Consider the following 72089-nt stretch of genomic DNA (forward strand, 5'->3'; position numbering starts at 1 on the left):
ACCGTTTAAGTGGAAGGGTAATTTGACATGTCCATTTCCAATCTTATCAAATGAAGGCGAGTTTCAAAGTCTATGCAATTGATCTAAATATAAATAGACCAGAGGTCAACCGTGCAAATTGTATCACACTTTGAGTAATATCTGGTCAAAAAAATATATTTTTACTTCTGGTCTTTCATTTCATCATTCCTGCATATAACTATAAAAGCTATTATGAAACCTTATTTTTATTACTGTTTCTGATCAATGAAACAAAGTTGAAAAAGGAGGAATATCACCACATGGTAATGTTTTAAATCATGAGGTTCAATCACTTCAATGCCAAAGTCAAAATCGTAATAGTGATTGTACCTTCATACAAAATTTATAAGGATCAAGTTTGATATGACACTCCTGGCATCCGAAAATAATTAATATTTTCAAGGTCTCTATCAAAATGGAATAATATTATAATAATGTGACTTGAAAAGCGCCAAATCCACTCTGTAGAGTGCTTAAGGGGCATAAAGAGCTAAGAGTTACATAAAAGAGTTTTCAAAAGATTTGTAAAAGTCTCGATATAGGTGTATTTTTTCACAAAGTAGGATACGCATATAAAGCAAACGATCTCCCCCCCCCCCCCCCCCAGTTGTTGAAACTTTTGGAATAACAAGGTAGCCAGAAGTAGATGAGCGCAAAGACCTGCTTTGTCTGTAGTAATTAATAAAAACAATTTCTTTCAAATGCATACTAAATCCAAATCTAAATTCATGAGTAAAATGTTGCAATTGAGAGGAATAAAAATCCACTCAACAATGAAGACAACAAAATGTCAATGCACTCTTCTGGGACAGAGTACTTATCCAGACACAGAAATATCCCCACATTCTATAAATACTCAGATCTTTAACTTCCATTCGTATTCTCTTCAAATTAATCCACTTTGTTGATTTTGCAACTATTTTAGTGTCTTCAATCCCTTGTGATTCATAATCTTTCATCATTTCAAAGCATTTTTTTGTTCAAACTTTCAATGGTTTAACAACATTCAGAAGCAAATGAACACCTGCACGAGTTCTTCCAACGAGGTAAGTGTCCTTGTATTTTATCATTCTGGTTGCTAAGCAACAAAGCTTACCTTCTTCTTGTCTACTTCATGAGCTCCTCTCTGTATAACTTTCTCTACATTAGCAGGATCACTGAATGTAACAAAGCCAAAACCCCTGCGAAAACAAACAAAGATTACATTATCAATCAACTTTATCACCTATTTAATAAATCATTAGAATATTGCTACCAAAGCCCCAGCCCCTTTAAATAGGAATATTCAAGAAAAGCAAGATTTATTGTAAATGATTAGATTTTTTGTTAGTAAAATAAGCTCTGGTCAACATATTTTATTCTTTCTAATTCCTTATCTAGATTATCATCATCATTATCATTACAAGAATCAAAATCATTTACTGTAAAGAAATAAAATATAAAGAAAAGAAATTTAATTTTGAATTCAAAACTCTTACTGGAATATTTGAACATTTAAAAACTAATGTTCTAAACATTACTTCATTCTTGTATTAAAACTATAAATATACTAAATAACGAAAATTTTTCAATAAATTTGTTTGAATGACTGTCAATAAAAGTGATGAGCCACAATGGAAGGAAAATTTCTCTCAGTGTTAACAGTGCAATTAAATCGTTATATTTCTTCAACCAATTTCTTGGATTTTTTTTTATTACATCTGATTCAAAAACAAAAGTTGAGAGTCACAGCATATTCTCTGCATACATGTAGACCTGATAAGACGAGATGACGTCTTCATAATATACTATCAAATTCAGTAGTGATATATGACAGCTATTATGCTCATTAATAAAACAGACGAAAAAGTGAGTAAGAGAAATGCACGCCAAAGGAAATAAATTTTATCCAGGTCACTGCATTTGTTTAAACACGCTTCGCAATATTCCTTCACACATTATCGACGGAGCTCATCCCGCCCTGTCTGTCTGATTCTCACTCTCTATCTCTCTATTCCACTCTCTTTCTCTCTCTCTCTTACTCTGTTTTACTCTTTGTGTCTCCCTCTCTCTCATTTCTCTCACTCCCCTTGACTTTTCTCGAAGTAAACAGACAATGAGCAATCAGTTTCACACAATGGAAAACCACATCCATGTACACTGGTCAAAACCATTAGAACTGCAATGAATGCAGATGAAAATTCATTATCTGTAGCCATCAACCATTTAGATTGATGGGTGTGGGGGAGGGGTAGTAAAAGAATGAGGGAGGGATGGAAAGAGATGGGGAAAGAGAGAAAGAGATGGAGAGATGGCAAAGGGGCCCTAAGGCTTCGGGCAAAGTGCAGATGTGAGTTATAATTAATGTGATATATTATGCTGCCGATGAAATATAATCTTTCCTTTGGATTGCCCACGGGTTTGATGAATCATGCGGGAGAGAGAGAGACCGTCAGTCGGCCCAGGGATGTACTCTTGGTGTGTGGAACATCAGCTTCTGGGGTTCCCCCTTCCACTTATTACGTTATCTCCCCCCCCCCCATCCACCCCTCCCTCATCCCTCTCTCTCTTTCACTCTCAACTACCGAAGACCCTCTACCATCATCATGCCAAGCCTATCCAATCCTCCTGCTTTTCAATGCTGTCTCCTTGAATAGATCTAGAACTCTATCAAGACTCAAAGAATGTCTACCAACGTACACCAAATGAAACAGAGGTTTCTAGTACTAGTAGGACCACATCAATGCGTGTAGAATTCTACACAAATCTAGAATCCTTTCCATCCATTCCTTTGCCCCCCCCCCCCCCTTCCATCTCCCCATCCTACCTCACTCATCCTCTCGCCCCATAACACACACTTCAGAACCTCTCATCCTGGCAGAGCATACACCCAGCCAATATGAATTACATAATGGGATGAATAAGACGAATTAGGGCCATCACCAGTGTACTTTCGCTCATTCAAGGATTTGTCCCCAACACACAACAGAGAAGGTCACGGAGGGGGCAGATAACGCTTGCCTCCTCTTTAATTTATGCCTGGTTCTAATAAGGAGCTTGCATGATTACACATGAACAAAGGTAGCTAGCCAAGTGCAATGGTCAACCGCTCACTATTCACATCTGATACGATATCAAAGATATCCTGATGGTGAATGATCATATAAGGGTATAAGAGCAGAAAAATGATTGCCTTGATGTTGTAGTTGTGTAGGCCATCACTGCAATCTTATCTGGTGATATCTTCTGTGTTTTCATATTATTGTTCAGAAGTAACCTACTAATTTCTATAATATCATCCTGATTCTCACAATCACCACCGACATTTTTTACTCATTTTTCATAGTTTCTACAACAGGAAGGCTTCAGACAGGAGATATCCTTCAATACAGCCTTGCTTCACAGTCTTCTAGCAAAGGAGCAATTTGCCTCAAGATACGATATTATTCATCTCACTTAATATTCTGTGCATTACAAAACATGATGACTGGACCTACTTTTCTTCAAGTTTGTTGCTATGCCATGGTGGCATGGTGTTCCCCTGCATAGATTCAGTTCACTGAGAGCGAAACATAACGCACTTGACAGAGACATTAATTCCTAAGCTAATTCTTCTTACATGCTTTAATGTACTTTCAATGCATCAGATGTCCTACTTTCCTCCCCTACGATATCATTTTCTATTACAAAAGGATGGCAAGTGCACAAAATATGGTATATTCGACCTATTTCTTCATCTCCCATTCATCCTAAATGTATAGGGAGGGACCCCCTAAAAAGTGCATGTAAACCTGTCTGGTTTGAATGAAGCCGTTACATTTTCACTCAAATGAGGAGGTGTCAAGTGTTGCATGCCCCATTTGGGCCCGAGACTGTAGTAGGTTTCAAACCACCTCGATTACAAGAATCCCTGTTAAATTACAAGAACCTTTTCAGGCTCAAAAGTACCCTTTAATCATTTTTCGCATTCACACCACCCTGAAACATTCCGTATCCTTCGGGGGGGGGGGGGAGTTCTATCAGCAAGAGCATGCGCAGTACGGTCTGATAAGCAGGCAAGGCGTGAGATTCAAAATCGCTAGCTCAGCAGCCACCCATAGCACCCATGCCCAACTACATGCTAGGCTAAAAAGTTCCCATATTAATTTGCTTTCACACTGCCAAAATACCAGCGACCTTGGAAAAATCCCCACGAAAGTTCTTGTAACTTTGACAAGTAATATATATTGGGTATTTTCTTTTGGGGAAATTACACATAATTTGCTTTCATACTGCCAAAATAAACTGGTATTTTCTAATCAGTGTAGGTCAGGACAAATTTCCCAATCAGGCGGTCTGAAATCACCTTACATTACAAGAATACTGAATGCAATTAATTGAGATTCACTTCAAACTCTGCCTCTATTACAGCCTATAACTTCCATTCAATCTCTGGATTTGAATCCACAGATGAGATTAATCCTCTTTATCATCCTCTTATTACAACATCGTTTAAATTATTGGAAGTCACTGAGGGGAGTCTCCAAAAGAGGGATCGGCAGCAAAGCCCTCAATCATACAAATGTACTTGTATGAAATAATAAAACTTGTGCTATGATAAAAGGATTTAGTCATGTTTAGGCTTACACTGTTGATGTGTTTAAATCTACTGTTCTAAATTTTATTTGCTGAATATATAGTAGGCTACAAATAGGCAATTCAGGCATTGGATTTGGAATGACTGAATGCCACTATTAAATTAAGTACACAGAGAAATCATAAAAATGTATTTGTATATAACTGTAATTCTATTTTAATAGGATTAAGTCACTTTACGGGTTTGCTTCAATAACTGATTGTATATCACCAATACTATACACACAGAAAATGCTGTTTAAAGAATATGAAATATGCAACACATTATAGATTTCATTATTTCCCAAATCACTAATAATTATCTTTTCATTTTTACTTTTACATGACAGCATGTTGCCAGGTCAGTTCATGCTTAAAAGTGTTACGGTAATGAAAAGGTTCATTCAAAATTATACCCCCCCCCCCTCCCAAAAAAATCTTGGTGATTGACTAAGTTTTTACCTATTTTTTAAAAATAGGGACAAAATCTGATAGAAATTCATCTATAACTGAATGAAAATGAAAAAACCAATTGCAAAAATGCAAAACATGACCCTTTTCACAATATACATAGATGTATTCCACACAGTGACAAAACACATTTATTTCTTTCTTTAATAGCCTAGGGAAGTTTAAAGGACAAGTCCACCCCAACAAAAACTTGATTTGAATAAAAAGAGAAAAATTCAACAAGCATAACACTGAAAATTTCATCAAAATCAGATGTAAAATAAGAAAATTATGGCATTTTAAAGTTTCGCTTCATTTCACAAAACATTTATATGCACATCTGGCTCGGTATGCAAATGACGAACTGATGACATCACTCACTCCCTATTTCTTTTATATTTCATTATATGAAATATTTCTATTTTCTCGTCAATGTCATGTGAAATGAAGTTTCATTCCTCCCTGAACATGTGGAATTCCATTATTTTAACATTTTGTGCTTCAGGCAAGGAGGTCCTAATCATCAAATTCGTAAAAATTGAAATATTGTCTAATGCAAACAATAAAAAAAAAATAGTGAGTGAGTGACATCACCGACTCATTTGGATGAAACTGGCTCGTTCATATAAATATTTGTTAAAAAGAAGCGAAACTTTGAAATGTCATAACTTTCTTACTTTACATCCGAATCTGATGAAATTTTCAGCATTATGCTTGTCTTATTTTCTCTATTGATTCAAATCAACATTTTTCTGAGGTGGACTTGACCTTTAAGAGCGAAAGGTTGCATCATAGCACACACCCATTCTGAACAGAGTGTAAAACTGTATTTAATCCCTACCATGACTTCAATGCATTGAATGTACTCTGCTCTTTTTTATTAATTCCATGCATTCCCTTTTTTTAATTAAGCCCAATTACAATACAGCATGTAAAATCCTTGATAATCACATACCATAAGGCCTACAGCAAGCATACACACACAGCGTGAATATATGAACAAAAAATGTGCTCTTATATTTAACATCTGTTAACAGTTAACACACAAGCACAATAATTCTAATTGTGCTGCAAATAAAAGCAGTGTACCAGAACTTCTGCTAAAATTAAAAATATGATATTGATACAGGAAATTCTTTTCACTTTTACCTAGAGACAACCTTGAATAAAAGAACGATCGATATTGATTTCTGGTTGCGTTCACCGCAAACGAGAATCCCCGGTGCATATCAGGGGCTTTAACTCGGTGCATAATAATTCATCAGTCGTCATGTCATAGTCGTTACCCCCGCTACTATCAGAATCTCATGTTCCCCATATTGCTGCATGGATCTTGCCGTGCTACAGTACTTCACAAGATCAGTGATTTCAATTGCAAGAGGTAAGGTGCACTATGCATTCCAGCACCCCCCCCCCTTTGCTCTCCATCCCCCTCTCTCAATCTCTCTCTCCCTCTGATTCCTCCTGGGTCTTTGATGTATCTCTCGATTGTCCTCCACCCTGTATCTCAACATTCTTGAACACTATTTTCCTTTTTTTTCCATCTCTGCTATGAAACCTTCCTGTACCTGGATAGACCTTCAATCTGTACATTGTAGGCCTGCATCTTTTGTACCCTGATTCTTTTTGATACATCTAGTTATCAATCAATCTATCTAGGCTTACATGTATCCATCTATTGATGTGCACCTATCTATCCATATTCCATCAATCCATGCAGTCCATTCTTTTGCTCTGTACCGGGGGGGGGGGGTACTCGACCAAAAAAGTGGTAGGTATGTGCCGCAGGCGAGAGACAAAAAACGGGGGCTCTGGAGCGGGCTTAATGTAAAAACGAGGGTCCTCGGAATGGGCTTTGGAGCTACAAATGTCCTTGGAACAGGTCGCCTGCATGTGAGTGCGTATGCATCCCTATGGAACCGGCATACATGTACATGTTTGCAGAGTCAATGCAGAGGCAATGGACGGAAAGCGCTATGCGGCCGCTTTTCACGAAAATTGCAGCTCATTGTAATGGATCAATGCGGCCGGATTGGCGTAACGAAAAATATGCAAAGCCTTGGAACGGATTTCTTTCTTTTTTCTCGATAAGAAAAAAATGCTATGCTTTGGAGCGGCTTTCTTTGTTCGTTTTCTCAATAAGATAAAAATGGTATGCCTTGGAACAGAAATATGAGTGTAAATATGGGGGTCCCCTCCGCAGCACATACCCAACACGCATTTTATACTGAGTGCCCCCCCCCCCCCCGGGCTCTGTACATCTCCAGTAGATCTCATAAACATGCACACTCCTGTGCAGATGTACTGTGCATACATGATGGAGGTTCTAGATGAGTAGATGTATGTAGCCTCCATTGCAGTCTTTTCAATTCTACCCCAATCTAAAAGAAATCACGAACAGATTCTCTTAGAATATCGTCAAATATAAATTCATGTTTCTAGATGGTTCTTAACAGAATATTCCCTGTATGCTAAATGATATCAAAGAAGAAATACAGTAGCTACTGCAGTTACATACAAATACAAACATAGGAAATAAGGCTTGAGTTAAGGCTAGCACTAAAATGCAACAAGAAATCCTTGATTTGAGGCTAGCACCTAACGAGGCTTTATAGAACACTGGCCTGTTTGTTGGAAGAGTAAGGAGAGAAAATACCAAGTTGGACCTAGGATGACAGCTCCGTGATAATCACTTTCACACGTGTAAATGTATACGAGTACAAGGAACTCTAAATGCGTGCTTGCTGTAGTATATAGCATCCGTGGAGTTAGTGCTATAACTTGAACCCAAATCATAGTGACTTGTGATCTACGCAGCCAAATATCAGGTACTTAATAGCACATTTGAAATGACAAAGCGGTTTTCTATCAAGCTTTGTTTCTAAAATACATCCAAATTATTCCTGGAAACTTAATCATTTTCTTTGTGATCACTATTAAGTTAGTAATATAGGCCTACACACATGTATAACATAGTATATATGATTTGTTCAATTTTGTTGTGTCAAATTTAAAGTATGTTGCTCTATCTAGGAATATACTTTTACTTTTAACCTGACGCTAACCTACAAAGCAATTTAAGTGAACAGATTCCCATTCAATATCCCTATAACAGGAATGTAATGTCTATCTTAAATTGACCAGGATCATTCTGAAAATGAAAGAGGCTTTCATGAAATTCATACCTAAAAAGATGAGAGATGAAATTGCAAAGCTATTGGTTTTGGTTTTATTTTCAAATTGTCCAATATTATTTCAATTCAAACAACACCATGGAAATATCCCATAGCTCGTACACAGCAGATTATTGACAGCTGTTGACTTGCAAAGGTTTTACATGTACATGTACCTTGGTGGAAAGTTATCACCCATCTATTGCTGCATTTGTATAATACCATGTATCAGATCTTACTGAAGGCATGAAAATGTTTATCTTTAAAGGACAAGTCCACCCCAACAAAAAGTGCATTTGAATATAGAGAGAAAAATTCAAAAAGCATAATGCTGAAAATTTCATGGAAATCGGATGTAAAATGAGAAAGTTACGACTTTTAAAAGCTTCTCTTAATTTCACTCAACAGTTATCCTGGTAAGTATGCAAATGAGGTGACCGATGACGTCACCCACTCACTATTTCTTTTGTATCTAATTAAATGAAATATTCTAATTTTTTCTTCATTATCCTGTGAAACAAAGTTTTCTTCCTCCCTAAACATATGGAAATACCAATGTTCAATATTTTATGCTTCAGTCAGTTGGTTCTTATTGTCACATCAGTAAAAATTGAAATTTCAAACCAAAAAGAAGAAAATTATAGTGAATGAGGAACATCGACTCTCTCATTTGCATATCACTGACTTGTGCATATAACTGTTCTGTGAAAAATAAGCGAAATTTTAAAATGCTATAACTGTATTATTTAACATCAGATTTTGATGAAAATTTCAGTGTTATGCTTGTTGAATTTTTATCTTTTTATTCAAATTAACATTTAGGGAGGCTGAATTGTCCTTTAAGGAAGAAGGAAAAAGGGAGCCAAGGTATTCCCAGAATGACATTATTTATCTAACATATGTGACAATTTAATACATATGTAACTTACACTGGTTCATTAATGTAGTTGACAGTTGCCTGGGGCAATCAAAACATTGCTACAACATTCAAGACATAGCCTCGATGACAAGCATGTTGTTACTTACATTCCACAGATAATTCCACGTGTACACGTCTGCCTTGGATTTCTCTACTTGTATATTTATTTCCCTGTCGCAACAGTCCTCAGTTTGGCATTGAACCCTGACAGTTTACCAAAGGATTTATCATTAAATCATTTGCTTTGTTTTTACTGTTTCAATGAGCATGAAAACTAGGAAGACACTGACACAAAGTTTATTCAATTTACTGAATCTAATTCTTTCTACATGTACATGTAGGCTACAACTGGCGTTGCAACAGGTAAGACTACAATAATCTCAATCACGTGACACAACTATTTTGACATCTCTATAATTTTCAGTAAAATTATCATGTATCTACATGTGTATTTACATGTAATACCAAAATTTTACTTATTTTTCAAGGAGCCAAAAAAATTAAAGCAGAAAGTCAGATTAATGGGTGGAGGCCTATACCAAAAATTGTTGTTGCACTGATAAAACAAAAGTCCTATCTAAATGGAGGTTACAGAAACTACAAAGCACGTCCATTACGGAAACTATGTTGGGGAAAAATCATGGATCCTTTAATATGCAATGTGTGGAAGTATTTGCTCCATTTCTTCATGCAAGTCGAGCGGATCAGTATTCACAACGGAGTCGACACGTCTCTGCACATCTACCCAACTATCCATCTGTCTATTAAGCCAGGGAAGATGGAGGTTGAAGCTGAAATCTCCCCATGGAACCTCCGATTTCCCACTGGGTTCTGGCCATCGGGTGAGCAGTATGGCAGCCAGTTGGGTAAAAAAAAGAGAGCCCACACCGCCAGGTTTATCAATGGCAAGCACAACTTCCTGTGGCTTGTCAGAGTGAGTGTGGAAGCAAGGGAGTGACGACCATCGACAAGAGTTGGATCACCGTCACGTCTTGAAATACATGAAGGACATGGCCAAACAACTTACATGTAGGCAACATTATGATTGCAGAATTACAGAAATTGTCACAATTTCATTCAATGGGTTGAATTCCTCCACTTATTACATCAATGCTATGTACTTAAGAAGGTCCACCAAGCATAAAAAGAGCATATTATAAGTTTCGAAAGTGGTGACCTCATACATGTATATTGTGTTCAAACTTGGAGATCTAATTTTGATAAATCTCAGCCTACATAAATAAATACTGAAGTAAGGTCAAGATAAACCTTTCTTGATTTCACAATTTATTGTAGATTTTAAAGGTAAATATAATATGGATGTCTATTTACCCTAAGACCTCCCATTTTATAATGTTCATGCACAACATAAGTTAATGAATTATAATAGTAATAAACACTTGCATGAGTATCACGTACTGTAGTTTAAGCTGACTTTCATGAATCTTATTCTTTATTATTCTTTTTTTGCTATCTACATATCATGGATGATTCCGCATCCCAAATCCCAATATTCCCCATCCCCACCTCCCTAAAAAATAAAACTATTGAAATTCAACTCTCCTCCTTCATGCACTTGACAAATGACAAAAAAGACAAAGCTTTTGGTAATTGATCGACAACTAGTAAGTGTATGACCATGTATGACTAGATCTATACTCAGCCGGTTAGATTCGAGACAAGCGAGAAAGACTAATGAGATTAGATGGCCCATTCTGACCTATAAACCTATTGGCACCTGCCTGGCAATTAATTAGAGAGAAGTATACTCTTAATCAGAATAACAAGAAGTTCAATAGCTCTCTTCCTGACCAGTGCTAAAAGCCTTTTAACCCGTTAATGCTCCATGACACAGTTTAACTAAACATTTGCATGTACCACATCAAAAGTACAATCAAGCTTACATGTATACAGCTGTAACATTTATACACTGTAAAAACTGTGGTGTTAAAACTGACACCAATTGGTGTTAATAGAGGACCACACCCTGAGGTGTTAAAATTACACCCTAGAGATTGAACATAACACCAAAGAGTGTAAATGAAACAACCAAAGGTGTTGTACAGTGTAATAACACCTATAGGTGTAAAACTAACACCACCAATTTAACACCTGTGTAAAAGAACTGGCGTGGTCCTCTATGTACACCGGTTAACACCACAGTTTTTGCTGTGTAGAAATCTGTGATCAATTGAGGATGGATTATATTTCTACACCGAACAGGCGGAACAGCCCCCCCCCCCCCCCATAACATTTCCATTGCTATTCTCTTCATTTGCCTATAATTCTAAATTCTTATAACCTGTATCATCCCGTTTGTGAAAAGACCAGAAACATTTCCATTATGTCCACACTCTCTAGTCTATCTGTTTTCTTAATATTTGATCCTCAATTTTTATATAAAAATAGAAATCCACAAAAATTATGGAAATAAATAATTAAGTTTTCAGTCTTTTTCATTATTACTTTTATCAGTAACTGAACCCTTTCTTTTGAATATGAATCAAAGTATCACCCAAAAAAGTTTACCAAATACTGTACCAATACACTTTTGAAGATAAGAACATTCTATTTTTTAATGCACTTTTGATGTTCAAAGCTTATCAAGATGTATTAACAGAGCTTTGAAACGGCCATTTATTTTTCAAAAGAAATTAAATTAATGATCATCACAGCTGTATTGTTTTCTCTCATTAGAGGTTAACAAACACGAAACCAAAACTTTATGCTAGTCAATGGTAAATTACCAGCAATAGATTTATTATGAGCCTGATGAAGACAAAGAACTCCTAGCAATGAACAGCGGTGAACAAGTTCATGATAATTATGTTCGTTTCAGTTGTGATCTTTAGGATTAACAACTGCTATTTCAAAAATACTCTTCTCTTTCATTCATTATTTACAGTATAAAATTATTGCAGGTGAAAAAAAATTTCACATTTTTGTCTGGCTGAATTAATAATAATAATAAGAAATTACCCAGGGAAGCCACTTAATTTCTGAAAACTGTTCTCCATTGGGCCCTGTTATTATTTTTGCTATTCAGGAAATGGAGAACCATTTGTATAGAATGTAGCCATGTGAGGGCCTACATGTACACATGTACATGAGTGTGTAAAATTTTTGTTTTGTCTAATTGATTACGCTGATAACAAGGCTTTGTTATTTGTTGTTCGGTCTGACAAGATTAATAATCAACTAAGCAACAGGAAGTTTTTGACATTGCTTTGTGTTATTATGCAAAGATTCATCACCTCCAATTGCTGGCTCAAAATTCTTTGACCCAATAATGTAACATGATTTCTTAGAAATAAAGGAGAGCATAGCATAAATATTCATCTGCTAAACAACTTTCTCTTCTCAAATGTTTGTGGGTTCTTTTTTAGATTTACATTCAAAAATATAAATCAATGATCATGTATGTTAACTGAATGAATACAATAGAGAAATAGCCTAATCAAATGAATGAATGAATGAATTCATTAATCAATTTATGAATTGGTGGACAAGCATACATGTACAGACACTTGAAAACACAGATGGATAGGCAAAATGGATGGATGATGAACGAGCTGAATTACTCAAAAAGAGTCAAATTAAATATCAACTGACTGATAATGATAAACAATTAACTGATAACAAGAATAAGTGAATCTAAATTCGAACAAAATCTTGAACAATTCTACGGTGCAATCAAATGAATATCACATGTATAAGCCAAATACAAAAAAACTATTATCCAATTAGATGAATAAAAAAAAATAAATACTTTATGTTTATTATCTTTGATAAAGCAGCCTCCTATGAGTATGATAGGTCTCTTTATTCATGCTTTCCTTGTCAGAAGATGAACATTAAATATCAAGCTTGAGGTAAGCTGGCTCCTTTATTAATCATAATAATAAAGAGGATCAGAGGAGAATGAATGTACATCGAAGAGCCTCAGGAGGAAATATAACCAACACGGAACTAAAACTCTTCAGGTGTGTGTGTGTGTTTAAACAAGGGGTTCTTTCACATCTGCATCATCATGAAAATGAAGAGAACTCGTTAAGGGAGGCTGTTTACATCAAGATTTATGAATAATTATAATGGAAACCTTAATTTTTGGTGGTTTTGCTTGTCAGCAGAAGATAATGTTACCTGCAACCTTTCAAGAATCCTTGATCAAGTTCTCCTAATTAGGCATATGGTTAATATTATAATGGAAACATTTTGTTATTGTTGTTGTTGTTGGCTGTTTTGTCCTGTTACCAGGGCAGCTACTACTGTGATTATGGCAACATTACCATGATCAAGTCTTTTATGGGGTGGGGTGGGGTGGACACAACAGGCCTCAAAATACAGATACTTCGTATCTACATCTAAAATTTACACTAGCCTTGACCATAACAAAGGTGAGCCTGAAACAACACTTTCAATACATTTTCATAAAAAGAAGTTATAAGCAATGAAATAAACACTCCTCAACATATGTAGCTTCATATGTATGTTATTTTTGCTTTCAACTACATCACATGCCACCTCTCAAGAATCCCTGTTCCCTGATAATTTTCTCCTAATCTAAGCTATCTATGGAATTAGTATTTTGTGGGTATTCCTCAATATTCCAAGTACTAAGTTTCACATTAGCAAAATACCACTTATTTTTGTTATCAGGTGGGTATGAAACACCCAAGGACTACTATTCATTTCTCCTTGATGTTTGTACATGTAACACAATGATGGTTAGTTGCCCGATTGCTTGTGCGCCTTACGCAAATGTAGAAAAGGGAGAAATTAACCCTACAAGCAAATGAAAAGAATGATAGGCCTTTGTGTTGGAGAGATGTGAGATTATGTGTGTAGGAGTCTGTTTAAAAAATCAGAAAAATGTGAACTACATAATACCCAGGAGCTTCCAACAAGCTCCTTGATAATACAGATACATGTATCATCAATAGCATTTATACTCGTGCACATCCCATACTTATGCACCTCTAGAAGTACAATATTACAAAGCTTTTAAGTTTGGCTAATGCACCCTAAAAGCTGGAATATTTATATTTCTGACTCCTTACAAGTGGAGAATGAGGTTGTTAAAGAAAGATTTACAAGTTTGCAAACAGTTCTATTCATACCACAGTTTACCAATTATAGCCATACATGGGTCTATGCACAGAACAAATTGTTGGTGATATCTTAGTATTACAAGAACTCCCCCAATGCAACAAACACACGAGACCAGTTGAGTGTCTTCTTCTCTTCTGGATAATACTACACTACACATTGCATCAAATGTTGGAGGTCTTATGTAAAGGCACATGTATGCAGGAGGGCCAATGTAAACATGTTGCTGAGCAATAGAACGTTCTTTCTCCCGCCAAAGAGGAATAGGACAAACATATCAAACTGACTTTACAATCTCCCAGTTGATTCACACACTACCTCACCCCTATCTGAATCTCTCTCCCTCATCCCCCCCCCCCCCTCCTCTCACACCACCACCTAAACCATTCCCCTCCCCTCTAATGGTTTGACAAAAGAGAGCTTTTAGCTCTAGTCCCATGCAGTCTTTGCTCAATCCAAGGACCCAACACGTTTGTTGACTCTCTTTTTAGCACTCTGTTTGTCGTTTTTGTTGACCAATCCTGTGACTAAGCTCCAACTCTTTCTATCACTCATTAGCCCAAGCCAATTACACTGTATAAGGTAATAAGCATTTACTCCCAGAGAGGGTGCCATTCAGAGCCATCCCCCTGCTATTGTGAGGCCTGGCCCAATATTGGTTGGGGAGAGGGTTTAGGTTGATAATTGAACTGAAGAAGTGTCCTCTTCAACTTTGCCCCTTTTGACTTGCACTCGAGAACCACTTCTAACCCACCTCCAATATTATTGATCACCTCCACATCTAGTTACAGCACAACCCACATTGGCAATATCATCATCACCCCCACTCCCATCACTACATACATTTCACAGGGTTGTCACATGATGGAATTCTCTGTACACCAAACATACATGAACTATAGGCCTATAGTCAGTAATTCATCATCTGACCGATATCGTTTCTCACATACATTGTAGGCCTATAGACATACATTTGGGTTGCCTTTCTAGTTCTTGATTGCAATGTAGCCCTACATGTATTACATGTATGGGACAGGAGTCGGGTACACTGGCCACTGGGAAGCGAGCACGACAATATAAAAACATACACTGCCATCGGACATTTGTCTCACACTTTGCTCATTGTTGTCAAATTTGCTCACTTGTGCCAAATTTCACTCATCATTGTCAAGTTATGGTAAAGTATAGAAATAAACAAAAAATGTATCAGTTCAGTGGGTTATAATCAAATTGATCAATGATAAAAGTCTGTATGTTTTTTTAAGTTTTTGAATGATCATTCTACTTCCACACTAATATTATTTCCAATAATGCAATGTAAGCGCTTTGGGCCCTATGGGAAAAGCACTATATAAGTAGTATGTATTTTAAGTATTATTTAAGAACCTTACAAGCATGTTGATTTGATAGAAATATTTACGAAGCAGTTTTCAGCAGCTTCTTTTTGCCTTAAATATTTACGAAGTTAGAATTACATACATGTACAAAAAATTACATGCTGAGTTAAGAATGGTAACTATCAACTGAAGACCAATATTCAGTTACTAAGTGATTTTAAGATTTGCAACCTATTCTTACACAATCAGGCAAACATCAGTATTGTTTTAGTGTTTACCTTTCATATGTCCTGTATGAAGTCATCATCATTTAAGACAAAATTTATAATGTTGATTGAAAAAAATTGTTCAGATAGCATCAGCTCTATATACTTCTATTGAAAGTGACCGTTGTTATCAGAATTCAGGGGTCCCTAATTCATCCTTACCTATGACAATGGAACTTTTCGCAAGTTCGAACCTAACAGTATGCATCTTTTTTATTATGTGTACTTGTCAGCAATTGTAATCTACCATACATGTACGTGTCATTCAACATGTATGTTGAATGTTGCTTTATAAATAATGCTTAGGCCTACATATATCACAGAAAAAATATGTAGGCTTTAAGTACTGTACTTTTCCAATCTCATCAACTGAAAAGGCCTACATGTACATGTATCAGCCTTGAGTCTATCAACCCAACCCACTATTTAGGGGAATTGGGGGAATCCCAAATAAGGTCTACTTCTTTTGTGCAATTATATGAGCAAAGGAGCCTTTATCTGCTTATAAACATGTACTGACAGTATATTGTTCAAACATTATAAACATAAATCTCTGTGAACAGAGTAGATAACCATGTAGTAAACTATCATGAATTTTATTTCTAATAGTAACCTGGAATATAAATTTGGATTCCCTTTACAAACAAATTATTAAGCAAAGCAGAATGTATATAGATAGCAGATTATTAATAATTTGAAATTTAAAATGGTCATTACTAACAAATTGCTCGCTAAAGTAGTTTGACACAAGCAATCAACCATGGACCTTATACTCAAGTGTTGAATTTGATACAAGAGCATATTCATCACTAAATTCTTCATTCTTGTGTTTTGTTTAAATTATTAATAACAATTTTTGAAGCACTGAGAAACTCAGGCCCTAATCTCTTTCAATCCATTCTCCTTTACTATTTAATAAGCTTCCATTGGTTCACGAATGCAAGATCAGGCTGGGAAACTAGAGCAATTACTTCCAGACAAGATTTAAAATTGCACACAAACACACACCTATCTCATTAGCTAATCTCCAATAACCTTCCACTGTATAACGGGCCACAAACCCTTGTATGTTATTATCACAATGAAGCTATATGGTGAGAATGGATTAATCAATAGATAACTGTGAACACTTGTATGGCTGCATTACTACATTGAATTCACATCAAGTACAAAATAAAAAATGCTTTTGAAAGCTCTACAATCACGATATTTCCAGACCAGTGGAGGGCAAAAAATAGCATTCCATACTTATTCTTTGTTTAATGAAATGGACTCGCGAGGTATATGCAAGGCATGATTTGTGAGTGGGTGTCATTCCGTCCCTAGATAGTTATCATGATTTGATTTAATCCTTGATTTGATTTTAAAATCATCAAAGCATTCTCATCAGGGCAATATACACAAACATCAGATTCAAGCAGAAGACCTTTAAATACGAGTACCGGTATTATCAACAAGTTTACACACATCTACTGATATAGTATTTTGATAACATTAAAATGAAGACACAGCCTGGTCAAAATGAAGTTCAAATATACTGTTGCTTCTCAATTTTGGACAAGATTTTGAATCTTGGCTGATTTTGACAGCCTACCTCCATGGGAAATGAAATATAAGTTGGTATATTGATTTAATGTCTTCCTGGCTAAGTTCCACACATATGTATGATCAATGTCGCCTGAATACAATGTACCTTGTAAAATGATGTTAAAAATGGGAAACCCAATCTATGATTTGCATTTAATGCCTCCGGCATTCAATACAGTATCCTGTTTGGGGAAGGGCGAATAAAGTATTTTTTTATAGATTTAGTGCGGGTTGAATGAGCCTACACGATGGTGTTCCACTGATTCATGACTAAAAACATGGCAACAATGACTGTACAATATCTCTGTTCAAAGTCTGCATTTCAAAGTTAAGTTCATTCACAGAAATGTTTGAGTATGAAAATGTCATATGGCAGTGACGTGGATGGCCAAGTAAATAAGTCTTATACTGTTATTCAGCTATTCACTAGCGTACCAAGGGGGGAAGGGCAGACTGCCCCCTTGACGAGTCACAACCCATGCAAGAGACCTATCCCTGCCCCCCCCCCCCTGACGAGAAGTTGAAGACCTTTTTTTTTTGCTTGTCATTTTTTTTCTGCTGTGAAATTTCCTCTATATCCTGTTGAGGACCTTTTTTTGCGGACGATTTTGCCCCCCCCTGTAAAAAATCCTAAGTATGGTACCAAGCTATTTTAAGTTTTATTTCATTTCTTAAATCATGATATTTCAGTGTTACACATTCCAAATACAGAACATTGTATGCATGCATACCACACAAATATTTTAACCATTTTTTGGTTGTCTGAAGGACGCATTTGTGAATTTCTTTTTGTTTTTTATATGCCAAAGTGTTACTTAAAACGAATCACAAAAAACTTGCGATCAATGGCAAGTCAATGTCATGTCTAATAATCAATAATTAATAAAAACTTTGCAATTGAATAATGGCAGGTCTTTTATGGCCCACTTCTAGCAACAGAAGACGACTGATAAGTAATTATTCCATTAATTTGAAATTTATGGACAGTAATTGAAAATTTGCAAGTGATATTCGCAATTGATTGCAACAGTAAGGTGTAGCACCTCCTAAGTCATACAGGCTAACATTCCCCCTTTCAAACGGTCTATTATCGGCAATAGATTGCCGCCCATAAGAGCTTGTTTCCCTCCTGATCAAGGTAACGTGGATGAGAGCCAACCGCAATGACTTGGCTCATACAATAATTCATAAGATTATCTCAATTAGCCTTTCCAACTAGCAGGTGTCCCTATTAGAGAGATTAACGCACCTTGCTTGCACTATAACACACACTCTCTCTCCCTCCTCCACGTTACTGCATTCAAACCTACACACTCCAAAAAATAAGGGGATTAACACCTGTAGAGTTTTGAATTGTTGATTCCCTATCTAATTCAGCAATTAAAACTGGTGTCTCATTCATTCCATCCACCCTAGCAGCTATAACTGCAGAACGCACATCACTCTACATCTGTGATCTTTATTCTGAACATTTTTTATTTTTTTACTATTCCCCCTGTAATAACCCTAATTAACAGTCGACCAGTTGGATATTTTAATCTTAACTGTATTTGAGCATTCTAGGGGGTTTCCATTGCTTTTTATCATCTCCTGGGGCCAGTTGCATAAAATTTTGCCATAAAAAAACTCTGGAAATTTTATTGAGTGATTTAACATGTAATTTTCAATGGCATAATTTTGTTTGCCAGATATTTTTTTATGGCAAAAGTTTTATGCAACCGGGCCCCTGGAACTAGGTTGTCTATGCAAATCTAGTATAATTAAGTGGTTCTTCCCTACCTGGACTTTCTTGTTGTAGTATCCCTCATGATGACACATTCTTTCACCTCTCCAAACTGAGCAAAATACTTTCTTAGACCATCTGAAAATAAAATATGGAAGAATATTTTTTGGTTATTATTAGGGCTCACCACCAGTCTCTCTCAAAATGATTTTATGACCAATTTAACAAAGTTTAACAAAATAATTGAAATCAATAAACCAAGATTCTTCTCATATCACCAGTCTGAGAAAAGAAAAATGATACTCCCCCCCCCCAGGAAAAAAACAAATAATCATTAGACAGAAGGATTACTAGGAGTGGTTTGAGTAAAAAAATTAAAATTGAAAAGTTTAGGGATCCCTGACAGGGTATAGAAACTCACAAAAACATAAAGTTAACAACAATTGAGCCCAAGGTAACTTGAGTTAGGGTCTACAATAAATTGTGCATTTTACTCAAATCAAACATGATCAATGATTTAAATACATCAACATTGAACCACATTGCCCAACAATCTGGGTTTAGTTTAGAGTTTAACAGAGAAAATGCAAGCATAAGTACCTGCAGTTGTAAGAAACAATTTCATGAAATGAAGTCTTTAAAATCAAGGTTAATTGTCAGTTGGTCACCATTTCATGGTAGATCTAGATATAGTTTAACTTTAATTACGTAAACCTATATCTGTAAAATCAAGAAATCTAAGCTGAAAATTTACCACTGACTGAAGATCACCAACACAGATTAGCAAGTGTGTGTGCTGTGTATTGTAAATATTGATTAAAAGAGACCCACATCTGGCTGTGTAATGTTTTGTAAATTTCTTAGCATTTACAAATTTTCTACCACAATATTTTGGCACAAATCTTTTTTTCATACATATAAACACTTCAGAGGTCATTCTTTACAGAATAGTATATTTTTGTGTTCAAATGAAGATTCATGTACATGAAGGCAATACCCTGGTTAAAAGCCTGGATAACCAGCTGTACACTTAAATCAAAATCATTTAAATCTTAACTTGATATCGGCAATCAATTTGATATTAACACCTTTTTCTTTATGCAAGCTAAGTACAGGGTCAAGTAATACTTAGGAAAGTGAAATATTTAGGTAGTGAAATGGGGAGCTATACACAACATTCTTCCAAAACACAAATCAGGCCTGACACACATACATATAGTTTTATTTACTTATCTTTTTCCAAACAAAGATAAATGTTAAAATCGTAACATATCTGCAGAGCAGCAGAGAATGGGTGTATTTTCGGCAGAGTTCATCACATACTGCAAAGCGTGTGCATGTAGGTAGGATAGTAATGAGTTTATTCATCCTTTTAGGCTTTTAATGCCATTGTAACATTTTAATTCGATAACAAAACATGAAAAATTGAAAATGGTGAACTATATTCAACTTCCATTTTTATAAAATAATTGCACCCCTAAGTCCATGTATGCCTTAGTCCTTTCTGAAAAAAAATGCACTATAGCAATATTTTAATACTTCCTCTATAAGGGTTAAATATAGTACTCGTCTTTGCCACATGATCAAATTCCAATTCACAGTAGAAATTTGTAAGTTAGCATTTTCCGTAGTGCCCCTAAATAACTTGCCAGATGGCCTGTCATCTTAGCAGGACTATACACACATCCTTTCTTGGTTCCGAATCTCATTTTATGCACCCAACATACGAAAGAATCATATTTCATTGACTAGCTTGGGATAAAGGTCAGTGCTTGTTCAATACAGTGCTCTGACTTCTTTGCTTGGGTCTGAATGCAAGTGTACTTTCAAAATAATGATCAATTAAATACCTTAGCATAATTTTTATTTCATACATTCATTTTTCACAAGTTCATATTATTCACATAATATTTCAAAAAGCATCTTCAGGGAGTAGGCCTATTACTAGTTACTTTTTACTTACTTAAAGAGTCTGATCTGACTTTAAACAAGTGACAATATACATAGGCTTACAACTGCATTAATAAACATTGTAACAATATATTTAGTTTTAATGCAAGTATATTTGATCATTGTCTTAATCAAAAAGACCCTATCTATTATATTCCACAATCATTATTTCATCTTCAAACATCACACTTTACTTATAAAGGTAATAATGCATAATGATGTAAATATACTAGATTATGTATAATATGTGGAACGAGGGTTCTGTCAAGCCAAGGTAAAGCAGTTTATACTTTTGCTGCAAAACATTTTTTTTTTCAACATTCCAAAGACATTTATCATCTTTTCTGTTTTGACATGCATGAAAATGACTACGTCCGGTATAGGCCTTGACATTCATCTAGGCATATATATATATATATATATATTTATCCAGGGAATAATTTGTTAGAAATAAATTTCACGAAAATGAATTGCAATAAATATTTCTAGCAATTTTGAAAATAAAATGGAAGGAAAAATCAACCAAACAGTTTTTCTATATTTCATGTAAACGTGGCTACTCCAATTCAATGTTATTATTGCATTGAGTATGCTGTGGTATGAATGAAAAATAGACTATATACTACGAGGGTAGTACATATTTCCTTATCCATGATAACACCCTTACCTGTGCTTGTATCCCAGCTAAGTCCTCCGACAAACATTTTCCTGTGAAAGAGATAAGAGAATAGTCATCTGTAATATCCAATTCATAAGATATATATCCATCATCGTATGCATGAATAATTAATTCATAATCCAAAACAAGTGTAGGCGATCGCAGGGGAAATTCTCGCTTGATGCAACGTGTATGGGCATTCCATTGTCAACGTAAACCAGCTGTTGTGTAGCGCTTTCGACACGAGAGAGATCGGGCGATAGCTGGGAGACAAAACCAGCTCAATTCCTCCACGTTTGAGCCACTTTATTTCCGAATTTCAACATTTTCACAACAATCCATACTTACCCTGGATCATGATTCCCATCTGCATCGTGTGTACTCGCGTTTTGCTGGCTTGATGGATCCATTTTTTTTCCTATAGGCTACTAAAACCTTCAACTAAAAAGGCCCAATACTACTGTGAATTGGCGAACGGTCCTCCTCAATAAATGGGTATGGGAACTACTGCGCGTGTACAGTCGAGTCGCTGGCGATGGTTATTCTCAAGCTCTCTCACTTGCTAGCCTACGATCGCTCCGTATACCGTGTCCTGATGATGGTAGGCTCGCTGTTCGCGTTCAACATACCCGGCAAAACACAAAGAAGGCTGAACGTCAGTGACCGGCGATTGATGGGGAGCCCTGTTCGCTGATTGGACGGCTGTTCCGGTCAAGTCCCGGTCACTTTGCGATATAATCAATGAGTAGTGACGTCAACGATGCTACGATTTCCGACACTCCTACTTTTTATTTGCCTCCACTCCCCCTTTTCTCTTGATTTTTCTCTTTCAATTCCTCTCCTTCCTTCCAACAGCCTTTTCACTTCCATATGCATGTTGTTCTACTACTATTCATATCATATATCTCCATAAATTTAGTTCGAATTGTTAACACTTAAATTCATATGAGATACTGAAAGCGGGAGAAATATATATATATTTATTCATTTATTTATTTATATATACATCATACATACATATATATATTAGCATCACTATTATCATCAACTGTTGCTATTATTATTAGTAGCAGTAGTATAGAAAAAAGTAGTAGCAGTAGAAGTAGTAGTAGTAGTAGTAGTAGTATCATAGTAGTAAAGTCGTAAAGTAGTAGCAGTAGTAGTAGTATAGTAGCAGTAGTAGTAGTATAGTAGTAGTAGTAGTAGTAGTAGTAGTAGTAGTAGTAGTAGTAGTAGTAGTAGTAGTAGTCGTAGTAGTCGTAGTAGTAGTAGTAGTAGTAGTAGTAGCAGTAGTAGTAGTATAGTAGTAGTAGTAGTAGTAGTAGTAGTAGTAGTAGTAGTAGTAGTAGTAGTAGTAGTAGTAGTAGTAGTAGTAGTAGTAGTAGTAGTAGTAGTAGTAGTAGTAGTAGTAGTAGTAGTAGTAGTAGTAGTAGTAGTAGTAGTAGTAGTAGTAGTAGTGGTGGTGGTGGTGGTGGTGGTGGTGGTGGTGGTGGTGGTGGTGGTGGTGCAGCAGTAGTAATACTGTTGTTGTTGTTGTTGTCATTTTTAGTTGACTTTGTCGGCTTATATCATTCTATAGTTCTTAAGATAAAAATTAAAAAAATCATCAGTTCGTTTACTTTTTCACAAAACAGTTCATCGCCACCCAAGGGAAATATAATTCTGCTTAGCACGCTGATTTACATGATATAATACTATGGACCAATTATGCTAAATGCCAATATTAAAACAATTTCAAAAGATGAAGAGGGATTCCTTTTTGTTTGATAAAAATTGTAAGGCCTATATGGTCCCCTTATATATAGGCCTACAATGCCCCCCAAAACAATAGCAAAAATTAATCATCGATTTTGTTGTAAGGGAATTTACATTTTATCGCGCTTTACACGAGCTGTTGTTTGTTGAACAAATATTAGTCATACAAGACGCTTAAACTGCATAGAAACCAATCGAATCGAGCGTGACACAACTTTGGACAAAAGTAAACTCCGTAAACAACTCGTAAAATAACCAGTATCCTAACGTTTTACACAACAGCAACAGCGAGAGTGAATTCGTTTGAACATGTATATTTCAAACTTATCACAGACCCCATATTATCATTGAATCAGGGGTCGCGCCCCCCCCCAACACACACACACCCACACTTTCTTCCAAAATCGTGTACAAAAAGTCAAATGACCATCTGATTGTGAGGGGTTTTTTTTTGCATGATTAGTACCCCCCCCCCACTTTCAAAACCGTTGCGTGGCCCCTGTCACACATATTTTCCAAATACAAATAATATACTGTGAACTCAATTGGCGTATTCGCTTTTCATTATTCTATGTCAAGGGAGAAGAAATTAGTTTGTATCTCTCGAACATTGTGTAATTTTCCTGTAAATGTGGTCGCTTTGGACTGCTCGTTTATAGACCAAGTCCACCCAATTTCACAAGTTTTATTAAGTTAAGAAATAAAATGGCATTCCAACATTTCGCATAATAATTTCATATTCAGTTGTATTATGTACAATCAGGTTATGTATGACAGCCGATGATAATTCTAAGACTCGCTATTTTCATTGCATTTCATTATTGAAAAATGAAATTTGAACAATATTTCAAATTTGATATATTTGATGATAAAGAGGTTTTTATGTCAATCATGATAATTTATAATAATGGGATTCAAATTCTTCAAGATGTAAATATTTCATATTTCCTATGAAATACAAAAGGAATGGTCATGCTGTAACCTAATCGGTTGTTGCGCAAATATAATCTGTTTCGTGAAATTTGTTTTTGTAAAAAATGAAAATTTATTATAACTTTCTTATCTTACAGGGTTTTTTCATCATTATATTCTGAAAAATAAAACGCTTTTCGTTCACGTGGACTCGTTTCCCTAGATCAAATGAATAGTATTTTTCTGTCATTTAGACCATAAACGATTACATTTTTTAAAGCATAGTATATCCAAGCCCACTTATTTTTTTTTCAGAGGGGTGTGTGTTGTCGTCGTCGTTCTCGTTGTCACCATCATAGTTGTTTATTGTTGTTGCTGTTGCTGCAGCTAGTGTTACCATCATGGTCGTTACTACTGTTGTTGTTGTTGTTGTTGTTGTTGTTATTTTCGTCATTAACTGTCATTCTCAAAGCGAGATACACATGACAGGCCATAATTTACCACTTACACATATTATATCGTCCTTAGATGTGTACAAGGTTATATCACATTCCCCTGCCCACCTTGGTTCGACCTTATTGACAAAATTGTTCTTGCAATTGTTCTACGTCCCCCTCCTAGCTCTTGAGGACACATCTGCCGCTCTGACCAAAGAAAGGAAAATCGTTCGCACCCCTCCTCTTTAAATTTGGCCCAATCGATTTATTACCCGTTGAGAATAAAGGCCTGGATTTCCTCCCATTATAGAGATCTATTTATTGTCCTGGATCTATTGTAAGCAGGCGATAGGAAGATAGATTTATAAAGCCGTTTAATATCGATCTACGGGTGAATGTGGTTTCGAGGCAAGAAGGTGAGACCTGTCCGTTTTTTCATAAGTGTTTGGTCATTTCATGATTGCCGCCCATGAATGTACAGGTAACAGGGTCTTTGTAAATTCATTATTGTCCTTGTCTGTTTTGTTTTTGTACGGAGACAGGCGCGGCAATTTCTAGAGATATTTTGTCGCGGCTGGTTGTGCAAAATAATTTCCGGGCCCCTATCCAGGAATAGCCGCCCGTGATCAGAGGTACTTTTTCCCCCCGTTTTCCTTTTTTCTATGAGACACTTTTCGATATTATCAAGAGAGTAACAAGCATCTTAATAAATTAAACCCATATATACACAGGACGAAAACTTCATCTGTTTTAACTTGTTTATCAAGTTCATGCAGACTTGCATAGATGTATCAGGGAAATAGCTATAGGCTTATATAGCAACACAAGTAAGCGGTCGTGCTTTTAGTTGACCTTTAACCTACCGCGTTATTGAAAATGAAACCGTAATAATAATACCAATAATATTACCTCTTCCTGTTAAGAACCATTTTGCAATATACAAACAGACCTCTATTTAATACCTCATCCAAGTTAATCCCATTGCCGGCTGTGCAGTAGGCCTATATAGACTTATATAACGCTGGTATTGTTTGACAGAGAAGTGATACACACATCTGATACAAAAACTAAGCAAATTTACTTTTCTCTTACACTGTCTTGCTGTTGTTATGCCTGTTGATATTGAAATGTGAAAGACAAAAATATTATGAGTTGTGGTTCATATCATTGTAGTACTATGGCACAACGTTAAAACAAGGAGATATCACCTCTAACTCCTTGGTTAAAATGCATGTATTTCGAGGATGAATAGTAAGCATCATACACGGTCACTGTTTGTCTTTTTTTGTTTTAAAAATGTTTCAACGATATACAACGGTATTGTTATTGCATCTTGGGTTAATAAACCATAGATTTTAATAATTGGAAAGAGATTTGAAAATTGTGAAGAAAACAGCACAGCACAATTTGCTTTAACATAATGATAGGATGGACCTAATTTTTTGAAAAATTAATCAATGTTATTGCCCCTGTTCTTATTCTAATGTCTTTTTATTTAAGTAACGTTTTCCATTTCTCAATGTTCTCATGAATACATTTTCTTCTAAAATAGAAACCATATAGGTAGTATTGAATATAATGCTTCCGTTCCATTGATATAGGGCTTATCAAGTAGAAAATAGAACAAAATGTGGCGCCCTCCGTCACACGTCTTGTACACTCTAACAAAATATGTACATTTCTTTTGGGCAGTTTTATTTATCCAGTGTAATGAAAATGTTGCCCATTCTAAAGTAATTGCTGCTTGTTTTTAACCTTACAGGTCAATATGCTCCCCCGCATTGGGTAAAATACTGCCCCGAATTGGTTGAACACATAATTACCCTAGTGGTTGTAAAATTTTTACCGAATATTTTTTACAGTGTAAATACTTGAGTTGAATAAGTTGTTACATTCTGCTTCCTTTTCCGTCATTAATGATTGTTTAACCGTTACCTGATGTAGTAAATGTAGTTAATGTTTGTTTTCTAGGTTCTTAAAATCATTTTCGAACATTATTCCTCATATACAAGCTGGATTTTTATCATTTTGAAGGGATGAAAAAAAAGAGCATATTTTTTTTTGTTTTAATTTCAAATTGTAGGTTAAGTCAAATTTCTAGACAGAAAAAAAAAGAAAATTAATAAAAGACAATCAAATTTATTCATTAACGAAATAATGATACTCATTATTGAACTAATGAATTAATTCATTGAAATGATAATTCAAGCATTTTAGATCTTAAATTCATTCCATTTATTAATCCTTTCCCCGAAAAGGGTCGATTAGTCTGATATTATTCAGATTCCTTCTTGGTAAGAGGGAAATTGCAATTGAAATTTACCATTACTGTAATATAAACACTGCGAGTATCACAACGTCTCCAGCACATCATCATAGCAAGGGCGAAGCAGGTGAATAAGATAAACATGAAACTAATTTTATTGTAAAGAAGAATAAAAAGGGACCGGTTTATTATTTCAAACCCACGGTTGATACATTCATCAAATATAATGTCTCTCGTTTCCTGCTCCAAATTACCAACGTTAATACTGGTATAGTCACGAAACTATGCACCCCTCCCCTGCTCCACGCTCTCACCCTCCCCCCCCCCCCTCCTCTGAAGTCTCTCTCCTCGCCCTTCCCTTTCCCTCGTCCTGCATGCCTCTCTCTCTCTCCCGCCCCATCCCTCTTTCCTCATCGTCCCTCCAACCCCCCCCCCTTTAGCATAGATCTACACTCCTTCTCTACTCTCTAAACGCAAAGGAGCTCATTCTGCCCCCTCCACACTCCTCTCAGAGTGAAATAAGGGACCAGTCCTGATGGAATGAGATTTCAATCTTTCAAGAGTGAATTTTTACCTTTCACCTGGATTTAAAAAGATGCACACTTTCACTCCAAAGAGGTAAAAATTCACTCTTGAAAGATTGAAATTTAATTCCATCAGGACTGGTCGCTCATCTCACTCTGAGAGGAGTGTGATTATAGACCAGATTAGATCCTTTGCATTTAGAGAGTACCAGTGGCGTAATGAGCCAAAGAACTGAGGGGCGAGAAAAAAATGGCGGATGGAGCAAACGTTCTAAGATGACAGAGCGACCAAATATTTTTGGTTGATTTTTAGATAGATTTTGAAAGATATTCAGAAAATCACTTAATATTGCACTCTTTCTCTCCCCTTTTCTACATTTTTGTTGGTCAAAAAAATTTGTGGGGGACTCCAAGCTCCCCCTTCATCTCAAAAAGCCTTCGTTCTCAACACTCCCCCTCTTCCGCTCCCCCTCTCTCTCTTCCCCTCTCTCTCTCTCTTTCTCATCCTCTCCCGCAACATCCCCTACTATCACATGCCGGAACAAAAGACACACTTGTTGAACTTGACGATGACAAACTCATAAAGGTCAAAGGTTGTTTAGGCATTGCAAGGCAGAATATCACCCTCCTTCTGCACCAAAAAAAAACATTGTTCAGTGACTCAACTGCATCTTTGCACGAACCGGATTAAGGTGTGTAAGGATGGTGGCAAACAATGTCGTATAACATACAAAAGTAAACTCATGGGCGCTAGCCCCTAATGCGCCCCCAGTAAGAATGGACGGAAACAGTAAGAAAATTGAAGGCGAGGTGATGAGGTTGAAAGGTTAAACAGACACGATCCCCCTGATACAAAATTTTCTACAATAATATTGCTATTGTCTGCTTCTTTTTTGCTTGTGTATGTGGTTGTATCATAAATAAAAACACTTTAAAGACAATATACATGCCCTCAGCTACAAACGCTTACAACATATTGATCACAAACCAGATACATGTATGAAAGTTTGTCAAAGACAGGTGAAAATCTGGTTAAGTTTTTATGAGATCTAAAATGGAAAATGGTCGATATCACACAAAGTTATTTATTAGTGGCATGGGCACCCCCCCCCATTCTCTCTAAACCTTACAAACAAATACACAAACAAGCAGGAGACGGCGCCTATGATGGTGACAAGGGTTACTAAAAATTGAAATCACTATTTATATAGCAATAATTCGGTTGCATTATGACCAACCCAAACCAAGAGGGCGCTTCAGTTGAACTGATATGGCACTGAATGATATATAACAATAATGACAATAACTTAATCTTATATAGCGTTTTTCATGAAAACCATGTCAAAGTGCTCAGCAGTGTGGATATTTTAAATGTATAATGAACCAAAATGAAATAGAAATACTAAAACAAAATATAAAATATAAAAGTGATTAGACATTATGTTGAACATGCTTTTCCAAAAATTGAGGGGACGTCTTTAATTTCAATATGGACAAGGTGATATTTCGGATAGAGCAATTGGAAACTCAAAGAGAATTCCAAGTTTTTACTTGTATCATCATCCATTATTCATTTCGCAATATACAAATATGGTATAGACAGAGCGAAATAAGCTGATTGTCGGAAAAAATGGCCCCGAATGACAGGACATAATCCAATTCATTTGTAAGTGTAATCTACTCGCGATAATAGGCTCAACAGGTTGCCTTGTTCTATGAATACATTAAGATACATATAATATCTTAAGATATTGATTTTCATCGTGTAAACAAATGCATACACGGTTGAGTGTCTTAACGTGGATGAGAAAGAATGAGCTGAAGGGAAACAAGAATGAGAATGATGGAGGGGGAAGAGAGAGGGGAAAGGAGATGAATTTACTGACTTCTACAGTGCGTATCAAAAAAAAGTTTACACTTAGAAATAATCGTGTAAAATTATATATTTGTAATATCCTGACGATGTTTCCACATTTTAGCATTGGTACAGATCCATTTAAGCAAGTGACGATATAACTGTCGAAAAATATTTCCGCTTGAGTGAGCACCACTTACTTTTGAAAAGTTGGTGAAAAATGATTTGCGCAGAACTTTGAAATAGTTATGCGAATAAAAGTAGACCTTAATCATGAAGAACACGTGGAAATTAGCTAGTAAAATTGATTTGAAGATATCTTTTACCTTTTAAAACTTGTTTCCTTGCCCAAAACAGTTCGAAGAGTGCATTGCGCCCCACCCCACTCCCCCACACACCGAGTCCATCGTGACGATATTTGCTTTACACTGAGCTGTGCATGAAATGGCTTAGGCTTGATTTTCATTTTGTTAATCATTGCCAAGCTTGGGAAAAGTGTGGAGAAACAAGAATTAAATGAAAAATGAAATGTAAACCAACTTTAAATGATAAAAACTTAATGAACACATGCTGGAGATCATGGGTGTCGATCACGGGGGGGATGGGGGGGATATATCCCCCACAATATTTCAAGTGGGGGGGATGGCCTGTATTATCATCCCCCCCAATAATTTAGGGTAGAAAAATTATAATAATGATGAAAAAATGAAAAGTTTGATCATGATGATTATAGTATGCCATCAATCAGTTTGTTTCCATCGCAATTTGTGTATACTGTTATTAAATAAAAACATTCTTTTTCAGGACTATTAAACAGATGGGTGGAGGTTCAAGATGAAAAAGAATGAAATGTTTATGTATCTGATATTTTTTAACACATGACATAAAAGGACCCCAACGAAAATCAACTTTTGTTGATAGGGTGTTCCATCCCACCAGTGGTGAATAAATTAATTTAAATAAATCATTAACTCAAAAGGGTGGAAAAATAAACAGGAGTAAAAGGGTGGCAAGATAAATAAAGGAATGACGGTAAGCCCGATGGCGCACGAGAAGCCACACATGTTGTAATTTGTGCTAGTCTTAATTGGTCCGAATCTGCATTTTATCATCATGCATTAGAAGAATAAAGATATTGCCAGTCAGGTTAGATTTAAGAGAGAAGTTGTATACACAGAGGCGTCGATCCTGGATCGGGGGGGGGGGGGGGCAGGGGGCGATCGCCCCACCAATGAAAATATTGGGGGGCAAACATATCGTTTTGCCCCCCCCCATAATTCCGCATGTGCAACTAAAAAATAAAATAAGATTGTAATGCTACACTGAAATCAGCAAGCGAGATTGATATACCAACTCGATTTTGATTTAAAATCGTGCTCAAAATGTCTGCTTTTCAGATTGGAATATACAAATTTTCAGCTCGCGCTTCGCGCTCGCATCATGTACCAAAACCCCATACTTTTCATGATTATATCTATAGGTGAATATAATGTCCCGTTTTCAATTCTAAACGTGAAAAGAACTTTGATTTTGCAATAATCTTTTGTTGGATATATATCTTCCATTAAAGTGTCCTTTTACCAGATCAAAATATCAAAATTTTCAGCTCGCGCTCGCATGTATTGTTCTTCTAGATACCCATCTTAATCATTGGTACCAAACATGCTTAGAATATCAAGCTTTCAGGTCAGAATATAAAGAAATTTCAGCTCGCTCTCTAGTGAGATACATGTATCGACCCTCCTCATGAGTTACTACAAAAAAACCTAAACAGGTACATTTTCCTGTTTTCATGACATACTAAAAAAATTTAACTCGCGCTTCGCGCTCGCATTGTTGGTGAAGGTGAGATATGTGTCTCTTTCTCATGAGTTATATATATATATTGTAATCGATCGCCTTTGGAACGTTGATTCATAATTTTGCCCCCCCCCCATCTGAAAAATGGATCGACGCCCCTGTGTATACATCATGCTCAATAAACAGATCACTATGTACATGGTCCAGTCAATTTTTGTCATTTTTTCTCGGTATGAGTTTAGAATAGGCTTACTTGTAACACAAATTGAATTTTCAAAAAAAATTATACAAGTATAGTACACTACAACAATGAAGGAATTTCCAAGAACACCATGCATATCAACCACTCCCAAATGTCTTAACTTGTGATTTTAGTGGGGGTAATGTTGAAATATCCCCATCCACAAGAACATTTGTGTCAATCATCCCCCCCAACCAAGAATACCGATCGACACCCATGCTGGAGATGTCTGATATAAAATTTTGTTCAGATTCAGTTATGTCCTCAGATCTAGCTGGCACAAAAGGGGTAAAGGTTGTGTTAAAATTTCAAATTTGGGCGGCAAAATTGTTACAAAATGCTTGAATGTATCCATTTTATTTCATTTGGCTAAAAGTGCTAGGGAAATTTATGAGAAATGCTTCGCAGGTTTAGTTTGATTTCGCCCTTTCCCCTTGACACAGCGTGAAAACAAGCATTTCTGCGCAAAGAGATTTCTGCGAGCTTTACAAAAATGGACAGCGCTCACTCAAGTGTAACATTCTGTCAAAACTTTTACTTTCATTGGATAGATGAGACCCAAACCCATAATTATATGTGAAAATATTACCCACATGTTGTATATTTTTTAATTCCCAGGGCTTTTTCAAAGTGTAAACTGTTTTTGATACGCACTGTTATTTCAAAGCCTAACTAATTCTCGTAAAAAGACAATTTCTGTCTATTAAAAATACATTCAAGCTTTATTTCATATCATCCACACAAAAACATTCATGTTCATAATGAGCTTGAATAGTGACCAATACAAGTCTTTTTTTCAATTCACCTAAATCTGGACAAGAGGCTAGAGATATTTGACAAAACATTTTAGATCTCATTTTCAGGGCACATTAATCATGTTAAACAGTGTTAGGGTGTGTTCGGATGTTTAGTTTAGATCTAGAGTTTTAGTTAGGGCCTCATAAAAGGAGGTAAAGTGTGAGTTGTGCGTATGCTGTGTGTGTGTGTGTGTGGGAGGGGGTGGGCCACAGGATTTTAATTTGTGACATTAAAAAACAACAATTATTTAATTTTGAAAACAAGATCTCAATTTCGATGGTAACCATATATCAACAATTAAATCAACAGAACATAATTATGCATCCTACACTGTTAATTTTAGAACGTTAAAATGAAAAGACAAAATAATGGCGTCTAGTGATATAGGTGCGTCTGTTTATTAAAAAAATACATTTGGTTTTTACAAGATAGATAGGCGTTCACAAAGCTAGGCTATATACCCTGGATCTCGAGTTAATCCTTGAACCAGAAAGTACGCGAGGGCGATGCTCTCTGACTGAGGAACAAACATCTATATGAAAACTAGATTTAGTCATGACTCAGTCATTATTCCTAATCCTCAAAAAGATCATAATATCAAAATTTATGTTGCTCTGTTTTACTATACACGAGGGACCCATCGTACGATGATACAGCCGTGATTTAGATACAAAATCGGAATTCCGCTCGACATGAAATTTAATTCGTTTTCGTATTTAATTCGCGCGTTGGCTTACGTTCGTTATTACCCTAGGATAATATTCATACATGTACAGGCAGAAAGTCACATTGCAATGAAATTAAGTTTCGATTAAATCTGGAGCGTGGATAGCTAGCTAGAACATCAATGCCATGATTTTATAACCAGGGGTGCCTGCATGGATATCAAAATAATGATCCTGATTTCGAAAACATGACCGTGAATAGCGAAATCTCGAGAAAATCCCAATATTGCCATAACGCGATGTTAAGTCTGAAATAACACGCTTGTTTGGAAAAGACACAGCTCGACTGTTGAATATTACATTCGAAATGAATGATTTTCAAAGTTAATGAAACAACATATTTTGATTTATACCTGCCTTCTTAACACTTTATATGAAGAAGACACACAAGTAAATTTCACTTAATTGTTAACAAGATCTTAATTAAAATTATGTAAATTTAGCAGTTAGCTACTGAAGATAACGGAATAATGCAATTATGAAAGTAAATGTCATTCGATAAATCCTAAGCAGAAGTACATGTCAACTAGCAGGGGGGGGGGGTACAGGACTACAAAATTACGTACTATTATCTGATGATAAAGGTCCTGTCATTTGTAGGACATAAATCAGATAATGATGGAATAGACACGACATTGCCAATTTAGGGGTAAGCTTCAGTTTAATCAGAATGAAAGCCTGGAAAATATTAATTTTAATGAAAATAGCAGTTGGAGAAGGGGCTACTTAAAAGAAAGTTCCATAAAAATTGGTTACAAAAGAAGAAAGTTATGTAGCTTTGAAAAAACAAATCTCATTTAACTTTCTATGGTGATCCTCAGAATGGCAATGTAGATTCACAGTGGCATGCTAGGTAGTACAAATCCAAATTATATATATATATAAGACAGACCATGCCAATCAATAGAATTCTACAGGTATGGTAGTACCTTATCACGAACTCATGTAAATCTTGATGAATACTGACCAGTTGGCTTATAAAGCTCTTCCCATTTGTGTCTAAATGAAAGGAGTACAATTATGACTGAATTAGCAACTGAACCAATGTTTTGAATCCAAGCCCTAAAAGCACTGGTTCTATACACTGTATAAATGTTGTAATAATGTGTTTTTTTTTTAATCTGGCGCCGTATTAACTAGTATTTTGAACGCCAATGATAAATTGAGACGGAGAATTTAATGCTTTTACCAAGTGAATGAATTTTGCATTTCGTTATGTTGTCATCATCTATTTCGTGTTATACTGTCGGATGTAGACAATCTTTTCTTCAACTTTTTCTTTTCTGGTGCTGTAGACGTCATCACATATATCGCTATCATGTCACCTTTCTTAGAACGGATGACAAAAACATTAGGCGCCATTACACTAATCATACAGACGACACGAAGTCGATAGATTGGCAAAGGATAAAATAAATCCTCCCAGCTTTCAGAATGTTCTTGCTTCACAGTTTAATGATTTTTCACAAGTGAGTTATTTATAACATCTTGCTGAAACAATTATGGTATAGTCATTCATATGTTTTAACCGATTTTTTTTTATAAATCAATATCAATCATGTCAATTGAAGTTAGATGAAAAACAAAATCTTATTGAACGACGTATATTGTATATAAAATCAAGCGAATTATCCATCATTATAGATGATGACATACGTTTCCTTCGCAGTTGCCTATTTACTATTCTTGTGCATTGTAATTTGACATCGATGGAATGATACTCATAAGAAATAATATTTATCATTATGAAGTTCGGTGAACAAGAAAGGAACAAGTCATGACACACATTCCAATACATGAAAATCTTTTCACATAATTTTATAACGCTTAATATGAGATGTGAAAAAAAATCGTTATGTTTCATCTCGAAAAGTAGAACATTATCACTTGTTTTGGGTGCTTATTGACCCAATATTTCGGTTTGTTGTGTGACTTTCAGCTTCGTGGTCTCTGTGCGCGAGGATGTGTGCGAGGGTGTGGTGAGGGTGTGTGTGTGTGTTGGGAGAGGGAAGGTGTGTGCTGTGGTGTTTCAACCATTTTTATAACTGATTTCATTGTTTCTCCTTTAAGTTATATATGATTTATGCTGGTATTAAGTTAGTGAAAAAAGTCCAAATATGAAATGTAAAATATTATGTGTTTTGAAATGTTAATTTGAAATGTTATATATTTTTGTTCATGGAATCAGAATAAAACAATATGAAAAAAAAGTGCTCTATTATCATACATGAAATAATTTAAAATGCTTCAATTAGGCAATATTGATGCCAGCAACATGTGTGCGTGTTCTTTTTCAATTCAGGGGAGGGTATGTGCGTGTGTGTTTACTGGGGTAAATGAGAAGGGGGAAGGCAGAATTTTGATGACCTTTGTTGGTTAAATTTTTTTTGTTGATCGTCCTTGCCAATTAGGCCTCTGTGCTTGTGGGTGTGTTGTGTGCGTGGGAAGGGGTGGGGGCTTTAACCGTCAAACTCCCATGACGCCTGGCACATGGAGAAACTCTAATCTTGCGTGGGTAATAAATGGGGCCTGTAATGGGTGAGAGGGGATCAGAAAGCAAAACATCAATGTGAAATGATCTACCGTCATGTTATCTTACGATAGATAACTGATGACTCATCTTCGGGCATGATATCGTCAAAGCTATGCTACGATAGTCATTACAGGCTTTGCTAATGACTCCGTGCCCTGGATTCCCCGTCCCGTAACGCAGCAGGAAAGAATAACAACAAACGCTGTTGCTTTCCCTTCTAACGTTTATTGCTATCTCCATTCGCACGCAATCCCTGGTTAGTGAATTACATAAAATCTACATGCCCTGATTGTTCTTATTCCTTTAGATCGTTCTGTTTTTGTATGTTATTGACCTTTACTAAATTTTCTTTTTCATCATCACAACCCAATTCTCTCTGCTTTCATCCCATGATATTTTATGGTAATTAGCCCCCCCCCCTTCTCCTCCCCCACTCAATCTCTTTCTCTGTGACACACACATATACACGCACACACACACACCCTCACCCACACCATTGGCGTTATGAGTAAACATCTTTGATGGACAGAGCGGAGTAAATGGATGCGACCAAGCAAATACAAAATTGACAGATTTCAGCTTGCATACAATAAAAAAAAATCATTTCATGTTTTAGCCTTTCTTCTTTCATATCCTTTTATTTTTTTGTCGTGATGTAACTGACCCCAAGTTCCCCATGTATACGACAATGATACACACAACACACCATTACACCCACCCTCCCACACACACACACACCCATACTCCCTCCCTCTAATAGAATATCTCTTTCCTTGTCTCTCCTTCCCCGTATACCAATCTTTTTCCTCTTTAACCTTGTCCTCTATATTCATGATCTTTAAAATAAATGAATGAAGGTGGATATTTTTCAGCGGAAATTTTGGAATTATCGATAAGGATACAGAAAAATAAAGACAGAGAGAGGGTTAGAGACAGAAACAGACAGAATAAAAAGAGACAGAGACAAAGAGAGACACAAAAAACTGAGGGAGAGGGAAAGATGGGATAATAAAAAAAGAAAGAAAGGATAGAAAGAAAGGAAGAAAAAAGGAGAAGAGAGAGAGATAGTGAGAATGTGTGAGAGAAAGATAAATGGGGAGAGAGAGAGAAGGAGGTGGCGTTAAGAGAATAAAGAAGACTGCAGTAAAGATACCAAAAATACAACTTGCATACTTGCTGCCGGGATATTTTACAAAATAATATGACCGAAAAGACAGAAGAGCAATCCTCATTAGTCTCTCAGCATCAGACGTACTTTTGTTTATTGCTGATAAGCAATTACGCTCTAGATAGTTTATTCGAGTCTGTCATTCCCACTTCTATGGACGGAAATTAGAGGACAGTTGTTAAACATCACCATTCCTGACCAAGATGATCCTTAAAGCACACCCTGTAAAACAGATAGATAGGCATAGATTATAGTCCAAGAAAATACAACTTTAAGATAAAATGTTAATATAGAGTTGTATGTAGTGATTATTGCTAACAGTAAAACGTGACAGTCCAATGTCCCAACCATGTTTTGGCCTGTAGCTGGCAATCCTGCCTGATTTTTGTTCGATTGTTTTTTTGTACGGGTGGATGGGCATTGCACCACATACTTGGTAACTTGAAATTATAAACGAATAACTGTTAACATCGGTAAACAGTAATATCCGTAAGAAAATTATTCGATTTCATTCATAATTCGATATTATTTTGCATTGTTCCTGTTTATTTCGTTTGAACAAAAACAGCAATGGATGGCCATTGCTCCACGTAGGTGATTGATGGCCGGTGATGCTTTAGCTTAAAATATTCAAACATTTCAAACATCATAGACATTAACTTTCGTTACACAAATGTGTACTTTTCATCAATATTTGGTAATGTCTTGCACAAATTTTGTTTGAACACTGAGCTGAACAGATGATTAAAACACCTAGATGTATGTGCTTGGTGGATAGTGATGCTTCGGCTTGAAAATGTTATCAAGTTTGTTAACATCCATTACATTAACACCTGTAACATACATTTTAATATCTGCATTTTATTTTCGGGTCTGGGAGTCGATGGTCACTGGAAATCGATGCAGTGTACATGTATTTGTTTAATTCTCTTTGAGTTCACTCTTGTGACGGTGTGGGGCCGTGGGTCGTAAGATGGCGAATCGTGAATTTTATGAAATGTGACTTTTTTTGCCCGAGAATGGCCCAGCAATGAAACATCCATGTAAAACAAAATATGATCCCAAAATGTTGATCTAATCATTAGTATATCATGTTGAAATAAAATGCTGAATTATGCTAACCACTACATCCAAAATATATACATTTACAGTCTAAATCAGAACAACGGTGTTTAGTTTTATTTTTAACATCAACCGAAACATACGATATTAATTCATCACTTTCAAACAAAAACACCTCACATCAATCTTCATTACTCTTTTTACATTTTACGTTATCTTTGTTTCTCATCAAATCAAGGTACATTAGTGGATGTTTGACACAATGTACTATAACAAAAAGAAATAGTGAGAAATAAACCCACAAATAGCTTGTAACAAAGTGAAATATATTCTTCACATTAAAACACCGCAGGTATAGACGGTTTCTTTTTCGTTCAATGTTTATGATATTATCAGCCTATTACGTCTGTGGAAGTTCTACAGAAGAAACAAGACAAGAGCTATTACATTTTCTCACATTTGACATTTTTCTCTGATATTTTTTCTCTCTGAATGTTAGACCTATTTGTCTCTGACATTTTCCCCCTCTGTATTACTATCTTTCACATTTCTGCTAACCTGAGAAATCATTTTCTTACCTTTGACATTTTACTCGTATTATTTCATGTTTTTTTACAAACGTGATGAAGGCCTATATGACCGAAAATAATTATTAATCTTTTGTTTGCAGAATTTATCTCCTTCATTTTATACACCGAGAAAAAAGAGAGACTGGATACCCTCACATTTTCAGTACTGTATTTTTTTAACATGTTTTTACTGTCATATAAATCGCATAAGCAAACTATACAATCACTAACACAAGTATCACAGAATCATACAATTGTACAATGGTCATTGAGAATGAAAAATATAAAATGATAATGATAATGAAGAATATTGCCACTCGTCTGTAATACAGATTGAGATTCATAAAAAATCTAAATGATTAGAGAGAAAAACAAAGATTTAAAAAAAAAATCATCTAGGACATCGATCATAAACAGCTTATATTCAAGTTAAGGTTTATAATAGAAAAAAAAACGGCACATGTTTGAAACTCATTTACAGAATGCACGCTCATAGAGGGTCTGGATGGAGAGACTAGTTATCTGGCGCCAAACACGCTTACAGCAGTAGATGTAGAAGTATCGCACATCGGCACGAGAGTGAAAACTGAGTTTCCTCAATGGGATCGGGGATCGCACCCAAGACTCATGTAAGACAAGCCTACCTAAACAAACTCTCTCTCATTCGCACACGCACACATACACACGCACGTATAACATACACGCACATGAACTACCGTACACATACACACACGCATAACAGATTATCACCAAAACTTAGCCCAGTGTTCTAAATAGCCATTGTGTCATTTTTGGTCGTGCAATGTTGATCAGACATGCTCGGGTAAAAGGCGATGTGACTGGAATGATTAGCAATGAGCTTCGATGTATCTGTTGCTCTTGAAATTCTAGGTTTCGTTTCAAAAGGTCAGCTTTGAAGGTTGTAAATGAAACCACGATGTGTACTCGATCGCTTCCAGGCATTCTCTTAATGTTAAAAGTTATTTTCGATTGAAGAGATGAAACGGCAAGGATTGGATTTGTTTGATTGTGTACATCAACGGGATCCTTTGCCCTCCACAAATCGTTGTTTTCTTTAACTCTTTATATATAGAATTTTTATTTCTTTGAAGATAAACAGTGGTGACAATAAATAATCAGTTTTCTGCTAGTCAATACGAAATAATATATTATGATAGGTTAAGTCAAGAATAGCACCATTTAAGTGTCTTCATTAATATGTTGTTTCCTTTTCATGCTTTGAGGTGTATTCATTGGACAAAACCTGGCATGACAATACTTTGACGACAATATACTATAATATGCCTACTACCATAAAAATTATGTAAAATAATATTTGCAATTTGACGGGAGGACATTAAACCTTGTTTGTCATGTTTGTGTGAAGTTATTTAAAAAAAATAATTACTTTCACAAGAGGAGACAATGATAATGTAGAGAAAGGAATGTGAAATAAGAAAAAAAAAAACGTTTGGTGTTGCACGAATGAACACCCCTGGATCGGTCAAGGTCAAGGTCACCAATGTGGTGATAAGCGGCCAATGGGCATCATTTTTCAACATCTGCCAGGCGCATGGGTCCTTGGAAGCAGGGGTGCTGGGGGCCCTGAAACACCCCCAAGATTTTCCTAGGGGTGCAGTATCATTCAGGCGCCGCGAAAGTGGGGGGGGGGTCACCCTCACCTTTTTCCAAAACCGTGTACAAAAACGTAAAATGTATGGAAACCTTTTTTGCTTGTCAAATTTCTCTGGACCAAAATGATCTTAATTTTTTGTGGTGATTTTTTTTTGCTTGTAAAATTTCTCGGGACCAAAATAGGCTTCGTTTTGCAGTGAAGCCCTTTTTGGGGCTTGTCAAATCTACATCAGCACCCCCCTGTAAAAAAGTAGTTTCCAGGGCCCTGAGTCCTGTTGCATAAAACTTTTTACCTGAGAAAACTCTGGTAAAAACTGAAAACTAAGGTTAGTCTGATTTCCGCCATTGACTTTAGCACAGGCCAAAAACTCCGGTAAAAACAAGCTGAGTTTTCTCAGGTAAACAGTTTTATGCAACGGGCCCCTGGTCAGGCTATAGTCCAAGGAAAAAGAAATGAGACAATTAACTATATTTTCAATTATCAACATCTTTGTAAACGATCCTTTGCCCTGTCGGTTGATATACAGAATGGAATGTGAGGAGATGCTACACATCAAACAACTATAAAGCAAAATGTTACCAAGATGTTTGTATATCAAAGTACATTGGGGATGAAGTTTCATATTGCCCCGAAAATCCTTTAACTGGTGTCACGTCATCACCGTTCAAAAGATCCCCACCACCCCTCTGCACGCTGCATGACCGCAAATTAAAACAAAGAGTCGTATTTTTTTTCTTGAGACACTGTTCCGGGTATTCCTCACGTGGTTATCTAAGAGTGACACTTCCAGGTCACGTGGTTCATCGAGAAGCGCGCCAAAGCGATTAGTTTGAACACTATCTTCACAGCTTTGTGGCGTCATTATAAGAAGAACCGATACCTGACATCGTCTAGCAAATCGATACCTCATTAAGGAATTTGACAGAAGTTACATTATCGCGTGTCCTGAGAGAGTATTCGTAGAGAGTGAGAGAGTACTCGAAGGCCACGTTTAACAGGGACTCGTGTTATTATATACAAGCTTCTATTCCATGAAAGCATTGTTGTCGGATGTTTTATATATATATATATATATATATATATATATATATAAAGCTCTGCAGGAGTTCAGTTCAAACTTAATTTGTAGAACATCTGAGTAAATTCTCGGGCGGCACTGGCATGGATGTGGTAGGGGGTAAGAGGTCCATAAGGAGACAGGTTGAATTATGAATAAATAAACGGTACCCTTCTTCCTTTATTATAATTTTCTCCTTTTCACTTCCTTTAATCACGTTTAAACACGTCGAAACTCGAAGATCACAAGGGAGTCAACCCCCTGCCTTTGTATGACCAGCCTCTAAGTAAATAACACCATGCCATAACTATATCTGGTTAAATTTCATACCCAATCTATAAAAACGACCGTTAACTAATTTACCTCTTTTTTTGCAAAATCTTCAAGAAAAATGTGGACAACGTAGCAATGTTGGAGTACCTAATTTGGCAAGGCTCTTAAGAATACTTGATGCGAATAATATCATCGCCTTGACCATGTAGATGTTTCATTATTTTTGTGTAAATCAGTATACATTATTTGAAGAAGAAGAAAAAATAAATCCATTCAGATTCCGTTTACTGTAGAAATGTCCTCCCCCCCCCCCTCTCTCTCCATCTCTCATTCTGTCAGTCCCTCTCTCTATCTTTAATACCCTCGTTCATTTCCATTATTTATTTTCTTTCCTCTCTCTGCTAATCCACATAAGTGGGTCTAAAAGCCATTAATGTATTTCCAATCGAATATTGATATTTGTCACGCCCGACCTGTTTTCTACAAAGCAAAACAATACAATCTATGTCCCTGACAATACATAGCGCCATTAATTTGGAGCGAATCAGTGCATACACAATGACTGAACGGCTGAATAACAATCGAAGTGATTTTCAACTGAATAATTTCCCCGGAATAACTGCCCGGAGGAAATGAAAAAGAAAAACACCACTTTGAGATCTAATTTCAAAAAGGATCTAGTGTCAAATTTTGACGCCATTTAACTCTTTACAAACCCGATTGCTCTAATGACTTACCGATCTACGTTCATGCCTTTTGTAGTCTGTGTCGCAATCCAATATCAGCGACCGTAATCTCGTATATATTGCAATCCATCAACTTTAATAGCATGACGTTTTTCACACGACTTCTGGAGATAAATTTCCAAGTAAAGGAAGTAGCAAAACAAACGTTTTTTTTTTTTATTATTAATAGTTCGGGAAGATCACCATGCAAGTCTAAAGAGAATAGGAAGCTAGAAAAGGGAAGAAAATAGATGTTTGTGTGAATAAGAATTCAAAAGATGTTTTTTTTACCGGGGTGGGTATAAAGAAGGAGGTTGGGTTGTTTTTGCATACCATTGCTGATATTTCATTTATTGAAACCTGTTTAATGATATTTTATATTCCGAGGTATTTATTTATTTATCTATCTTTTTTATCTATTTATTTTTTATTTAGTCATTTACTTATTCATTTATTTATTCATTCAATTATTCATTCGTTCATTCATTTATTCATTCATTCATTCAATCAATCATTCATTCATATATATTTAAACAGGTTAAAAAAAGAGAAATGGTTGCTGTTTTGCATCTTGGGCCCCAGTGGCGGACCGTGACCCGAGGAGACAAAGCATTGGAGGGGCACAGTACTGTTTACAAACAATACAGTGCCCCTCCAATGCTTTGTCTCCTCGGGTCACGGTCCGCCACTGTTGGGCCCGGTATATCAAATGTGAAATGGTAATTACATTGATAACTTAAGTGTTAAGTACACCATTCTAATCCTCGAACGCATAAAAAACTATAAGAATATACCTTAAATATGCATCAGGGTCGTCGGTTCCCCCTTTAGTCTCCCTTTGTCTTTCTCTTCCTTTCCCTTTTATTATGGAGAGTTATAGCCCAGTGGATTAGTCTTCGGTCTTTTAAACAGAGGGTCATGGGTTCGAATCCCAGCCATGGAGCCATTTCCTTCAGCACTTGACCGCATAAAGGAGCTCGGCTAAAGTCAAGGTAATTATGCCGCATTTATTTATTGTAGAGCGCTTAGAGATTTTTCACAAAGAGGTATTTATCAAGTGTAATTATATGAGCAGATATAACCTTTTTAGTTTATTTTTTCATAACTTCTTCTCTCCTAAAGGAATGTGAGTGAGCACATTAATGTTGTAACAAACTCTTATTTCACTATCATATCACTCTCTTGCTCTGATTTCTCATTGTTTAATTTTTTTTTCTTTCTTACTTGTTTTGCTTTTTTTTTGTTTCTTGTTTGTTTGAATTGAAATTGTTATGTGTCTTGACGGTGTGTGGGGGGGTCGGATGTGAGAGCGATTTTGTTCTTGTGTGTGTGTGTGTGAGGGTGTGTGTGTGCGTGCGTGGAGACTGAGCACTCGATCTTTTTTCCGGTTTTATACTATAATTTCATTCAGACTCATTAATGTTGATCAGTGAATTTTTCTGCATAACTATTGTATGATTTTGTGAATTTTTAATTGGTTATAAATGGCTAATATTTACATTTCTTTTTTGTCACTGAATTTATCCACTGTATATGAATATGTTAACACTATGACATTTTGTAGGATTATTTATATTATGGATAATTGTTTGTCTTTTGTGAACAGTGTTTTGTTAATATTGATATCGTAATATTTTGCAATGTACCATTACTTTGATTTTTTTAACTGAAGTTTTAATAAATATTATTACAAAACAAAAATTCATCCCTTTCTCTCTCCCTACCTGTCTTTTAACAACAACCAGAAGGGTGAGAGAGTGCGTAATCAGACAAAGCACATTATTTTCGCTCACTTTTTTTTCTATCAAATGATTATGTTTCATGATGTTTTCATGATGACAATAATCATAACTATGAATATCACAAAGAGTGAAGCCTATATCTCCACACCAAGCGCCCTGGTAACTTTTTATGTCAACTTTTTAGAAAAAGACATAATTCCTATCAGGCCCATAATATTGCCCAAGTATAAAACATTAGGCTATCTTTTGTCTTTCTCATGAAGAAGTCATAACCATTATACCCTGTCACATTCCGTACATTTATCAAAGTCTATCTATCAACGTACATGTAGGTGATTGCCACTCTGAATGTCATATCTTGCTGAAAACAGAAAAAGCCCACGATCAAAACAAATTCATCAAATGGATATCCCACATTTTATCGTTTCTTCATTCCTTTAATTGTTTTGCAAGTAGAGGTTGTTTTTTTTTTACTTCTTTTTTTATTTTACTTTGTTTTGCAAGTAGAGTTTTTTTTTTACTTCGTTCTGGCTCTTCATTGCGACCGTAATTGGCAATTAGTGCACACCAAACGTCACATAAAAGGCACTCAATTAGTAGAATATTCCTGATTATAGTTGCAGATGTTACATCATTACCTCTTCATTCGTCATTTTCCATCAATTAGAACATTTAAACAGATGCTCATGGCAAGTGTGCATAGAACATACGTAATCCATAGCTGTGGTTTTATTGCAGAGTACACATTAGAAAATTATTAGACTATCTACTTGTGGATAGAGGTTCTGTAAGTGAACTTAAAGGTCAAGACCATCTCAGAAAAATGTTGATTTGAATCAATAGAGAAAAATCAGACAAGCACACTGCTGAAAATTTCATCAAAATCGGATGTAAAATAAGAAAGTTATGACATTTCAAAGTTTCGCTTATTTTCAACAAAATAGTCATATGAACGAGCCAGTTACATCCAAATGAGAGAGTCGATGATGTCACTCACTCACTATTTCTTTTGTTTTTTACTGTTTGAATTATACAATATTTCAATTTTTCCGAATTTGACGATTAGGACCTCCTTGCCTGAAGCACAAAATGTTAAAATAATGGAATTCCACGTGTTCAGGGAGGAATGAAACACATGACAATGACGAGAAAATGAAAATATTTCATATTTCAAATAATAAAATACAAAAGAAATAGTTAGTGAGTGATGTCATCAACTCTCTCATTTGGATGTAACTGGCTCGTTCATATAACTATTTTGTTGAAAATATGTGAAACATCAAAATGCCATAACTTTCTTATTTTACATCCGATTTTGATAAAATTTTCAGTGTTATGCATGTTTATTTTTTCTCTTTTTATTCAAATCAAGTTTTTGTTGGGGTGGACTTGTCCTTTAAGGACCCAAATTAAAATAATAAAAAAACTTTGCGCAAATTCACATGTTGAAATCTATATTGAAAATATATTAGGGGTTTTTGTAACTTTTTTTTGTACTTTCAAAAGAAAGCAGTTCAGAGAATGCAGGTTCTTGAGGTGGTGACACGAAATTTGCTCCGGCGACAATTGCTCCGGACTTAATTTCGTCTAAGATGTAGGGCTAGCTATAGGGTTGCAATAGCGTTTTATGTTAGGTTAAGGGTATAGGGTTGGTCATTCGATCAGTGTGTGGAGTTTAGAGCGGAGCAATTGTCGCCGGAGCAAATGTTATGGAATCCTTAGGACATCGGTTGAGAGTACATAATTGTTTCAATTTATATCTGACAGTAATTGCACCAGTTTTGGCATTTTGGAAAAGTCGTTTTCTTTTTCCTGATGAGGAAAGAGTATGGGAAAACTAGATCAATCTGCTGCATCATTGGGCTAATTAGACATCATTAAAAATCTCTCTTTCGTTCAATCGGAGTAACGGGGAAATCAGGGGCCGATTGCACGAAAGGGTCTTTGCAAGGACCGTCTTTCGTGTCGCCCATCTTTTATGATGCGCCATGTGAAACGCATTTTAAATAAATCATCTCCAAACATATTTCATTCGTCCGTTAAAATTAACAGAATATTTGTTTATAAAATGATATGATATATCATGAAATTGTATAAAATTTGATTTAAAAGCAAGCTAACAAATCTTATTCTTTATCATAAATTTCAGAAACACCCCGCTTATAGCGTATCATAAAAGATGGGCGACACGAAAGACGGTCCTTGGAAAGACCCTTTCGTGCAACCGGCCCCTGTGTCAGATCATTATTGTTATTCGGACAATCAAAGTCGAGGATCCACACTTCTGGCTACACGATTTTAAAGTCGGGTACAGACGCTGTGATGTGTACATGTATTTCAGCTGCTTGTGGAAATAGCAAACGTATTCAGAGGTCCGTGGTTCGAACCCTGGGCCTCGTCTTTTAGATAGAGACGCTAAAATTCGGTCACAGAAACCAAATACGTACACATCAGTAAAAACAAACATCACTTCACAAAGACACACATGCATACACTGGTGTGCCAACATTAAAATTATTTCAAAACAGAACTTATTCTTTGTAAACTAAAAAAAATTGTATGACAATATTTTTCTTGCAAGCCAACATGAAATTCAAATATTTCTAGAAATAACTGTTGCCAAGGGATTTTTTATTCTAACTCGACGCCAATTTGAACAAAATTTCTCACAGTTCTGATACTTTACCGTAAAAACACCAACATATCTTAAATTGGTTGGTAAAGGGGAAAGCAAATTATGTCCATTTATATTTTTTCTAGAAGTAGTATACATTAAGCATGTAAAAATGTTTCAACTATCTATGATCTACTGGCTACTAATTTAATTAACATAAAACTAATATAGCAACATGATGTATGGTCTATTATTTGCAACTGAAAGAAACTAAAATAAGAAATAACAATGTGATATTAACTCTTAGCCAAATAATGATGTATATTAGGTATCTACGAAGAGTCCTCAAATCCTCAAACGAGGTGTAAATTTGAGGTTTGGAAATGTTGGAGGGAGTGTTTGATGATCCAGTGTATAAGTTTCACATCTCGAGACAGTGTTCGTCTGGGTTTTTTTTTTTTTTTTTTAGAGCAGATGCGACATTTCTGGGCCAACAAAGTTTTTATAAAGAATAATTCTCAGTTATTTCTTGAATGACACTAGAGACGACTATGATTGAAAGAAATGTCTAAAAATAAGATCAAGATGCCACTGAATTTTCCTGAGAAGAAATTTCGTTCTTTGAGATGTCATTGTATTAGTTTGAAGGACGCGGATGACAACCTGGGATGAAATGCAGTAAAAGTGGCGTTCCCCAGGGCACAGTCATCTCACCTCGAAGAATAGTTCTGACGACTATGTTCAGATTATCTGTAAAAAAATTCTTTATTCATCGGAGGGGGGGGGGGATCGTTGTGAAGCAATGTTTGACAACCTAAGAAAGATGGAGATGTGCAGACATATGAATGTGAAATTGTTTATTTTTTTTATTTTCCATTCTTTGTATTTTAAACTTATAATCAGGAGTATGTGTGAGGGTTAAAAGAAGCCTTCTGTTCAAAACTAAAGATCGGAAAGGGAGAAGAGGTAATGAATAACATTTTTTCTGTTCCTCGAAAGTCAAAATGTCAAACTTTGCAACAATATCTTAAAATGAGAAATTAAATGCCTTTCTATCTAATTTCTGTGGAGGCTTTTTCAGTGTTTTGTCATTTCAGATTCACTCAAGTTTCGTTCTTTATTTTTTTTTACAAAAAAAGAAGTATTTTTGTGACCCTCATTTTTCTCTGTACACTTTGTTCACCTTATTCATGAACCTGTGCTGTGAGGTACCTTCGTGTTATCTTCTCTCTATTTCTTTTCATTGGAGACAAAGTTCGCCCTTCGTACTAAGTTTCCATTGCCCTATTTCAAGTGATTTTGCATCTTCTGATGTACATCCATCTTTCTATAACGCCCACCCCTGAATTAGGAGTAGGTTTTCTGTCTTCTAAACACAATGTGAGATCGTGACACCTTCACTCGGGGGCCCTCGTTTTATATTTTTCCCATTGTACTGTGCATTTAAAAAAACATGTAAATGAAGGCGAGATATTTTGAGAGATTTTGAAGCAGATTAAACCGTAGCTTCGGGGTGGGAGGACGATTATTCAGTTGGTCGGCTGTCGAGGGGTGGATGCCGACGCAATGGCGCCGAAGCAAGCGGGTGAGGCGGGCCCAACCAAAGGTAGAATACATTCTAAACGGCGTACTCAGCTCACAAAATAAAACTCGCCTCTTCTAATTATTGCCTGGGCACTTCCGTCCTGTTTTGTTTTCGACCCGAAGAGGGACAACAAAAATGTTTTTCTCAATTCTTATTGCCATGTAATTGAAATTCATCGATTCGAGGAAAAAAAATCGAGAATAGATTACGAAATGCCCAGAGCAAGGTAGAGCAGCTTTGTTGAGTGTATCACTTAATTCATATCTGACCTTAAGAAAATGACTACTATAGAATCGTTTAAAAATAACAATAATGAAAATAATTTCTTTTTACACAGGCTCTTTTGACGTTCACTATTCTGTATTACAAATCCAAATAATCAGATTTCAATTATCAACTAAGATGAAAAAAATTCCTTAATTTCTGAATATATGATCCCCAAACACAATTATGATTAATAATTGATATTATTCAAACATTTGATTCGTTGATTTATGAAAAAATAAAAAGTAAATATTATGAATATGCACAATAGCACAGTATTACATAATGGTAATATTTATCAGCTGGTCGATGTCGCAATGAAACCACACGAACAGCGTCAAGATGTGAACGATTTAACATGGCTGACCAAAACAAATGCACTCCAACAAATATGGTAAGCATGATGCAAACGCAACAAATCATAGCCTTCCTAACATAGCAACAACCAAAGATGCAATATTCACGCTCGAAACGCAATTATAAATGGTCAAAGTTCAACACAGACAGTTGGAACGAAACTAAATGCCGTTTTGTGAACACCTCCCTAGGGGTAGTAATGTGAAGTCCTATTCTGATAGATGCACGGCCTTGCTAGGTCAAGGCGGCATCGGTTTCACCAAACTGACCACAAGTCACGAACACACAAAAATAAGACTCCCCGACATGAGGCGTCTAGTGGCAATAGTGCAACCGATATCCTACTCCAAATCGATACATTTCGAGGTTGCTTATTTACCAGCCAAGCTTTCCATATATTGCCTATGTAAAGTTTAAGTTGTTTCTCCTCAGGCTCGGATATATTGTCTGCATGTAAAGTAGATCAGAGAATTATCGACTCGCATGTTTATTGGTAAAATTGCATACATTATGAGAGTTTGTAAATATAGAACAATCGTGTGTAGCATAAAGTTCTGCGATGAAATGGGCACTTTTATTGATGGGTGTGCGCGCGCGCGTGCGTGCGAGGATATTGTCGGGCGTGTGTGCGTGAGAGACAGGGAGGGTGTAGAACAGGGCCCTGGGAACGATTTCATTATTATATTTTTTTACAGGGATGCTGATTTAAATTTGGCACGTAAAAAGGGGTTTCACTATATGTTGAGATAATTTTGGTTATATTTCTCCATTTTGGCATAACTTACAGAATTCCAGGGGGTGCTGCCTATAAATAATAATACACACAGTACCTCCCGCTTCCCAGAACCATGGTGTAGAAGGGCGTGCGGTGAGTATATTGTGCGTGGGTATTGATTGGATATGATTTTTTTTTTTTAAAGTCTAGGGACCAACCTCCAAAATCACCAAGAGGCGTGTCTCAGGACTTGAATCATTCTATAACAATTATTGGGCGTATAACACAAATTCCGAGATGAGAAAAACGCACATTTTTAAAATGTGTAAAGAAATAAACGTGTAAAAGGTCATTAATTATAGGGAAACATTCCTTTCTCTCTCTAGTTTTCATGAGGTATACCTGATTTATTTTCAACCTGAGAGGCGACAAGCGATTTGTGCTGATTGATCGACAAAATAATAAATCCCAAAATCAAATACAAATTCCGCCATTCTTCTTAACATAATCAGACTTACATGTTTTTTTATATAGTTTCTAGACATCTATCTCTCCATTGTTTTCTTTCTATTTGATTTCCCTTTCTTCTTTCTTTATCCCCTCTATCCCTTAATCTAGTTTTATAATTTTAGCAGTCCTATAAGAACCAGAAATAATTATATTCGTAATGAAATATACTTAGCAGCAAAATAACTTTTAAAATGACAAAGCTAAAACGTCTAAACTTTTAAACGTTATTTACAAGTTTTTGTAGTCATCATCACGTTATCATGGTTATCGTGATTGTTAGAAGTATTTCTGATTTCATAAAAACTTACAATTATCAATGTAGGCAGCCCCCTATATTTATTTCAAAATATTGTGACATGAGAAGAGGAACATCATGCTTTGTCAAATATTTCTGTGACTTAACTTCTTATGTCGTAAGTTAGCTTCATCCGTTATTAAACAAGATTGAATATGAAAGCATATCCAATTATTATTGGGGGTAAAAGCGATGACTTCATTTAATGTTTATTTATTCACCTATTCCAACAAGCATTGTCTGTGTTATCCGCCCATAAATAATAATGACGATAATATTATAGTGATTATTGTAATGGTAATATACAAAACTAATACTAAAAAAAATAATGATGATGATAATAATAATAATAATAATAATAAAAATATAGGGGTTTTATTATAGCGCACATAATTATGCACTTTTATAGGTGATCAAGACACTCCTATAGACCGATTCGTAATTTAGCTGTTGTATCTTTCTCTTTTATGCTTTAAAACGAACCAAGAAGGGTATTTCAAGTAATAGCAGCGTATGCACGCCTGTAAGAACCTATTTGGCACCTTTCAACAAGCGGGCTATAAGGATGTATATGTGTATGGACGGATTTGGGTATATAGTCAGTCTGTGGTTCTCATGATGCAACTTGGCATCACAGTGGCGCCAGAGGAGAGGCCGTGTAAGGCTACCACAGACTACAGGACGTCAGGGTAGCCGCTGAGTTCCTCTGCAAACGGTTTTTTGTTTCTCACTCGCCCGATTTTTTTCTATCTCTTTTTTTGGCGGCAAGGAGGGATTTAATGGAGGAATCAGGGTATATATGAAACCCCACACTGTGATTGCGAGTTGGCGATAGATCATGGAGAGAAAATAATAAGAAGAAAAACATGGGTGAGGAGTGAAGAAGATATGAGAAGAAGATATGAAGTCATGCGTGTATGATCCATCTCGAGAGTATATGGGAGAGGGTTGATTTCCAATTCGTCTAATGCCAATTCGTCCAATTGCCAACTCGTCTACTATCATGTGGTCTACCATCGCGATGCATCGGTTCGTCCGCTATCCATATGGTCTAATTGCCGATTCGCCCACTCACCACCATTTCGTCTAATAATCAGTTGATCCAATAGCCATTTAGTTCATATACCATTTCGTCTAATAATTGGATTAAGTGTTAATTGTGCAAAATGAATGAAAATGAAATGGTTATTAGACAAAATGGTTATTGGACGAAATGTTGATGGACGGAATGGAATTAGACTAAATGAAAATAGACCATTTGGTGAATGGACGAGTTGGCAGTAGACGAAATGCCAATTTACCTGGGAGCGTAGTGGTTCTGACTCTCGTCTCTTCTTCAGAAGGATATTGTATTCGAATCTAATCCACACTCTTTCGTCTTTTGGCAAGACATCAAGCTACATTTTACCTCTCTCCACCCAGGAATGACTACATTGCCTTTAGAAACGATTTACGTTTATCAATCTAGGAATCAGATACTAAAATCAAATTTATGTATTAATAAGCGGATACTTTCTAAAACAATTCTACTGTACATCAGCCAAGAGGGCATCAACCAAGAGGGCATAATGATTACTTATACTCTACAAAAACTCCGGTGTTGATTTAACACCAGCCCAGAATATTATGTCCACATCAGAGAAGTATTGAAACAACATTAGTTTGGAATCAAACCGAAGCTGTTTTAATGCTAATTGGTGTTGTATAAACACATATCTGGTGTTAGACCAAAAAGAGACTGGTGCTCTTTAACACTTCTCTGGTGTGGACATATATAGATTCCGGGCTAGTGTTAATCAACACCAGAGTTTTGCAGTGTACAAATCAAAGACTGATAATGTTCTTTTGATACTCCTCTTAAGAGCCCCCATCCCCTGATCCTGCCCCTCTTTCGCAACGTTCCACCTGGCGCGCCAAACAAAGTTGATGTGTTAAGAATCACTCCGTCTGTCTTTGTATCTGGTAGTATTGTCTTACAGTACGTGTCATCGAATACAGACGGTAGACAAATCCATCTGACTTCTGTCCTCCTTGTGCTGCTATAGCTGATCGTCTTCCAGACATCATCTGTCAGTCGTTCCCTCTCTTTCTCTAAAAAAAATGCCTGACATCGCATCCGAAAAAGTGCATCTTTGAATAAAAATCAGCATGAAGACAAAGATGGGGGAATTGCAGACGGGAGGGAGGACAGGAAGTATTTATTTCTGTCGATAGTCAGATAGGTGGATTCATATTGGCTTCGCTAACCAATAATTTGTATCAACTCCAAGATATTCAATGTCGCCTCCACACCAACGAATCCGACTCCAAACAGACCAAAGGCCTGTCATTGAACATAGCGAAATGGTTTTTGTCGATCTTGTGTTGGTTTCGTTGTGTTCTTACGACATGAATCTAAAAAGGCGGTCATAAGGGTCAAAACTAATGCAAATTAATCAAAATCTGCGAGAAGATTTGGTAAAAAAAAAGATAATGAAAGAGAACGGCAACTTTAGCCAGTATAATGGAAATTTGCACTTGTTATGATAAAAACTTAAACAGCTTTCTAACAATGTGTTTGATGAAATTACCTATGCAAAATACATGTAAGTATGTATAGATGTATCGATATTGTTTAAACATTTTTCTTTTTCTGCACAGAAAAATAGTATCACACGATTATTGTAAGGTCCTACAAATTAACATAACATGGAGGGGACGTGAGTTACGCTTAAGAACATTAATGTGGGAAGAAATTATAACATATCGGTTAGTAAGTCGCCTAACCTTTGTGCGAAATATTCATCAAATGCCCATGCTAATTAGATATCAAAGATTTGCTTATTTATTTTATCAGCATGAATGTGAAGAGTTAGAAGAATGGGTATGTTATACCATGGAATATTATATGTAAAACGGTGTTAATGTTAAGTGGACATCACTCTCGTATGGAGTCGACTTTACTGATGTGCTTATAGTGTGTGCTAATACGTTGCGCTGGTATTACACAGTCGCTTCGGTATTCGAGCACTCAAACTTTGTGTTATTTAAATAAGATTGTTTTCCAACCGCAAACAATGATTTCTCACTCAATTGCAAGTTGTTGTTTTTCCCTATAACTTTAGACCTACTTTCTATTCACCTCCGTGGTTGCAAGACAGAAGGAGAGGGAAACGGGAAATCTCTTTTACACTGTCGCATGAATATATACGAAAGTTAATAAACTTTTTAAATGGGGGCGAAAAACAATTTGATTAAAAAAATGATAGCAGGGTGTTTCATATTTCGATTTCAAACGATTTGGAAAATGCTTTTTTGTGTATATTATTCTATTTGATTGCATTCCTTGAAATGTAAAAAAAGACTGCCTTTATTCTACCATAATGGAGACTATATTTCCAGGAACGCCAATTAAGACGTGACAAAACTGATTCCTTCATTTGCGAGTTTTCGAGGTTTGCGTAATGTATTTTTTGTATAGAGCTCTATAAAAACTTCATTGATGGGTGAACATATTGAAAAGAAAAAAAAGACAATATCCAATTGACGTCTGACAGCCCAATGTAAGTTTAAAAGCAGAAGGGATGTGTGTGTTTTATATATATATATATATATATGTATGTGTGTGTGTGTGTGTGTGTGTGTGCGAGTTAGAGAAACATTGAAGTGGATGTGTTGGTTGTGTGTGCGCAAGTACGTACATGGGAGAGGGGTGTCGATATGTGCAAATGAGTGTGAGAATACATGATGGGGAATATGTATAGAAGGGTGAGGGTGTAGATTTAGGTGGAAGAGGGTAAATGGGAGAGAGGGGGGGGGGGGGGGGGCAAGAGAGGGAGAGAGTAAGAGAGGAGGAAAAAAGAGAATAAGATGGATGGATGGGTGGGTGAAACAGAAAGAAAAGGGGCGGGGGGGGGGGGACATGAAGGAGACATATAAAGAGATTGATAGAAATGAGAGAAAATATGGAATACGAAAAAGGGGGTTCGATATATGAAGAAGGAGAACGTGAAATGCTGTTACAGGCCTGCTTGGAATAGACAGAACGACAAGTGGAGTTCTACATCCCTAAAATTATTTGAAGCGAACCCCCTTGGGCACTTTATTTTAGAAGGAGGTCGAGCACATTTAAAGGTACCACCAAGCATGAACAAAAATCACTCATTGATATTGATTTGTGAGCCATGCCATTCCCGATAAACCATATTTGTGATAATGTCGTAGGGATAGTTTTATATCAGGAAATAAATAACAATAATTTTTTTAATGATGCAAATGGCTGGAAAATGAATAAACAACACGGGAAAATGTCATGTCTATGGTTTCTTTATTCATTGTTACCAACTGAAACTCATATAAAGTAACCAAATTGTCCATTGAAAACCGTTTTATATTACAGTAAAAGATACCACTTGTATTTGAATTCAAGTGTCCAATTACTTTTTGAAATACAATCATGCATTTGATATTTCAAAAATTAAACAGTGTCCTTGATTTGTTTCAATTGGAAGATAGTAAAACCAAAAACGTATTCACATGCAGCGAAGTACCACACACAAGATCCACTATTTAAGTTATTTTTTAACAAACTATTTTGCTTTAAAATTTAATCTACATGAATTTTGCATACAGTAATTTATTGATTGAATGATGGATTGATTGATTTATTAATTCAATTATTTATTTGTTTATTCATTCATTTGAATGCGTTTATTTATTCATATATATTCATATAATATATATATAAATATATATATATACATATATTTATTTATTCAATAATTCATTTTTTATTTACTTATTAATTAACACTATCAGAATTTAAAAAGTACACATATTCATAAAAAAACTGCTTCCTAATGGGGTCTTAATATATACACAAATAAAACTACAACATAATTACAAAAGAAATTAAATCATCTAATAATATGATCAAGTTTAGATAAAAATCAAAACCTCAAATAGGAAAAAGCACATTGCAATTTGCTAAAATGCAACATAGTTTGATGAAAATATATTGAATTAGGTATAGGAAAGAAAATTTAAAAGAATTCAGAGATTGAATATTTTTCCACGACGACTCAAACTTGTCCGAGAGTTAGGCGGTTAACATGGTTAAAGAAATGAAAGAATGTTCCATCGTTCCTCATTGTTATAACAAAGAGACTTTAAAAAATTAAGCAAAATATAAAGGTACGATAATACCAATGTTCTACTACGAACTTTTAACTTGCAAGAACATGTTTTTACATAACAAACTTATGTAGATATCAACAGCTGAAAAGATACTACAATGGTTATGGCATTTACTTAGCAAAGCATTAACTTTAAGCAATTTAGAATTTTAATCTCAACTTGATCGTAATCAAAAGCCAAGTCGGTTTTTCATTTCTCCACCCAACACCGGCAAAGTTCCCGCATACCATGTACTGTACAGTCTAAGTTGCGAGCAAAGGGATGGTCAAATTCCATTTGCCTGCGTGTTTGCTCTTCCCCTCTACCTTAAACAAATTGACCACTTACACTCATAAACAAATGCCAAGGTTCGCTCGTCCCAACCACGTGACCTTGGATTGCCATGGAAACACTGCATACTCATGCAAGCGTTAAAAAGAGGAAAGGGATACATTGTGCTCGCTTCCTGTGAGAACGAGTTAAAGGTATTCCAGAAATTCCAGCAATCATTTTTTTCAGGACAAAATTATTATTTTGTCTCTTTCTTTGTGGGGGCACTGGAAGGAGTATTAAATAAGGAATTAACAGTGTTGTGTTCTCATAATAGTAAAACGACCCTTATCCAGATATTATAAGGAAATATGAAATTGCAACCATTTATATATATTTTTTTAATATACAGCCTTTTCTAAGCTGCCCTTAAATTTTGACGAATGAGGTTTTATTTATTTACCTATTTTTTTTATTTATTTATGTATTTATTCATTCATTCATTTTAAATTTAAGTTTCAAATACAGTTCAACAAATATTTGTCTTTGCAAAAGAATTACATATTTAAAACAAGGCAACGTTTGCATTATTATAAAGACACATAAATTAGTAGGTGGATATAGGGTGGATACGGCAACTTTTTATTGCATTTTCAGCTTGATAATTCCCCCCCCCCTCTCTCTCTCTCTGAAATTCCTTCGATATATATAACTGACTTTCTATGTAGTTCGAAATTAGTAAGGCGAACTAATCCCATTCCCTCCAGTACAGTAAGCACTTCAATTTCATCAGATATTATTTTTTCTGATCAAAACATTCGTTTTCCCCCTTTCATGAGCAAAAAGCAGTAGCATTATTCTGTTAATGTTGTATATATAGTAAAATATGTAGCTGTGCTTAATTTACTGAAAACTAAATATCAAAAGTGAAAATTTATTATTTAACACTCGTTTAAACTGTTTTAACAACTACTGTATATTTCATTGTACAAAGAACGTTGTATGAAAATCCTTAACAGCGTTCTTTTATAGTGTTTAACAATGAGTTCATATCTACAGTAGAAAGCACGCGTTAATATAATGGTTTATTACCATTACAGTCAGAGTGATTTTATTGTCGCGTACGTGATGTATATGTAAACTGTTCATCTCCTCTTCATCTTTTTATTTACCCATGTATCCATTATCTATTTATTTATTTATCTATCTACCTATCTATTTATCTATCTATCTATTTATTTGTCTATCTATCTATCTATCTATTTATCTATCTATCTATTTATCTATCTATATATCTATTTATCTATCTATCTATTCATCTATCTGTCTATCTATGTATTTATCTATCTCTCTATCTATATATTTATCTATCTATCCATCCATCTATCTATCTATTTATATATATCTATCTATCTTTCTTTCTATCTATCTATCTATCTAACCATATATATATATATATATATATATATATATATATATATATATATATATATATATATATATATATATATATATACATACATATATTTATATATGGACAAACTCGACAATATCTATATAATTAAAAGAAAATAACAAATATACATCAGTAGCATTTCACTTTAAAGAACGAAATAGCTTTCGCTACCCAAATCCACGTTTAACAGAGCCAATACTGAGAGCTACCTGCATGTGTATAGTCAAGACATGAATATTTTGTTGATTTAATCGATGTCGACATCACTAATTTAGATTGATATCCAGGTAAGATAAGAGAAACTGCCGTTTCATTTCTGGATGTAATACAAGCATTTGATTCATCGGCAGTCGTGTAAAGTCGGTGGGAAAAACCCGCATTTCTGCCAGGCGATAATTGCAAGCCATTCCATCATCATTACATTAAGAGAAATTGGTGTTTTACAGCTCATGTAGGAAGAGGTTTTGATTTCTTGCATTGACCTAATTCATACCCGACACGTCCCCATTTCCTTGAGATATGGAAGATATCAGGAGTCCCCGAGGCGCGGGTCATTCGCATGTCGACATGCTGTAATCCAAATAGCAGTTGATCACATTACCAACATTTCCCTTACGTTTTATTTCTCTCCCTCTTCAGCTGTCTCTCTATCTTTCAATATTTTTTGTTTTTTTTTTCTACTTCCTCTTCTTGGTCATCTTCTTCTCCTTCTTCTTCATCTTATTCTTCTTCTTCTCCTTATTATTCTCCTTCTTTTTCTTCCTCTAAGTTTTCTTCCTACCTTCTTGCTCCTTCTTTCTGGCTTCATAAGTCGATTGCTCTTCAATTTTTTTTCAAAATACAACGAATAAGGTCTTCTTTTCTTCTTTTCATTTTTTCTCTGTTTCTTAGTCTCTTATTTTTCTCTGTCTCTTAGTTTCTTTCTTTGTCTCTTAGTCTCTTTCTCTGTCTCTTAGCCTCTTTTTCTGTCTCTTAGTCTCTTTCTCTGTCTCTTAGTCTATTTTTCTGTGTCTTAGTCTCTTTCTCTGTCTGTCAGTCTCTTTCTCTGTCTCTTAGTTTCTTTCCATGTCTATTAGTCTCTTTCTCTGTCAATCTCTTTCTCTGTCTTTATAATCTATTTTTTCTGTCTCTTAGTCACTTTCTCTGTCTCTTAGTCTATTTTTCTGTCTCTTAGTCTCTTTCTCTGTCTGTCAGTCTCTTTCTCTGTCTCTTATTCTCTGTCTCTTAGTTTCTTTCTCTGTCTCTTAGTTTCTTTCTCTGTCTCTTAGTCTCTTTCTCTGTCTCTTAGTCTATTTTTTCTGTCTCTTATAGTCTATTTCTCTGTCTGTCAGTCTCTTTCTATGTCTCTTAGTCTCTTCCTCAGTCTCTCCGCCTTCTCAAATGCTCAGTACCCGTGTCTCTGATTTTCCTTATTTCATCTGTCCCATGCATCCCCTCTCTCTTAATATACTTGTCTGTATATCTATTCCTCTCCCCCTCCTTCTCATCTCTCTTTCATTATTTTTTACCTTTCGCTCCATCCTTCTTATTTTTACTCCCTTTACCCTTTCCATTATAATTTATTTCCTTTCCCTTCCTCTATCCATCTCCCCCCGCTTGCTATCCTATTCTTTCTCTTTGTCCATTTTGATGACATTCTTTTCAATCTCCTCTCTAATACTCATGCTTTTCTCTGCCACTCTAATTTTAATTCCATGTCATTAAATCACCGTTGTGGCTTTTATTTAACATTTTTATTTGATTTTGACAGTGGTTACTTCGATTGTTTCTAAATTAGCGTTAACCCAGAATTTATATCCTTGGCGGTTTCAAGGAAGACCGAGCAATTTAGCAAAAACGGAAGAAAAATTATCTTAACAGCAGTTGTTGAAATCCCCCACCCCCAAAAGCAGACACAATGATACATATTTTGGCACACTTCCTGACATTACACAACAACAACAAAACCACATAAAACAGCCACCACCCCCCCCAAAAAAAAATTAAATCCCTATTTAGATGGAAGAAAGAGTGATATCGTTTTTTTTTTACAACAGTCTTCTTTCAAACACAAATTGAATTATCATGTAAATGTTAGGGTATCCACTTTAAGTTTCTTAGGTTTAAAATGAAAACATTTATGCTGTTTTTAGCAAAATATAAAAATACATGGTTGGCTTTGATTTCAATTCAAATAACTGAAATTTTTATCCCCAAAACCCATTCGGACGATTCTAAATATATCAAATATAAAGTTTAATGAGCACGAAACTTGGCAAACTCAGTAGGGTATAAGGGAGCTGTGATGTATTAACGGATAACAAACCTTAGGCGAAGACTTGTCAAGAAGTTTAATCTTAAAAAGATGGGGTGGGTTTTTCGAAAAATATAAAATAAAATAATTGAGTTCCAGTTACTCCATTGTGCTCAATGATCAGAATCTAAAAAATATTTAATGCTATGGTAATACTGTTAACATATGTGAGCGAGGGGCTGTTTCAGTTCAGTTTCATTTTTTTATCATTTCCAACAAAACAGTAGACAAAATCCATCATAAATACAGTTATAACTGGGCATTCATATACCATAAACCATTTGTAAATGTTTTTATTCCTCTCTCTCTCTTTATAAAGCCTCTCTTCAGTTTTTTGGTTAATCACCCCATAGTGTTGAATGTATGGACTCAAACTGTGTCGATGTATAAATTGAACACGTGTTTTAGTGGATGTTTTGTGTCGTTTTAGTTGAAAATTTATAATATAGGTCAGGATCCAGCCTACAGTGAAGAAAAGAAAATGAAAGTTTTTTTTCAATTAGCCGTCTGATGCGTTAAAAACTTACTTTTAAAAATGACTGAGAAGGAATATTAAATATTCCGTCTCCCTTTCCCTCTTTAATCTTCTTTCTCTCTGTCTGTCTTTCCGACTGTATCTCTCTCTCTCTCTCTTTCCATCCGCTTCTACTTCTTTGCAACTACACCATTCATATTCATCCTATTTTGTAATATTTGTAGCTTGCATCCCAAAGTTGTTTCCTTTCGCTTCCTCCTTCAAACTGCCCTCACAAGCATCGCCACCCCCCCCCTTTCCTGCATTTTCCTTCTAACATTGGCAACTTTTCTTTCCTACTATCTTGCCCTTAGCCTTATATAACACGCATGAGTAAACCTACTCTTCCATTCTGTTTCAGTCATGTGTTCTTAAGCGTGAGTAGCCCTCCCCTGCATACAGCTGATGTTATTTTCTCAAATACTGAAATATGCTATAGGCCCCGTGCTGTATAACAACTATATTTTTATCCCCCTATAATTTGTGACATGAAGGATACCATTGCGTATTTCACCGCATGACCATCGAATGTAATATTTAGTTGGTAAATGTCAGTCAGTCAATGCCCTTTTCAGAAAACATTCCTCTCATTTTTTTTTTGGAAGGAGATAAGTCGATAAGAAGCAAATATAAATGCTGTTTTGTTGATGCCAGCAGTACATATATATATATATATATATATATATATATATATATATATATATATATATATATATATTAATATATATATGCCACGCCTACCATTTTTCTCTTCATCCATTTCTTTACACAAAATATATAGATTTTTTTTTTTTTGGGGGGGGTGAAATTATAATGCTAGGAAGAGATTAAAGTTTATTATTTTCTGGGCATTAATTTTTTACTAGAAAAGATATTCAATGTTTAGAATTCAATGCAGTTTATATGAATATAATTATGAATAATTGGTACAAGATTGCAAAGCACCGTAATATTCAAGTTTAAGCCTCCAAAATAAGAGCTTCACCGTTTTTCGTAATATTTGTAAGCCAAGTCCAACCGAACAACAAGTTGGCTTCAAAAATATCAAACAAGCATTACACAGAAAATTCCATCAAAATAGGAGGTAAAGTAATAAGCTAACAGTTTAATGTTTCACTTATCCCCCAAAAAGTTATATCCTCATCCTGGACTGGATGTGAACGATAGAGCAGAAGATTTCACAAAATAACTATTCTTTGTTTTTTGTATTATCTATAATACCAAATGTTCCTTTTTTGTATATAGGTTTATTACTAACATCATTATTTTTTTTTCAAAAAGAAGTCCTATCGGCGATGATAATAAAATAATTATAAACTGATTATGATGCCCTAACATGTTCCAAACCCTCATTATTGGAAGACAAATCGTTGTATTTGATATTTCAAGTAAAGGAATAGAACATAATATGAAAGTGTGCAACATAATGGGTCCTTCTAATTGCATACCGCCATTGATATGCACATCAGTGTTTTGTAAAAATTAAAAATATAACTTTCTTCTTTTATTCAAATATATTTTGATGAAATGTTAAGTATTGTGTTTGTTTGATTTTCCTATGTTCATTTGACTCAACCTATGGCTGAGGTAAATTTGACCTTTGAAATGAGACCGCACAAGTATAAAGGAAATACACACAACACAAGCAAAGATGAAAAGAAAACACTTTGAGATTTCGAAATCTAGGATGACTTTTATAATAGGTTATATATATAGATAGCCTATAGGTTTGCAAATTCTGAAGAATGGCGAGGTTGTCATTGAATAGCATGTTTTGGTTTTGCCTAGAGCATGAATGCTAAATCTGGAAAGTTAGTATTTACATACAGATACGTTAACACTAGCACGAAATACTCTCCCGACAGAGGCCTATAGATTATTAACGGAACGTTTCACTGGCGATTGATGCACAGACTTGCACGAAAAAAACCCATGTATATATGCTGATATATTACCGGCGATAGCAATTTTGGCGGTGTGAATTGACTCTAAATCTGGGAGGACATGTTATTATGGTTATATTGCAGGCGAAACAACAGTTGTCATGGCGACAGTAGAATCTGATGAACTGTTAAAAATGACCGTCCCGAAAGGAGTTGATTAACCTATTGCTTTAACCAACACCAAATGAAAGAAAAGAGATCGTAATAAATTAAAACAAAGAGAGATTATTGAGTTGGAAAGTGATAAAGACATAGAGATACGGTTTGAAGTAAAAAAAAAAAAAAAAAAAGAATAAGCAAAAAGAGGGAGTTATTGATTGAAATTAGATGCATAAAGCAACACTACTTTTGAAAAGAAAAAGAGAATGAGAAGTAATGAGTAAGAAACAAAGAAACTTAAGATACACGAGAGATATATCAGAATAAGAGAAAGAGATAGAGAGAGGAGAGATGGGGATAAAACTGAACGGGAGAGAGTAGGGCATGGGGTGGGAAGGGAGAGAGAGAGGGGGGGGGGAGGAGAAGTGGAGAGGGAGAGATGGAGAAAGAAGCAAGATAAGAAATATCACCTTATACCATCTACACATAAAGCAAGGCATATTGAAGTAAATGTTACTGTATTGCATTTTCCATCCATCTACATCCGAAAGCCTTGGGTATGATTGGAGACATAACGGCGAGCGTTATCACGCAATTAAAACAATTTGGAGTTAGGCTATTATCTCTTTTTTTTCTTTCTCTCTCTTCCTATTCCCCCATCTCCCTCCTTCCTTCTCTCTCTTCTGGTTCTGTCTCACCCTCTATTTAATTCCCTTCTCTCCTCTCGTTCTCTCTCTCGCTATCTCACTCTGTCAGTCAACCAACACCCTAACCCATCTCTCTCCCTCCCACTCTCTTTTTATTTTAAGCGGTGGGTGGTTGTGACCCTTAATTCAAGTAAACTGCTTAGTCAAGGTATCAGTGATTTAATGGGTCCATGCTCCAAATCACCCCCATTGTAAATGGAAAACACACTAATATTTACGTTTTCCAATTAAGGTAACGACTTAAAGGCAGCTCCCTTAAATGGCAAATAAATGTGATATAAACAATTATTAGAGTTCACGGCTGGGTGAGATCATCATAGGGGCTGAGAGGGGAAGAAAGGAAAATCGATGTAAAAAGTATGAAAGTAGGCATATAATAAGTAATCAGTTATTGAGTTAGTCGACTGATTTGTTATCTACAGCATTCGTTATCATAGACGTTATTCATTAGTTTCATCTGAAATTATAATTTGTTAATTAATATAATTTTTTTTTTGTTTGGTAACAATAGGTGGGCTTAGCTTCGTTTATTTTTTTCCATTTTCATTATTGCTGATATCGTTATTTATTGTTTTTCATTTACTTTTTTTTACTTTCTTTCAAAAAATGTTAATGGCGTTCTTTGCAATTACCAATGTGTGCGATTAAAAGAGAACGAAACTTTTTCACAGTACACCAAGAATCGCGACTCATTTTAATTGACAGTGGGATGTGAAACACAGGAAGTCCTTTTGCAAGTTGATTCCGAAATTCATCAGTTCTTCTACAAATTATTACAAACATTCAAAAGTTTCATTTTCTAAATCACAGACAGATGCATAATGCGGAAGTAATATCCTTCATTTAAGTCTACAAAACAAAAATATATTTTCAACTCAACCGAGAGAATATACATTCAAGTCAAATAAATGAAAATAAAGCTCAAGTGTTTGCAACGATATCGGTAAAAAAAATCAAGTTGCGATTGATACGTGGATTTTCATTAGATCGCACCCCTTTATGTAACGGGCTCCTCCTTGTAATACTATTACAATATTTCTAAAAGATATTCGGATCCCATGAACAGCACAATGCTAGATAAATGGAATCTTAGTCAAAATAACCAGTTTTCTCAAAGTTAACAATAATCCTAGAAGAACAATTATGTTCTAGTAGAAAAAAGTGGAGTATGTAGGAGCCGACCGCCAAGTCGACGTATTATTGTTCCTTGAAATCTATTTTTATCAGGCCCTTTTCAGGTACATACAAGAGGATAGGATGGACTGCGTCCTTTCGTTGCTTTTTATTTGCATACCAAAACGTCTTGTTTGTTTATCACCAGAGGGTGATTATTGCAATCCTCACTACTCAAATGTGGTTTTAAAAATGAATAATGGCAAGACCAACCGAAGGATGCATTTATCCACAGTTTTAAATAGATATATATCATGTACGTCCTCGACCAAGCATTCCCTTTGATTTTTTTCTTTTTCTTTTCCTTTGTTTTTTTATGTTGTCTTTTCCTTTTCCTATTTAAAAAAAGTAATAATTATTACTTGAATAAAAATCATAGGGCGGTCACCCCTTGACCCCTACGATGACTTCTGGCATGGGTTATAGAGGGTAGATAGAAAGAAGAGAGACTTTGGAAAAGAAATTATAAAGACATATAACCTTAAAAAGAGAGCCAGAAAGGTAAGAATATGAGAGAGGGGAGGGAGACTGGGGGGCGTTTCATGAAAGGACTTGTCGGACGTTTTATCCGACAAGTCCCATTTTATCCGACAGTTACCATAGGAAGAGTGCCTCTCAGCCAATCAAAATCATGGAAAGATGTCAGATCTGACAACTTGTCGGATGAAAATATTGATGAAACGCTCCCCAGTTTAAACAATTATTGATAGTTTAACATCTACCCTAGATCGATTAATGTCACAATGTAACCATTTGAAAGGTAGTGTTGTGACAAATATAAAAATTGAAATAGGGTTACCTTTATTAAATGACACATGGGTAGTCACATTGGCAAGGAGGGTGAGGAGGGCCAATGATCTCGTTATTCATGGGTTTATGAAATGTGACGTAATTCTTTTATTTTATCATATACCATGATCATGGTGGTTTCGGCTTTGTATATTTATTCATTTATTCATTTATTTATTTATTTATTGATCTATTTATTTGTTTATTCACTTATTTATTTATTCATTCATTCATTCATTCATTTATTTATCTATTTATTTGTTTATTCATTTATTCATTTACATTTTTTTCAACGGGATGCCATATTAACATAAAATTGCTCTCCCTTTGGGTCCTGCAACAATAAAAATATAATACACAGAAAAATTAACATGAGAAAATATAATACATAGAAAATAATAGTTGAGTTCAGAAATAAACAATACTATAATGAATTCATTATGATCCATTGACATTGAATTAACAAGATACCGTGTATACCCTTTTTTAAGATGAAAAACTGACAAGGTGAAGCATTTTAATTCATGGCTATCAGAGAGTCGTGATGACAATCAAAAGCTCAAAGTTCAGAGTGTATCGGAAAATTGAGTAAGCAGATTTAGATTGAAATAAAATACTTTGAATGAGCTTTTAACTATTCAGGGCATTTTGTAAAACACTTTGTGTGAATCTAAAAAAAAATCAAAATCTAATTTTTACGAAAGGTCTTACCGAGTGGCATCTAATACCGTTGACTAAGTTCACACAATCTAGAGGATTTACTCGGAAAGCAGGGTTGTGAATTATAACGAAATCAAGTCATAGATGTTTTTAAGATTAGTTGCAAATGTCAATGTATTTTGCTAGATCGGGGGCCAATTTTCTGCCTCTGTCCGTTGAGCACCACATGAACATTAAAGACCATAAAGTATATATATGTTAAAGGCGAAGACAAAGATTTGTATTATGATCTTGGCTTGGAGCGTGTTTGAAAATGAAATCCCATTCATCATGTTCATCGATTCACATTTGGAAACGAATGAATAATTGTGACAGCTTGGGCCTATTACTTTATTATTACTGATGGGCTACATCTGACAGCACGGTGCACCGCGGTGGTGCCAAATGCAAGATTAAGAATGAAATCAAACAAACACAAAGACATTGTCATTGATGAGAGTAACGCTAAACAATAACCATGTGATTATAAACATAAATTATGAAAATAAAATATTTTAATAAAATACATGGGCTATCAAGCAGAAAACGATACTATTGTGTTTTTACACAATTCTCCGAAAACGACGCCGGAAGGGACAACATTTTACACTGTACGTATGCCAGGGGTTTCCCCTCATTCACAAAATAATACCTTACATTATTTAGCGGCCGAGTTTCTTTGGGTGATTTACATCATTAATTTGATAATTTGATCAGGAAAAGACATTGCGTGAGTCGTGGACGAGTGCAATCAATTCTGCCCTCTTATTGTATATTTTTTAGGGATTACCCCTTCCTCTTTTTATCCCCCCCCCCTTTCTCCCATCCTCTCTCTCTCTCCTTCACTCTCTTTTCCTTTTCTTATAATTTTCCTCCCATTCCCCCACCACATGTCTACTCGACACCTTTTACCATTATATCCTATCTTCAACACGCATGTGCTAATGATGGATATGTACAGCATACGTCATAATTCCTACACGAATATCTGGCGTAACTTCCCCTTCTGCGTCGCGTCATTATCGTAATTGAGGGATATAACAATATACTGTGGTAGAGCTAGACTTTTCTTTCAAAAGGGGAGGATATAAGCGGGGTAGTAGCGTGGTGCTCTACAAGTTCTCTTTCTTTGTCTAATCAAAATAAATACATACGAAAAATAGCTAAAAGAAATGAACATAACGCGTTAATCAGGTAATGTGTTGCTTTTCTCTCCTTTTAGTCCTAACACATCCGGCGGAATGGAGTGGGGGTCCTTGGCGACACTCTACTCTCCGAGCTTCTGAATATGATTATGTCAGCTGCTGTTTTTGTGACGTAGTAAAGTTACTGGAGCACGTGACATCATGGTCCAAATCTCAAGAGACTGAATCAGTCAGTTCGAGTAAGAGTCAAACTCTTAAAGAGAATACCCTTCTAAACGCAAAGCCTGGTGAGAGAAGCCTCTCATTTTGTATCAGGTTCATGAATATTTTGGGGAAAAAAATCATTTAAACAGAATCTAGCAAGCGGCTCTCATCTATACAATCTTTGTTTCTTGTAATTGATTGTTACTTTTTTAAAATGAATATCTAGTTCACAAGGTACAGATAGATAGGCCTAAATTATAGGTGTTAAAAATCCATACAAATACACTACGAGCATGCAGGCGCGGATCTTGTTTGTTGGCTTGTCAAAGTGTTCCCTGCGAGTGGTGGTGACAATTTTGTGTGTGTCTTGTATCATTATTTTAAAGCGTTTATCTCCTCTGGTAAAACGGGGATCCTCCCTTGATTACGATTTTAAAATATCACCTATTTTCTCTTCAAATAATTATCAAAACTTACTAAGAATTACAACGAAATAAGTTCAGAACATCAATCTGTATCGAATCAGACGTTCACAAAAAGGCACAAATAAGTTGCCTTTATCAACACAAATTTCATTTAATTCATATATTTATCTGTTTATTTTCACTATGAGTGGAGCACCATTTTCAGCTAAAAGTTGTTCTTCTTATTAATTCCCGATCAATGTTAAACTTCCAAACATTGAATTTTGATTTGTCACGAATTGAGGTTAAGGTTTCGTCTACTCTGCACCTGCAACCCCATAATTAATGGTGCTCTTTTATACGTGGCCGTTTCTGTATGAGTATAAAATGTTACTCAAATAATTAGCAACTTCAAACTTTTGCGCGCATGCTCATGACATAAAAATTGGATGAGCTACTCGCATGTGACGTCACAAAATTAGTCTTTATAAACCCCTTTTCTCTAATATTCTTTGATGACTTTTGCCCAAACCTTCATCATCATGTATTCATGTTTCATTAAATATCGACTTGACGTCAGGCTGTACTTCTCAGAATATTTTGCTCATTCGTGTGCAATGGGGGGAAAAATGTTTAATTTCTTCTGTGAATTTTCCTATTATGCCTTATGTTTCACTCACTAACTAAACGAATGGATGGTTCTGAATATGCCATTTTCCTTACAAAATTTAATCTGATTTTGAGTTTTAGGCCTAAGTACTAGAAAACCGTATGATTGTTTTTAAAACAAAACATATCAATAGAACATTAAAGATGATTCCAAAGTCAAGAACCTATGAATAAAGGGGTCATGGGCATTGAGGTCATCGAGGTTTATTTTAAGCGGCATCAAGAGATCGTTTGCGAGAAAATAGTTAATTTCGCATCAATCCATGTCGTTACTCGTTGAATACATACAAGGATTTTGCTAATGCATTAGAAGCACATTTAATAATTCACGTTAACAACCCAAGACGAGATTTTATGTGACTTTTTAATGCATTCTATCTTCCCTTCGTCGCGTTCTCAACGAAAGAGACATAACAGTAAATCCCAGTCAATTACGCCTACTTGAGCGTCGTGTAAGGGAAATCGTTAAACACATTCTCATCGGAGGCCTGTGGTAGCAGCAAAAACGCGGTAATTTATGAAAGAACTGTGGTTTATTAGTACTTGGAAGGGACATTTATTGATGTCGGTTGTAAAAGGAAGACAGTATATCTCATTTAAGAGCGTGCTGTTTGTTTCAATCGTGCATGAAAGTAACAACACGGATGTATTTGGAAGGTATAGGGGATGAGGGGCGGGGGAAGAAGAAGAACGAGGAAAACCTACCCTGAAAGGGTTTATCATTCTAATCTTATTGGAAAAATCGGGTAGTTTCTTACATCAATAATCACAGCTCAATTCATATATTTTCCGGGGCTTTTTTCTAAGGAGGTTTGACAGAGAAATTTGGCAAGCCCATCCCCCCCCCCCCCCTCCAAAAAAGGGGCCTTCGCTACAAACTAAAGATCTGTTGAGTTGATTTGACAAGCCCCAAAATAAATGAATGCATAAATAAATGCGTGAATAAATAAATAATCATAAATAAATAAATGAATATATAAATAAATAATGAATAAATAAATGAAAAACTCTACCAAAGGAAGGTCATTTAGGTACCAAAAATTGTGTTTACAAGCCCCCCCCCCAAAAGAAAAAAAATAAATGAATAAAATAAATCACTATAACATGAAGGTAATTTGGAGATGGCTTCAAACGGGTCATTATAATTTCTCTACTTGGCAGCCCAATGGAGGGGGGAGGTAAACTCCCTAGCTCCCCATAGATCTGCCACCGATTTGGTATCTACAGTGTCTTTCCTGTATCATATATACTTAACAAACAAACAAACAAGAAGAAGGAAAAGACAAACAGGGGTTGAAGGGAATGCTCTTTTGCTTCATTCTTCATTTATTGGGGAACGTAGTTCCTCCTCGTATAGACCTCCTTGTATATACATAAACATGGCCTGCCCCCATAGAATGTTCCAATTGAATGGCGTGTGATAAAAACAGGGTCTTTAGTTCCATCAACAGAACTCGCCGGCACCTACTCTTCAAACTCATGGAGACATTCTGTCTGAGCAGCGCGTGTGAGCAGGCAAGGAAAATAGCTACTGGCAGGCCGTAGTCATGAAACTAGAAAGGAATGGGATGAAGCGGGAGACAGCCAGAAAGAGAGAAGAAGAGAGAAAGACAGAGAGAGATGTAGATTTTACAGAAGAGTGTGGGTATAGGAGATGATTTGGGTAGGGGAAAATGTCACACCGAGGCACCCCGTGTGTAACGTCTAAAGGTCTGGTTTTTGTGAATCTGCGCGTTTGCTGAAACGTGAGCCATCCGTCTACACAGGGGAAGGTGGATGTACTTAATTTGGGCGAATTCTGTGGGGGAAATTTCGTCCGGACGGTCATCTTCGGTTCCCAGGCTTCTTCGTCTTCTCATACCTGGGATAGAAACGTGATGTTCCGATGTAAATATTCGCAAATAGTGCACATTTTGAAGGATAAACACCTTGAAGCGTGTGTTTTCTTTGATATCTCATAATAGATCTTCGAGGTAGCCTTCAAAGTCGATATACATTGCAAGAAACGCTTCTGAAATTATATTGGTATTGAACTTTTCCGTCCATGCGAACCTAATGCTCGGGGTTTGTAAAGTACCTGTTATAGAAAGCAATATCGAAATCGGATGAAAACTGGTATACGTCATCATGGTGTACCTGTAATAAATGACATTCTTCTTTCTTAAGAGAACACAAGCTTACTGTATATGCTTGCTGCAAAGAAACGCAGTGTTTAGCAGTGTGTGTTCAGAATGTGTTCATAGTGTGGAACAGAATGTGAAATCATCTTCACACTTCCAACAGAACAGTGTGAATCTTATTGTTACATAACACATAATATGAACATACTGTGAGGCACTGTGATGATCTATCCAGTATCATATCTCACTTTACTAGGCCCGGTCCAACACATTCTCAGACCGGTGTCTGTACTAATTTTATTCACATGAGTTAAGTTGTATATGCTGTATTTTGTGTGAGGGTGTGCGTGTGTGTGAGGATGGGTAAGGGTGTTTGTGTGTGTTAGAGTGTATGAAAATATAGGCAAGGTTTCAACCATTTTTATAACTGATTTCATTGTTTCTCCTTTAAGTTATATATGATTTATGCTGGTATTAAGTTAGTGAAAAATGTCCAAATATGAAATGTAAAATATTATGTGTTTTGAAATGTTAAATTGAAATGTTATATATTTTTGTTCATGGAATCAGAATAAAACAATATGGAAAAAAAAAAGTGTTCCTTGATAGTAGCACGTATAGTGTATCCCTTGTGTGAAGAAAAAAGAAATCCAAAAGATCTACACACTATGTTGATATCTAAAGGAGATATGAAATCTATTATGGAGTGCACCAAACCAAAGATTGCCTCCGAAGGGGACTGTCCAATTGGAACAAAGACTCTCTAAACATGAAAGAAGTGTAAAATTCAAGGGGATGCACCAGGAAGTGGGGGACAGGTGCAGGAGCGGTTCCAGCATTTACCAGATAGGAAGGGGTCGCTATTGCACTAAAAATAAAAGAAAACAGAAAGGGTAAATCGGGGGGGAGCAAAGGCTCGTAAGGCTCAATGGATCCACGCTTGGAAAAATGTTAATTTCATATATTTTTATCATCGAAAGCATCGTCGATAACGATTTTTTTGTTATCTTATCTTGAAAATTTCTGCGGGGATATTGGCTTGAAGATAAGTATAGTGAACGACACAATATACGTGCCATCTTAAAGTCAAATCTATCAAATATTTCAATGTTTCAAATATTTTTGACAAAAAAGAAAACTGGGACATTTTTTCGTGACAGTTCTTGGAAAGGTCATCCCATGTTAATGAAGTTTCATTAGCGACAGTTTATGGTGCTATGAAAATATCACTCTCAGATTTAATGAAATCGAGTGTTGCTTTTATAAATAATCAGCACAGAAAATAAAAGGGCCAATTTCTTGGGCGATATTATTCTAGGGTGAGGTATTCTATCAGTATGACATAACTATAACACTGCCTCCGGAGAACATGAAGATTTATATTGTGTGGGTGTGTCTATTGTTTCTCTTTATATCTCTCCCCTCTCTCTTCGGCATCACTCGTTCTCTTTCATTTTCTCTCTCAAACCTCTCCCTCTTTTTCAACTGTTCCTTTGCCCATATATTTTTTCTCTCTCTCACTTGTCTCTTTTAGTTCTTTATCATGTTAAGCTCTCTCCCTCCTCCTCCCTCTCCCGTTACCATTGTTACCTTCCATATCGTCCTCACTCTCTCCTCTATATGTTTATCTCAATCTCTCTCTCTCTTTCCCCTCTATGACTTTCTCTTTCCCCCTCTCTCCTACCTACAACGTTTTTTTCGCATTACTGGATTCTTAGAAAACGATATTTTGACATTATGGCGAGTGGATGATGTGATCATTTAATGACCTTCACTTTTCCAAATGTGAATAGGTGACAGATGAAAGTTGTGCAACCTCATTGGACTGGTTATGAGCATGAAACCTATAAACATTTAACAAGTTAATGTTCAAAAGATTTATTATTTCAAAGTTTCTGATTAAATATTAAATTCTAATAGCATCTACACTCTAAAAAATATTGGGTGAAAATGCTCCATGAGGGTAATTATGTGTCCAACCAAAATTTGGCATGTTTACCAGTGTGATGACAATCTTGCCCATTCTTAAGTAATTGCTGCTTATTTTTTTTTAATCATAATTGGACAATAATGATTCCTGCAATGGAAAAAATACTGCCCCAAATGTGTTGGACACATAATTACTCTCATGCACTCTAAAAAACAGAAATGTTAACATTTGAAAGGTTGGAGGGGTGACAACATTTTCTAAATGTTGCATTTACCACTTTAAATGGTTCTACCCAACACTTAAAATGTTGGATTCA

At 35.6% G+C, this 72089-nt stretch overlaps 1 protein-coding gene across 1 annotated transcript; it reads right to left on the bottom strand.

The window, feature by feature from the left end:
* Positions 1–1028: 1028 nt before the first annotated feature.
* LOC121408475 (RNA-binding protein Musashi homolog 2-like) lies at positions 1029–22462 on the bottom strand. The gene is made up of 4 exons (XM_041599955.1): positions 22135–22462; positions 21796–21836; positions 19235–19316; positions 1029–1202 (listed from the first exon to the last, which is right to left on the bottom strand). Exons 1-4 carry the CDS (start codon positions 22194–22196, stop codon positions 1100–1102), a joined length of 288 nt encoding a protein of 95 aa, XP_041455889.1. The 5' UTR covers positions 22197–22462; the 3' UTR covers positions 1029–1099.
* Positions 22463–72089: the final 49627 nt, after the last annotated feature.

Source organism: Lytechinus variegatus, chromosome 2 (assembly GCF_018143015.1).
Source record: "Lytechinus variegatus isolate NC3 chromosome 2, Lvar_3.0, whole genome shotgun sequence".
Taxonomy (NCBI): domain Eukaryota; kingdom Metazoa; phylum Echinodermata; class Echinoidea; order Temnopleuroida; family Toxopneustidae; genus Lytechinus; species Lytechinus variegatus.

Excerpts from the sequence above, each read along its gene's own strand:
- LOC121408475 (XM_041599955.1), bottom strand. The coding sequence starts at position 22,196 with ATGGATCCATCAAGCCAGCAAAACGCGAGTACACACGATGCAGATGGG. Across the intron at positions 19,317-21,795 it reads TAGCTGGGATACAAGCACAG|ATGGTCTAAGAAAGTATTTT; the intron begins GTAAGGGTGTTA and ends TTTTATTTTCAG. Across the intron at positions 1,203-19,234 it reads ACTACAACAAGAAAGTCCAG|GGGTTTTGGCTTTGTTACAT; the intron begins GTAGGGAAGAAC and ends TTGTTTTCGCAG.